At 44.2% G+C, this 72,089-nt stretch overlaps 2 protein-coding genes across 2 annotated transcripts; both read left to right on the top strand.

Moving 5' to 3' along the window:
* The first annotated feature begins 25,274 nt into the window (after positions 1–25,274).
* LOC124555858 (mucin-7-like) lies at positions 25,275–26,987 on the top strand. Its single transcript, XM_047129922.1, has 2 exons — positions 25,275–26,358; positions 26,578–26,987. Exons 1-2 carry the CDS (start codon positions 25,275–25,277, stop codon positions 26,985–26,987), a joined length of 1,494 nt encoding a protein of 497 aa, XP_046985878.1.
* Positions 26,988–30,655: 3,668 nt separating this feature from the next.
* Positions 30,656–68,950, top strand: LOC124555856 (proline-rich protein 36-like). The gene is made up of 4 exons (XM_047129921.1): positions 30,656–30,921; positions 31,205–31,451; positions 55,421–57,982; positions 68,756–68,950. The coding sequence occupies exons 1-4, from the start codon at positions 30,656–30,658 to the stop codon at positions 68,948–68,950; spliced, it is 3,270 nt and encodes a 1,089-aa protein (XP_046985877.1).
* Positions 68,951–72,089: the final 3,139 nt, after the last annotated feature.

Raw genomic sequence — 72,089 nt, 5'->3', positions numbered from 1 at the left:
AGCCAAACACACGGTGTCATCCCATTTGTTAAATTTGGCTATGCACTCATATACCTTCAGCCACTTGTTTAGATCTTGGCCATCATCACCAGAGAACCCGGAGGGATGTCACATGTGGTGACACACAGTTGCTTTCATCGTTATGTCCTCTTCTTCCTCTTCTGTCTCTGATAGATTGCGATCTGTTGAATATGGCTCAAACTCGGGTTTCTCGCCACATAAACGATGGCTCTGTCATGGCCTGATGGGAGTCACTGTGTCATTGATAATGTGCGCTATCACAAGTTCCAGTACCCAGCGTCTCCACCAGAATAATGTCACGTAGAAGAAGTTGTAATTAGGTGAATGGCGAACACTGACTTCTCTTAACAAAGGTTCATTCAGCAATTGCACATACAAATGTGTGGAGTGAACTGCCTCTGGCCAGAACACATACAGTGTATATACAGTTACAGAACATTCCAGTACAATGATTCTTGACAATTGTGGATACTTCTAGAATGTATTTGAACCAAATATAGAAATTAAAATTTTACAGTTTAGGTGAGTTTTTAACTCACGACCCTCCATGCAACAGTCTAGTATCATAACCACTACACTACAGTGACTGTGCTACTCAGGTTTTTCTGTGACAATATATTCATTCATCTGATTTCACACACACAATACAATCATTACATCATTCCCTACATGAATAATAATATCACAGTAAAACGTTCTTTTTCATTGCCACAGCTTGATGTGAGGGTATACTGTTCATGTGGTTTAACAATGTCCATCTGTTTATACTTTGTATGATTGACTGAGAGCATTGTAGAACCCAAGCTTGTACTTACTCTGCATCTTTAATCATTTACACTTAGAATCCTGTGAAATGGGGAACATCATTACAAGTCTCTATGCTTTAAGAGAAAGGACATCTGTTTTTACTTTCATGGTTATTTGTCGAGTGTGATATGATTTTGAAAGTCTAATCACAAACCAGTTTTCAGAGTATCAAATGTTTTACAGAAATGGTGTTTGTAAATCAGGTGATTCCATTTCATCATCATAATGAGGCTCATTTATCAATATCTTAATAAAAGTTTTAATAAATAGAGAGGAGGATTCATTTCAGATGTCTGTGAACTCATGTATAGGAGGAGGATATTGAGGTGGAGCAGGTGGGGCAATTAACAAAGAAGAGTTGTTTAAAAAACATGCTTCCTGATGTAAAAAGTCAAGCATGCAGAAGGGGAGGAGGAAATGGAATGAAACTTTAAGGGTTGAGAGGGCACAGGCTGTTATTTCACTTATTACGATATTAAGTCAAATTTATGAATGACTTGGCAGTATGAGCCCACTTAGAAGTACAATGTTACACCCACTCTGGCCTAGATATGTGCACTGATGTTGTTGAGAAGGGTGTCATAAAGCCATCATATCATATCCTGAGGCAAGCTGGCCCACAATTACTGTAACTGCTCCTTGATATCCTGGGAAGTGGCACTAATGCGGGAATGGATGTTCAAGTTGGTCCCACACATGGTGTATGATGGAGAAATCTGTGGATCTTGTTGACCATCATGAGAGAACCTCAACATCATGTAGACAGTTCTAAAACACATCTGCCATGTGTGGATGAGCACTGACTTGCTGAAAAATGGCACAAATGATACTGTCGCATGAGGTAACGTGAGGATGCAAGATATCTGTGGCATACTGTTGTGCCATCATAATTCCCTCGGTCACTTCCATCTGTGGCCTGAAGTCATAATACATGATGTCTCCACACACCAGGATCCCAGAAGTAACATTTCCGTGCATCTCCAAAAACATCGGTACAATAAGACCTCTCCCCTTGTTCCCATTGTACCCACCAACGGCGATCATCCAGGGTAGTGCACAACCATGATTCAACACTGAACACAATGCAAAGCTGCTCCCAGTAGTCCATACTTACTGGTCAAAGCTTCACTCCAAATGCAGCTCTCAGTATTGTGTTACCACCAGCCTACATATGGGAAAGTAATTTATTTGTTTGGCTGCTGCTAGTATCCAACCAATAGTATGAAATGACACAGAATGTTGCCAGTAGTCCATTACTACTTCTCAGATGGGAAGCACAGTTCTGAAGAGGTTATGATGATGCTGTTGCACAATATAGTGAAGCTTCATTGTCGTAGTGAGAACCATGATGATTAGTATGCTTAACATGATGTTCCCATGCAGTCCAACAAGTGACCATTGTCACATCTGAATGCCCCACAAATATGACAAATCTGGATATTGCACAATTTGAACTGCCAGATAAATGGAGACCCACATTGAGGCCCCTTTCAAACTCTGTTAGGCGCAGAGAACACTGTTTCATACGACTACACAACATCTCCATATTCTTCAGTGATCTCTCAGTATCTGATGTTATTCATACTCCTTATATTCCCTACCAGACATGGTAACAGTGGTAAACATGAACAAGGCTAATTCACTGCAGTGGTCATTGTACCTGTCACAGAGAGTTGCAATTCTAATCAGTTACAGAGCCACCACATGTATGCACCTGTATGAAGTTACACTATCAACCAACCATATATCCTGGGTGCTTAACTTTTTTGTCAGGCAATATATTTTACATCTGATTTAATGCACACAAAACGTTTATTACTTTCACTTACACCGCACACTGTGCAAAAGGTGCAAAGTTATCAGAAGTGGAACACTTCTGTATTAAACATTGTGAAGACTCAAATTCATTAGAAAATTTAACATTAGTGAAAATACATTCTTATTCCTTTGGATAAAATTAGTAAATAATTTGTCACCATACATGATAGCAAGCATAAATCATGGGGCTAGGGGGAAGGAAGGAGAGATTATCAGAACTACACTTGTTTCTTCTTAACCTCAAAAAAATTATTTGCTACATAGCTTTCAGTATCAAAAACTTTCTCACTATTGCATTATAACAGGGGACTGACAAACTCACTGTTAAGCACTGTAAACTCCAAACATGCACACAGTATTATAACAGATTATAAAAACACCTTCATTTACTGTACATTATTTGGAGATGGCACTGTGATATAAAATTTCTATGAACTCAGCCCATGCCCCCCCCCCCCTAATTAATGGTTCTCAAAATATCTTTCCTTAGTTAATTTTGTCATAAATAATGTATATCTTTTTGAAATTGACAGTTCACAGAATCACTACTAAAAATAAGAATAACCTCCATAAAGATATGCAGTAGCTGACTTTGGTTCATAAAATGATTGTTATCCTAGAGCACACATTTTTAATAACTTTTCAGCAGCCATAAAAACTTTAGCTACTGATAATGTTCCCTTTGAGAAGTCTAAAAGATTTTCTTGTCTCCACCTCTTCACACTGCACTGATGAATTTCTTAGTATGAACAATTGATTTACGTATTATTAATAAATATCAAATAACCTGAGCATTAAATAAAAATTGACTCCTAAATGTCTTCAGTGTAGGAATGAAATAAATTTAAGTAAGTGTAGTAAACTATTTTTTTTCTTAATGATGTGTGGCTAGGAATTATCAATTGGACCTTGGTGTATTATACATTTCCATGTTTTTTAAAGAGTGTGTAATTAGCTATTGAAAGTAAACATGCCTTCGCTGTTTTGATTTATTCTGCACTCGTGGGGACCATTTCACTTATGGTCTACATCAGGAACAATAGCATTTTTTAAAACATGTAATATGTTTTTTTGGTTATGTAACATGTTCGACATACTTTAGGAATTCATCACAGTGTAGCTATGGAAAAAAGTATAGCCAATCAAATCGGACCTAAAGCAGATATTCTACATGTCATGGCAATCAATGGAAAGCACAAGTGTTTAAAACAATCTGATTATTATACTTACACAGAGCATTTCTAACTCCAATAATTTAATATGGGTTTTTTATGTGGTCAAGAGATGTAACACTGTAATCACTTTCCCTGAAGAGGTTTTGAGATTCTCAAGAATTTGGTTACTTCTGTCTTCAGACACTCTTGTCAGAGGTCTAGCGTCTGTTAATTAAAATCCATCACTTAATTTGACCCATAATGTTTTACAGATTTTGACAGGAAAATTCTGTGTAAAAGCTGTAGGAAGATTCTATGGTACAGTTATGTCAAACTCTGGTTACTGATGCAGAAGTCTTACTTTGATTCATGGTACTTACACTTGATTTTTGTTTGTTTATGGTAAAGTTTCAAAAAGAATTAACTCAGCCACAAGATCCAATATAGGAATCCTTTCGAGAAAATATGAATGAAAATATGCTTGATAGCCACAGAAGTGACATAAAATCAAAATGTTTCCACCACTCAGGATGCTGACAGTAATTCATTTTTGTAGGATTTCATAATTCATTTTTGTAGGATTTCTCTGTCTTAAAGTTTATGTTGTATTTTTGTTGGTTCAAATTTTACCTCCATGTAATACCTATGGTGTCTATAAATGCTGCTATCTGTGGTTTTGAAGTCAACTATTTGTAATTCTGTGTTCTCCAAGCAGTGAATAATGAATCAAGTTGTTCTGTAATTATGTATAGTGCCTGTATTATCAAACCACATCCCAACAGTTTATAGGCCCAAGTTACATGATTGGCAAAATGACAGTTCTCGAATACATGAAAAATTAACGCTAGAAACATGCCACTACATAGAATGGGTAGTGGCAGACAGAGAAACAAGACATAGTCAATTTTATGTGTCAGTCCCACCAAGCTGAAGGAAGTAAAGAACTGCGCTACATCACATCGGGCATGGCTTAAACTTGAATCAGTCTATGCATCCAAAGGACCTACTTTCATAGAAATACTGCTCAAATGGCTCATTCTTCATGAAATGTAGCCTAGATATTATGTGTGACAACATTTTACTGATTTCTTGGACACTGTTGAAAAGTTAGGAGTGGATGTTAACATAAATGGTGCTTTATTGTTGATAATGCAACTGTATACCTTGTAGACAGCTGACAATTTTAGATGTGCTGTTGAATCCTGTTACAATAGATGTCAGCCCTCTAAAAGTAAAAATCTTTGGAAGTACATGAGGATTCAGAAATGCAGTGAAATGTGACTGCCACAATGTTTGTTAAACTGGATAAAAGTTTTTTGAACAAGCTAAGTAGGTTTAAAGCTTCCATCCAGTCACTTGTTGACAAGTCTGTTATGGCAGTTGAAGGTAGCAAAATAAAAGCTGAAATATTGAATTTCACGTCCAAGAAATTGTTCACACATCAGAATCATTCATGCAAGAGAATGATACAAACATACTGTTGCTTGAGCACAGAACAGACTCCTGTATGGATGACATAGTAATAAGCATTCCTGTCAGAGAGAAACAACTGAAGGAGTTAAAAACAAATATGTTGCCAGAGCCTGATGGAATCCGAATTCAGTTTTATAAAGAGTACTTACAGCATTGGCCCCTTACTTAGCTTACATTTATGACTAATCTCTCCCCCAGTATGCAGTCTCAAGTGACTGGAAAAAAGTGTAGGTTACTTCTGTGTATAACAAGGGCAAAAGAACAGACTCACAGAATTATCCCTAACATCAGTTTGCTGCAGAATCCTTGAACACATCCTCCGTTTGAATATAATAAATCTTGTTGAGACTCAGAAGCTTATGTCCATGTTTTAGAGAGCATCACCTGTGCAAAACTCAGCTTGCCCATTTCTCACATGATGTACTGTGAACTATGTATGAAAGGCACCATGCAAATCCCATAGTTCTAGATTTAAGAAAATGTTTGAGATGGTGCCCCACTGCAGGATATTAGAGAAGCTACGAGCATATGGAATAGGTTCACAGATATGTGAGTGGCTCAAAGACTTCTTAAGAAACTGAACCCAGTTTGTTGTCCTTGATAGCAAATGTTCATCACAGACAAGGGTACCATCAGGAGTGCCCCAAGGACATGTGATAGGACCACTGTTATTCTCTACAAAAATAAATGGTTTGGCAGATTTGCAGACAGAGCAGGCAGCAGTTTGCTGTGGTGTACTGGAAGGTGTCACTGAGTGACCGAAGAGGGTTCCAAGATGCCTTAGGCAAAACTTCTAGTTTGAGTGATGAATGTGGGAAGGAAAGATGCAAGTATGGGGTGCAGGGTCTCGGGGGGGGGGGGGGGGGGGGGGAAGGAGGAAAATCCGCTCTGGGAGGAGGAGGGGAGAGGAAAAGGGGGTCCTGGGGGGGGGGGGGGGGGGGGGGAACAAGGCCAGGTTATAGTTGGAAGGAAGAATAGATGTCACTGCGAAGTTCGTCATCTGGGAGGGGGAGGCGTTGGAAATTGCCCTGATGAAGGAGATGGAGGGTGTGGCAGTGGAGAGAGGGAGGGATACAGCGATAGAGGCGCGGCAATGGGCGGGGGGTGGAGAGGAAGGAGGAAACCAGAGGGTAGGGGGGATCAAGCCTGCGGACAATGTAAAGGATGTGGAGATGTTGGAGGAACAGGAGGAGGTGGGGGAAGGGGATCAGTTCATACAGGAGCCGTGTGGGGGAAGGAAGGCAGATACGGAAGGCAAGGCGGAGCACATGGTGTTCAAGGATTTGGAAGGCCTTGTAAAAACGGGTGGGGGCGGAGATCCAGGCAACGCTGGCGTAACAGATGATAGGACGGATGAGGGATTTGTAGATGTGGAGGATGGTAGAAGGATGCAATCCCCATGTCCAGCCCGACAGGAGTTTCAGAAGGCGGAGGCGGGAATGGGCTTTCTGCTGGACGGTCTGGAGATGAGGGGTCCAGGTAAGGTGTCAGTCGAGGGTGAGGTCAAGGTATTTCAGTGTGGGGGTGAGCTGGATGGGACGACCATAAAGGGTGAGGTGAAAGGAGCGAGTGATGCGGCCTATGATGATTACGTGGGTTTTGGAGGGGTTGAGACGGAGGAACCACTGGTTACACCAAGTGGTGAACTAGTTAAGGTGGGTTTGGAGGGTACATTGGGACCGTTGAAGGGTAGGATAGAGAGCCAGGAAGGCGGTGTCATCAGCATACTGGAGAAGGTGGACTGGTGGGCTTGGGCATATCAGCCGTATACAAGAGATACAGGAGAGGGGAGAGGACAGAACTCTGGGGGACGCCAGCCGTGGGATAAAAGATACGGCAGTTGGTGTTGTGGAGGGTGACATAGGAATGACGGTGCGAGAGGAAGGAAGCGACCAGACGGACAAAATTGATAGGCAGGGCGTAGGTTTGGAGTTTAAAGAGGAGACCGGTATGCCATACACGGTCATAGGCATTTTGGAGGTCAAGGGAAACTAAAATGGCGGAGCGACGGGAGCTGAGCTGGAGGGACAGAAGGTGAATGAGGTTGAGGAGTTGGTCTTTAGCAGAGAAGGAGGGTCGGAAGCCACACTGGGTAAGGGGGAGGAAACTAATTTCTTTTATTGTCATACTAAAATTTGCTTCTTTTGCCATAGCACATTTGAGATAATATTTTGGCGCACGTGCTACTTGTTGTGTAGACTACTACAAAATTCTGAAACAGTGGTTTATTAATTTTAAGTGACGAATGGTGGAAAAGTAAGGTCAATAGCTTACGAGAAAGCACATCCTCTGTAAGGTCTTCAGTAATGTTGATCCAAAATCCACAGTATTTCTCGTTTCATCAGCAATCGATGGCCCTTATAAATAATTACGTACTTCCATCGAAAAGGTCTGTAGTAAGTGGAATAACATGCTAAATCTGAAATTTTGTATTACCATATGAAAAAATAGTCTCCTCTCAGCGTGCTATCTTTTGCAAAAAGATCATTTTGATACCTCAAACAGCTTATGAATTATGAGGAATGTTCTGGATATTTCGTTCTGGCTTTATCACTGGCTTGCGTGATCGCAAATGGGTGTGTTATATCAGATCAATTTTGTCGAGGTTGGTAATGATCAAGACCTCTACCCAAGTCTATAGAAAGATTTAGTATGTTAGTTAAATTTCCGACGCAATAAAATATAATGTAATATGCACCAAAGGCAAAATCATAGAAACCCCTGATTTTCGTTGCAAACTTTTTTCGAAATTTACGCAGTGTATTACGTAAGCGCAAATATCACGATAACTATGACCATTGACGAAATGCTGGACACGGCATAGTGGATCTGACATGTAAAGGTATAAGTAACGCAAAAAGATTTTTTTTTACTGAATAATTTCTATAAAATCGTTTAAGAAAGATTGCATGGCGTGCGCACACCGGCCGACATTTCCTCACTGCACATCGGCCACAGTACTCTTTGCGGGCTGTCCGTGCTGCCATCTCGTTTAGCAGTGGAGAAACACCACCTAAGTGTGACTCGTGTTGGCGGCTATCAACTCAACTCTGTGCACGTACACGTTTGCTACACTATTGAAATTCCACATAACGCATCACATTGAACACACAATACTCAGTGAAACATGAATTTAATTGATTAAACTAAGATATGTATCGTCCATGGGAATAAAAAGCCAAGTGATTTCATTGCAGTAGTTACACGCTCGTTTTGTATCGCTATTTTTGTAGTGTATGAATAGCCGTCTGAAGGGCGTGGGACGGTATGTAAGCACAGCAAATGCTATTTCAGCTTTAATGTAGTATATAGTAAGACTAGTAGAGTGTGGGTTAGCGATTATCACTCATGTAATCAAATGCTCTGTTATCTTGATCGTCAGTATCGTGCATCAATGGGTCGATGTATCCCCAATCTCTTAAATCGAAACACAGACGCTTCGGCCTTACACTGTTTCTTTTAGATAACACTGTATCTGGTTATGAGAGTCAAAAATAGGTTTACGGTTCCCTGGACCCCTCGACGCTTGTGTCAACAATTTCTGATATTATTTTTTAGTATCACCGTTACTAGAAAGTGTCTGGCAGGTATGCGGATGCTACCAGTATATAAAAAAGGGTTATAGCTGCACACCAGCACTGGCGAAATGGAACTGCTGAGTTCCTGCCTGTAAGGTTAGAGAGTTCAGTCTTCAAATTGGGAAAAAGTGGACTCGTTCAGAGCACAGATAAAATTTCGTCCCAACAAACCAGATGATAGAATGCATGAATTAAAATTCTTCCTGGGGTTTAAATTTGTGTTAACGCAACAAGCATAAAAATAACATTTCTACGTATTGTTGAGAATCATAACATAAATAATTACCTCAGAAGTCCAGCATGTTACGGGTTCGTGTTTGGAATATGATTTCTAACCTCTTCGTTACGTTTACAGGTGTCCTAACAACATTTTCAGCAACACGATACAGGGAAAAATCTGTGTCCGTAGTAGCAAAACTGAAGACAAATTACTCTCTTCTTTTAGAGGGCGTAGACTGCCCTCGTTTGATAAAAAGTTTGCATGAATCTTTAGTTAATCCAGTTCACCAATAAATCTTGTTGAAGCCGCAACGCCCCCTCCGCCGTCCATAACGATCTCTTAAGAAACTCCTAATTTTTCCAAATGATTAATTTAGTAAATACAGTTTATTGAACTAAACAAACAACAATAATTAATAATACCCTATAGAAAATAAATTACAGGTGTCATTAAACAGTGTTACATTTCGAAATTGAAATCGTAAAACAGAATTGGTTTTTATGCAGCCAATATGTTAACGTCTACTTTCCGTAATTTTATTTCAGTACTAACTTTCATGATATATTTTTAGTCTGTTTTCCACAAGACACCGTTTTCAATTGTCATTATGCCCGCCGTCTTTGCACTATTGAAGATCGATGACGAATTTACAGGAGTTTTGGTTCTGAATAAATTCACTACCTTCTAGCGTTCGTAACTGAGGTATAAATAAATTTTTAACACTTTCACATTTGGGAACTCTGATTTTTAATACATGTCTTGATATGACCACGAAGCTGGAATTTTTTCTCCACTTTTAACAATTTCCCAGATGAAATACTTAAAATGTACCACTTCATCTTCAAAATTCACTTCAAAGTCCGCAGAACAGTTTTCAAGGAATCTATTTGTTGCTATGGGCACCTACCTTAAATTCGGCAACAGACTTCACTCAGAACTCAGCGAAAAACCCATACAGGAAAGAGCTTTCTTTTAAGCGTTTATACGATGAGGAAATTCTCAGCGTAACTTGACTATTGGTACGTAAATATCAGTCATGATCATCTCTCTTCCACGAACCACAGTTTCCTCCGTGTTACCATCATCGTGTATTTCGGTGTCATTTTTCCACTTTGTGATGTTACGAAGTTTTGTAACGATTTCAGAAATTCCACAGCCATTTGAAGCTCAACTGCTCTATTTTGTAAGACACTGTTAACGCCATTCATCTGGTCTGGTACTGCGTTTCGTAAAGATGTGGTCTCGTGAACTGTTGGAGGCTTGTGATTCCCACCTTCAGCAACGTTCTCCAAAGGCTTCAGAAACTGGGTAGGGTTTTGAGATAGCATATTTGCTGCGTCAGCTCTTAAACACCGTCTAGTCTTATATGGCGTTTTTAAAACAAATGCAGCTCCTTGCCAACAGATGTTCAAGCACAGAATAACTCAAACCTTCGGTTCAAATTGGAGCAGATTATAGTGGGACCACAACCGATTATTTTGATGTATCGGACAAATTTTCGAATTGTAATTTTTGTGTGTAAGGGACACACGCAGCGTACATCGCGTAACAACGACGTAGCTCATACTAACTGTTCAAAGTGAAGATCACCAGTCTCAATGTACATATGGCATGGCGCATGCTCTCAAAGATTCCTTGTGTCTGTTTCACCAGGAGACAGGCAGTTTGCGCCGTAGCAAGTAAGTCTTCATCCGTCAAGGGAGTGTGCTGTTTATCACCCACTGCCTTTTCGTATATAACAGATGCCCCGAATCTGTGCGAGAGTGCGGCAGAACTGAATTGCGTCGCTCTGAACAATTAGTATGAGCTACTTTCTTACGCGGTGTATGTACACAGTACATTAATTATGCATTTCCGACCATCGATCTTCTATCTCAATATAATCCGTTGTGGACACACTCTGACCTGTTTCAATTTGACCAAAAAGGAGTAAGAGATCCTGTATCTATCTCCACCGATTGGATAAATCTGAGAAAAATGGTACATTGCTTGCACCAGCAAGAACAATGAGGCTGCTCCAGTGCATCCTTCTACAGTAAATACTCCAACCTAACTTAGTGTAATATTCATTGTTTTTGTTTCGAACACATGCATATCACACTCCTTTTTCTTACATGAACATTGTTGTCTGATCCAGAATGAAATTTTCACTCTGCAGCGCTGTGTGCGCTAGTACGACAGTTCTAGCTGATTAGAGATGTGTGCCAGACCGAGATTCGAAATCGAGACCCTTCCGTTTTGTGGGTAAGTGCTCTACCACAGAGCTATCAATGCACGACTCACGACCCGTCCTTACAGCTTTACTTCCGCCAGTAACTCGTCTCCTTCATTCCAAATTTCACAGAATCTCTCTTGCGAAACTTCTGGAAGAGAGGATATTCTGTGAACTTTGGAAGGTAGTCTACGAGTTAGTGGCGGAATTAAAGATCTGAAGACGGGTCGTGGGTCATGCTTGGTTAGATCTATCGATAGAGCACTTGCCCACGAATGGCAAAGGTCCCGACGTCGAGTTTCGGTCCATCACACAGTTTTGATTTACCAGAAAGTTTCGTTGTTATTTGATAATCTTACCTAGGCCTAGATTTCTTGTAATGCTGAGGGAAACGTGGTCCACAAATAAAACTGATGTACGTGGTAGATTTCAAATCTTAAAAATGCAGCACTATCCTTCAACAAAAAGACAGAATAATTTTTTTATCAACAAAATCCGTTAAGTGTGGAGGAACAGTCGTTGACATGAATCTTTTAGTCGAAATGCTAAATTATTGCTAGTGAGGCAAAATGTTTGTGCCAGTACATAAAGTTAATAGGGGTACCAGAGTCCTGAGGCCGCTACCTGCTACGTGTAGTGGCTCACAGGCAGGGCAATAGCGATAAACATACTCCTCGCATTACACAATGCCTCTTCAAAATAATCGTCAGTTACTCCAGCCTGCATTTTCACCAGAACTGTCCCCAATAGATTGATTGTAACGCGACGGTATCATTATTTCATTGTGACAAGATGCGGACGCGACAGCTGCGGTTTATTTTTTTATTTATTTATTTATTGTTCCGTGGGACCAAATTAAGGGAAGTCTCCATGGTCATGGAACGAGTCAATACATGAAATTATAACACGATATTAGAAACAGATAAAATGAAATATAAAAAAACAGTCAGGCAACAAGTCTTAAGTTTAAATAAAGAAAATCAACACTGTAACACTGGAATTTGCTTATTTTTTTAGCTCTTCCAGGAGCTCCTCGACAGAATAGAAGGAGTGAGCCATGAGGAAACTCTTCAGTTTAGACTTAAAAGCTTTTGGGCTACTGCTAAGATTTTTGAGTTCTTGTGGTAGCTTATTGAAAATGGATGCAGCAGAATACTGCACTCCTTTCTGCACAAGAGTCAAGGAAGTACATTCCACATGCAGATTGGATTTCTGCCTAGTATTAACTGAGTGAAAGCTGCTAACTCTTGGGAATAGGCTAATATTGCTAACAACAAGCGACATTAAAGAAAATGTATACTGTGAGGGCAATGTCAGAATTTCCAGGCTATTGAATAGGGGTCGACAAGAGGTTCTCTAACTTACACGACATATAGCTCGAACAGCCCGTTTTTGAGCCAAAAATACCCTTTTTGAATCAGAAGAATTACCCCAAAAAATAATACCATACGACATAAGCGTATGAAAATATGCTAAGTAGACTACTTTTCGTGTTGGAGTGTCACTTATTTCAGATACTGTTCTAATGGTAAATAAAGCAGCATTTAGTTTCTGAACAAGATCCTGGACATGGGCTTTCCGCAACAGCTTGCTATCTATCCGAACGCCTAGGAACTTGAACTGTTCCGTCTCGCTTATAATATGCCCATTCTGTCTGATCAAAATATCGGTTCTTGTTGAACTGTGAGTTAGAAACTGTAAAAACTGAGTCTTACTGTGATTTAGCATCAAATTATTTTCCACAAGCCACGAACTTATTTCATGAACTACATTATTTGATACTGTTTCAATATTACACACAAGATCCTTCACTATCAAGCTGGTGTCATCAGCAAACAGAAATATTTTTGAATCACCTGTAATACTAGAAGGCGTATCGTTTATACAAATAAGAAACAGCAGTGGCCCCAGCACCGACTCTTGGGGAACGCCCCACTTAACAGTGCCCCATTGGGACTGAACATCACTACCATTCTCAATATTGCGGAGAATTACCTTCTGCTTTCTGTTCTTAAAGTAAGAGGCGAACCAATTTTAAGGTACTCCCCTTACTCCATAATGGTCCAACTTCTGCAGTAATATTTTGTGGTCAACACAGTCAAAAACCTTCGTTAAATCAATGAAAACACCTAGCGTTCGCAACCTTTTATTTAATCCGTCCAAAACCTCACAGGCTCGAATCCTGCCTCTGGCATGGATGTGTGTGATGTCCTTAGGTTAGTTAGGTTTAAGTAGTTCTGAGTTCTAGGGGACTGATGACCTCAGATGTTAAGTCCCACAGTGCTCAGAGCCATTTGACAAGATGTGGAAGAAGTGTTCACTACAATCTATCGACATGCCACCTTACATCCCAATGGTCGGCTCTGTGTCCATTGTAAAATAACAGCGTTGTTGTTGGATGAGACTATAAAAAATACTGAAAGAAATTTCGAAGACGCCATGTCAATAAATGTGTACTTACCTGCTGTTAAGTAAGTTACAACCATAAAGCGTATATCCATGAAAAATACGAACTCATACCACAAACTATTCTTCCTTTATAGAGAATCGAGTGATCGAAATGCTTTTGGCGTAGATGCTTCCAATCCTTTTCAATGCTCGGATGAGAGATACTAATCTGAAATGTAATTATTATTCAAGAATAATGCAGTGGTCTCGAGAAATTATTTTGTGACATCAGATACCATGAAAGTTACCTATCAGATCGCCCCACGTTGGCGCCGAAAATGTAGTGAACTGTGAATTCTTCTCTCTGCTGTCGGACATGAAATGACGTGTAGATGACTAATGAGATTTGCCTACACCAGGAGCCAACAATTGCATGATATCAATAATGAAATGAAATCAAACACAAATGTTTCGTAGTTAAGGAGTTCATGTATGAATGTAAAAGATTGCTTATATGACCAAAACATGAAAGAAATGTATTTATTTTCGTGAAGTTTACACAAACGAAAATGGCAAATGGCACTGAGCACTATGGGACTTAACATCTGAGGTCATCAGTCACCTAGAACTTAGAACTACTTAAACCTAACTAACCTAAGGACATCACACACATCCATGCCCGAGGCAGGATTCGAACCTGCGACCGTAGCGGTCTCGCGGTTCCACACTGTAGCGCCTAGAGCCGCTCGGTCACAACGGCCGGTCACAATCCAAAACAAAATTGTACATCTCAGGGCCGATTTGACCAGTTATTAAGGACACGACCCAGTTATTAAGGACACGACCCAGTTATTAAGGAGGAGAGGACGAAATCGTCTAACGATTATTCTTTATCGTTCGTAGTGTACTGCTGTCGGCGGCTGGCCTTGCGTAGGTTCGGTGCGTCGCCTCGGGCTGTTTCGGCGCGAATCGGCTGCCCTCATGAGCAATCGCGGCGAGCCCCAGGTACGATCTGCACGTTGTCGGTCGCGTGGCCGAAGCTGTGCTATCACGGTATCGAAAGGCGGATTTTGGACGATGGTGGAGGAGCGCCCATCTCCTCTCGCTTCTGCGGTGTCTCCACGACTCCCCCTTACTCTTCTCCTCCATCTCTCAGCCCAATTCCTTTTCGAAATATTCTTCCTTTCGGCGTTTTCATTGGAGGCCAAAATTTTCAATGCAGGCCAATGACAGATCACAGTTTCATAACCACGTCTCTCCATGTGGGGTGAAAATTTCCGCTCTGGCGTGGGCTGGCGTGCCTCGTGAATCGGCATCTTTCTCACGATTTCACATTCTTATGATATTTTCGGGCATTCAGAGGCTGTTGTGAGAGCAGCTACACAAAACTTCTTTCTAACCACTCTCTCTGCGTGAGGCCTGGACAAACTCATGTTTGGGCTCCGTCTCAAAATCTGCCAGCGTCCGTGATTAACAAGGAATGTCCTTACTCCCGAGAAAAACATCTTAAGAAAACTAACTTCTTTCACACGGCTCCCTGGCCCAAATCCCCGCCCTTTGTGTATGCTCCTGCCTGTGGCCGTAAGGTGCTGGAACTGCCGGCACATTCCTGCTTTCTAAGGCAGGTAAAGTGACTGCCGCCGGGGCAGAACAACTCACATGCTTTCACGCGTACATTCTTGGCGTTCCGTCCTGATGGCTGCAAGTGTCCATCAGTTGTCAGACACAAAGGAAGTAGGTTACAGTACACTTGTTCTCCCACTGCTTGAATGCTGCTCACCGGTGTGGGATCAGTACCAGATAGGGTTGATAGAAGAGAGAGAGAGAGAGAGAGAGAGAGAGAGAGAGAGAGAGAGAGAGAGAGAAGATACAACGGAGAGCAGCGCGATTCGTTACAGGATCATTTAGCAATCGCGAAAGCGTTACGGAGATGATAGATAGACTCCAGTGGAACACTCTGCAGGAGAGACGCTCAGTAGCTCGGTACTCAAGGTACCGTCCGCCACACACCGTCAGGTGGCTTGCGGAGTATAGATGTTGATGTACCGGGTAATCAAAAAGTCAGTATAAATTTGAAAACTGAATAATTCACGGAATAATGTAGATAGAGAGGTACAAATTGACACACATGCTTGGAATGACATGGGGTTTTATTAGAACCAAAAAATACAGATCAAAAAAATACAGATCAAAAAATGTCCGACAGATGGCGCTTCATCTGATCAGAATAGCAATAATTAGCATAACAAAGTCGGATAAAGTAAAGCAAAGATGATGCTCTTTAGCCGGCCGGTGTGGCCTTGCGGTTCTAGGCGCTACAGTCTGGAACCGAGCGACCGCTACGGTCGCAGGTTCGAATCCTGCCTCGGGCATGGATGTGTGTGATGTCGTTAGGTTAGTTAGGTTTAATTAGTTCTAAGTTCTAGGCGACTGATGATCTCAGAAGTTAAGTCGCATAATGCTCAGAGCCATTTGTACCATTTGAAGCCAAACATGTGTGTCCATTTTTACCCCTCTATCTACATTATTCCGTGGTTTATTAAGTTTTCAAATTCATACTGACTTTTTGATCACCCGGTATATGTATGCAGAATAAATACGTATTCAAGACGAGTGTAAAGCAAAAATAAACCGCTCACAATAACACTCATCACATCTCAGATAAGAATACTATACGTGTGCACCACCCTTGGAGATTGGCCTTTCGGAGAGTGACCTCAGGTCAGTTTTGCGGCAGAAGGTACTTCGCACCTGAGGTGAAGAATGGCGCACCCTTCCTTCACCCAACAAACTTCGGGCCATCAATGCGGCTACCGATGCGTGGCGCTCCTCCTTGCGGTTCTTTCGCAAGGACTCTGTTGTCCTCTGCCGGCTGCGCATTGGCCACAGTTGGATGAAAAACAGCTATTTATTGCACCGTGAGGACCCACCTTTATGTCGCTTTGACGGTGGCCCACATCTTGTTGGACTGCCCACTTTCAACTCCGCTCAGGCAGACGTTTGCGCTGCCTGATACGCTTCCTGCACTTTTATCAGATGACGTTGCGGTGGCAGATTTAGTTTTGAGTTTTATTCGTGCAGGGAGGTTTTATGGCTTGATCTAAGTGTTTGTCCTTTTTCTTGTGTTGAGTCTGGCCTTTGGCCTACGATTTTTGACTGGAGTTTTTAGAGCATTTCTTGGTGGCTGGCTTTTCCTTTTTTTTTTTTTTTTTTTTTTTTTTTTTTTTTTTTGTTTCTTTGGTCGGCCAACCACTGTCACACTCGGTGTGATTGTAATTCCTTTTGTCTGGTCTCTGTCTGTCTCTTTCTGGTCCTCTGTCGTCTCTTGTCATCTCCATCGTTTGTTTTTATTCCCTGTGGGTGTTTCAGGTTCATGGAGAAAGGGACCGATCGTCCTAATAGTCTAATCCCTTCAATCCCACAAATCAACCAACCAAAGTGAAGACATGTGAAACAGAAGTGCACTGTACACAGCAATAATGTTTACGAAAGACTTGTTTGTCAGAAATGCCAACATGGAAAATAAACAACACAGAATTAAGGAAAGTGACAAAAGTTGACCTTAAGTGGTATTGTATAAAATCTGTTGTAAAATTGTGTAAAATCTATTGTACAAAATCGATACAGAATGGATGTTATTTCAAACGTCTGGTCACACAAAACAATAAATTTTTCAATGACACACTTTATTGGACTAATAATGATATGCTAGATAGGATGGGACAGGCAACCCCTTCACGTTTTCGTCAACAGTGCACATGGTTTCTTACCTTATATGACGCGCAAAAATAACATTTGTACCTTTCCTTCTTCCACAGAACCCACAATCAGTATTTACTAGGTCAGCTATGCGAGCCACGTTCGTGGCAAATGGTTGAAATGGCTCTGAGCATTGTGGGACTTAACATCTGTGGTCATCAGTCCCCTAGAACTTAGAACTACTTAAACCTAACCAACCTAAGGACATCACACACATCCATGCCCGAGGCAGGATTCGAACCTGCGACCGTAGCGGTCACGTGGTTCCAGACTGAAGCGCCTTTAACCGCACGGCCACACCGGCCGGCTAGCCGCGTTCGTGTACCTAACTTTCTATACCCTTATCGTAAGCAAGCAGGTTTTTTTTTTTATACTAAATTCGATAGTGTCAACTGCACAAGCCGTTCCGACGCCTAGAATGTGAATCTAAAAACAAATCTTTTGTGCACCTTACTTTGTATACTCGCGATATTTCAACCAACCTTTAAATTGTAACATGCAAAGTAACTTTAACATGCTTCAATCAACGTTTCATGCACTACATTGCAATGGTAAAATATCTGCCCTGCCAACTGTAAGGTACCTTTGCTATGCCTCTGTATACTGCAACAGAGGTCTCATCAGATAAAATTTCTACACCACGATGATGACGCGCTACACACGCGAAATTTAACCGACCGGAAGAAGATGCTGTGATATGCAAGTGATTAGCTTATCAGAGCATTCACACAAGGCTGGCTCCGGTAGTGCCCCTACAACAACCGATTTCTCATACACAAACAACAGTTGACCGGCGTTGCCTGGTGAAACGTTGTTGTGATGCCTCGTGTAAGGAGGAGAAATGCGTACCATCACGTTTCCGACTTTGATGAAGGTGGGATTGTAGCATATCGCGATTGCGGTTTATCGTATCGAAACATTGCTGCTCGCGTTGGTCGAGATCCAATGACTGTTAGCAGAATATGGAATCGGTGGGTTCAGGAGGGTAATACGGAACGCCGTGATGGATCCCAACGGCCTGCAGCATGGTCTATCAGTTTGGAGACCATGGCTGCAGCTACCCTTGACGCTGCATCATAGACAGGAGCCAAGGTGATGGTCTACTCAACGACGAACCTGGGGGCACGAATGGCAAAACGTCATTTTTTCAGATGAATCCAGGTTCTGTTTACAGCATCATGGCCGCATCCGGGTTTGGCGACATCGCGGTGAACGCACATTGGAAGCGTGTATTCGTCATCTCCATACTGGCGTATCACCCGGCGTGATGGTAATGGGGTGCCATTAGTTACACGTCTCGGTCACCTCTGTTCGCATTGACGGCACTTTGAACGGTGGACGTTACATTTCAGATGTGTTACGACCCGTGGCTCTACCGTTCATTCGATGCCTGCGAAACCATACATTTCAGCAGGATAATGCACGACCGCATGTTGCAGGTCCTGTATGGGCATTTCTGGATACAGAAAATGTTCGACTGCTGCCCTGGCCAGCACATTCTCAAGATCTCTCGGCAATGGAAAACGTCTGGTCGTCACAATACGCCAGTCACTACTCTTGATGAACTGTGGTATCGTGTTGAAGCTGCATGGGCAGCTGTAGTTGTACACGCCATCCAAGCTCTGTTTGACTGAATGCCCAGGCGTATCAAGTCCGTAATTATGGCCAGAGGTGGTTGTTCTGGGTACTGATTTCTCATGATCTATGCACCCAAGTTGCGTGAAAATGTAATCACATGTCAGTTCTAGTATTATATATTTGCCCAATGAATACCCGTTTATCATCTGCATTTCTTCTTGGTGTAGCAATTTTAATGGCCAGTAGTGTACAATAGAACATGGATCCATCAAACTGCAATACAATTAAATATATAGAACAAACAAAGAAAAACTGAAAGACATGGAGACGGCAATGTACATGTGAGCTACGTGACACTCCCGTGCTACTGGAAGTATCATGCTGTCGAATGCGGGCGGGTCCTCTCCGTTATGTGCTGCGCGTCGCGATGGCGCTCGGAACCAAGGCACACACACATGCTACCGTCATATCGTCTCTCCACATTCAAACCAAGTGTCCCACGCTTCAGGTGCACATAAAATGACTGTCTATGGCAAGGACAATAAGTACTAATTACTACAACAGAAAATCTATTCACAAGATACAGCGTGCTGTTAAAAGACATCTACAATTTTCTATACCACTACTGCCGTACAGTACTCTATTGAGTCATATATGCTCTCAGGCTGCACGCTGAAAATCTCAACCTAGAGCACGCGATCATAAATTGGATAGGCATTGGCTGCTACTAACGATGATCCCTCGGACAGGTGGAAGAGCTTTTCTATTCTTTTCTTTTCGGCATCCAACGGCCTATGCATTCTTACGAGGACTCGGTTCCCGATCTCTTAAGTCTTCGTCCCTTATCCCTGATCCCCTTAGATTCTTTTCGTCGCCTTCTCCATCATGAACTCTCTACTCGATTCACTCGTTGCTGGTGTGACTCTGGCTCTCCTCCCGTCGGCTGTTTGGCAGTCTTGTCAACCACAGACGTACTCGGTTTCTGGAGCTTCAGGTCTATTAATCTGTATCCTGTACTGCAATGCACGGCTTTGTTGAAGTACCTCTCTATCTCCGCTAGGTGTTGTGCCCAGGCATTGTGTGTATCAGGAACGAATGTTCTAAAGAACACTCCCAGCTGGCGGATGTATCGTTCTGCAGAGTTGGATTGAGGGTTTCTGATTGAGTAGAATGTCACCTTGATCTCTTCCTTTTCTAATCCTGCCTTCCATCTCGGAGATGTGAAAGTAGCAGCATGGTCTGAGAAGACTTTCTTGGGCCTCCCACATGTGCGCACATAATCTCCTGTCAAAATTTTTACACAACTTTTCGTTGTGGTGCGGTTTGTGGCGTAAACCTTAAACGTGCTTAATAAATGCGTCCACAACAACGAAAATAAACTGCCATCCGGACTGTCCCTTCGACAGAGGGCCGTAATGATCAACGCACTCCACGTCACTCGGTGCTTCTACATCTACATTTATACTTCGCAAGCCACCCAACGGTGCCAACGTGCCACTGTCATTACCTCCCTTTTCTGTTCCAGTCGCGTATGGTTCGCGGGAAGAACGACTGCCGGAAAGCCTCCGTTTGCGCTCGAATATCTCTAATTTTACATTCGTGATCTCCTCGGGAGGTACAAGTAGGGGGAAGCAATTTATTCGATATCTCATCCAGAAACGCACCCTCTCGAAACCTGGACAGCAAGCTACACCGCGATGCAGAGCGCCTCTCTTGCAGAGTTTGCCACTTGAGTTTGCTGAACATCACGCTAACCAAATAGCCATGTGACGAAACGCGCCGCTCTTCTTTGGATCTTCTCTATCTCCTCCGACAACTCGATCTCGTATGGATCCCACACTGATGAGCAATACTCAAGTATAGGTCGAACGAGTGTATTGTAAGCCACCTCCTTTGTTGATGGACTACATTTTCTAAGGACTCTCCCAACGAATCTCAGCCTGGCACCCGCCTTACCAACAATTAATTTTATATGAGCATTCCACTTCAAATCGTTCCGCACGCATACTCCCAGATATTTTATAGAAGTAACTGCTACCAGTGTCTGTTCCGCCATCATATGATCATACAGTAAAGGATCCTTCTTTCTATGTATTCGCAATACATTACATTTGTCTATGTTAAGGGACAGTTGCCACTCCCTGCACCAAGTGCCTATCCGCTGCAGATCTTTCTGCATTTCGGTGCAATTTTCTAATGCTGCTCACTCTCCGTGTGTCCAACTAAACAACGTGGAGTGATTCTCGACACAGTTCAGTTCATAGAATCAAAATCACACCCGAACCGCCTTCTTAATCGAAGCGCAGCGCCAGGCGCCTACGAGAATACGTGCCGGTGGAAACACAGCAGACAAAATTCGAAGGGTGGATATTGTCAAGCTATCAAAGAGTTCATGCTTCTCACACGTCCACTTGGTAACAAGGAAGGACGGTTCTTATAGACTTTGCGGTGACTATTTTTCGCTAACACATTCACGATACTCGATCGGTACCTAGCTCTTTGGCCGGCACAACCAACTTTTAGCGTCTTAGATTGCCAAAAGGCGTATTTAACAGATTCCAACGGCAAGTGAAAATGTGCCAAAAAATGGCTTCAAATGGCTTTGAGAACTATGGGACTTAACATCTGAGGTCATCAGTCCCCTAGACTTAGAACTACTTAAACCTAACTAACCTAAGGACATCCCCCACATCCATGCCCGAGGCAGTATTCGAACCTGCGACCGTAGCAGCAGCGCGATTACGGACTGAAGCGCCTAGAACCGCACGGCCACTCCGGCCAGCCCAAAAATGTGCCCAGAACTGCCATAACAACAACGTTCCGATTATATGAATTTCTCTGGATGCCGTACAGTTTCAAAGGCGCTGCCTAAACTTCGCTGCATTTTATAGACAAGATACTACCACAATTCCCTTTCTGCTTTTCGTATCTCGACGACGTCTCTGTCTTCTCGTTACGCCCCTAAAACATGACATACATCGTAACCGTATTTTCGACGCACTAGGAAAGCACCGTTTTGTGATAACGACAAATGTCATCTGACAGAAAGAGGTTATGTTTCTTGCTTACTTCGTCAAACAGGCCGGACTTTGCCCGATAGTCGAAAGGACTGAACTATTACGCTCACTCCTGCGTCGAAGCAGCTATGAGCAACCGGGAAGATTCGTTGGAGCTATTAAGTTATACAGAAGGCATTTACCCCAAACTGCAGCGATAAAAGTTCCGCTTACGGACGCACTACTGAGGAAAAGTCAAACACGACAAGAACGCTCTTACATGGACGAAAGAGATGCAAAGAGCATCGGCAATATCAAACGGTGTCTGCAACAAGCCGTCATCTTCGATCAATCTATCGAGGACTCCCCTTTAGCTACCACAGCTGATACCAGTGAAACTCTTGTGGGTGATCCTGAAACAATTGGTAAACGGACAACAGCAATATTTACGATTTTTTCCGCAAAAACTTACTCTTGCACAATGCAAACGGTTTGCATTTATGCGGGAGTCTTTGGTCATTTACAAGGCCGTGGGGCACTTCAAAGCGGAGATGGAGGACAGGCTGTTTACAATTTATACCGACTACCGCCCACTCGTGGATGCCACAAGAAATCCGATTAATGATTGCCCTCCTAGACCCTATCGCCACCTCGATTATCTCAGCCAATTTTCCATCGACGTTCAGCACATGAACGGTGCTAAAAACTTACAACGAACCACCGCAGTGCGAAGTCGCAAGTCCAATCTTTAGTAAGGCCCATATGAAAGTGTTGTGTTAACAATTGTGACAGGAAAAATAGTAGCTACTAATATCTCACTCTGTGCGTCAGGAGGGCGACAAAAGATGAGAATCCGGGAGATGCTGAGATACATCTTCTATGGGATATATGTATTATACTCTACAAAATGGGTGCGAGTCGTCATACAAGAAATGTTCGAAACAAATCATGAACATTGAATGAAAAATGTCGGGCCACAGTGATCACAAAGGTTCGCACCATCAAGATCGAAGGCGAACTCCTTGGGAGTTACGTACTATGCAGGACTTTCAACTAGGTATCCACTCTTAAAGAAAGCATGGGATGGGATGGGATGAGATTGTTTCTCATCTAAAACTTTTCAGGCCGATTCCCCCGTGTCCTGTTGAAACCTCCCCTTAGAAAAACTTTGAATTACTATGCTGGTAAACCCCTTACGTTATTTGATTTTCAAACAGCTGAGCAAAACTGAACGTACTCAGACATTTCTCTCTTTACTTATTCTGATCATCACTAAACTGACAATATTTTTAGCGCAACGAAACCTGACTTGCAAAAATCCCTGCAAAAGATTGGCCCTGACTAACAATAACCTATACCTTACATGAATGACTTACCTCACAAAAATCTTCGTTACTCAAACTACTGCAATACAGCATGCGCCAATACTGCCAGCTGAATAAAAGATTCTAACTACTGAAGGCACTAACTACTGATAGGCATAGTTAGCAAATGAATGATTTTGATAGAGAATTAACAATGTATTTACCGTAATAGTGTTCAAAAGTAATATATATATATATATAAATATATATATATATATATATATATATATATATATATATATATATATATGCTGCTCACTCTCCGTGTGACCAACTAAACAACGTGGAGTGATTCTCGACACAGTTCAGTTCATAGAATCAAAATCACACCCGAACCGCCTTCTTAATCGAAGCGCAGCGCCAGGCGCCTACGAGAATACGTGCCGGTGGAAACACAAAATATATATATATATCAGTTCATGACATCCAGTCTTACAAAGTTACCCTCTCTGATGGAGACACGTCCAGATAATCCGCTCTCAATACTCTGCCATCTCTCTCCCCACATCCACCACCGCTGGCGGCTCACCTCCAACTGCGTAACGTTACGCGCTGTTAACAGCCAACTGCCCAACACTACAATAGCGACTATTTCAAGAATGCAAACCAGCCACAGATTGCACACAGCACAGTCAGTGATTTTCATACAGAGCGCTACATGACGTTACCAACATAAAAACCTAAACAGCCTACTTACATAGCTCCCGTGCTCCTCACAAAAAAAAATATTAAAAATTGTTTTGGGCAGTGGCCAATACAGAGTTGAAAAAATTTTTTATAATTACAACAACAGAGATATCCAATGCACACACTTATTGATGCAATGTTGGTCAAAAGCAAAAATTGTTCTCATAGAGACAGTCTTTCTCGGCCTTTTGGCTAAGATCAAAGTGTAGTCGCGCTTATTTTCCTGTTTCAGGTCCCCGACCTGAACAGTGGAGCTGGTGGTGACGCTGCCGGCGGAGGTCTTCCGCTGCCGGATCTGCTTTGTCACCAAGGCTGCAGGAAGGCCAACTTTTGGCGAGTACAAGGACCACTCGGCCCTTCTCCGCCACTACAGGAGGCTGCACGGCCCGGAAACGGTCCCCATTTTCGAATGTCAATTTTGCGGCCGACGCGACCCGCGGCTGAAGACGCTGCGTCTGCACCAGCGGCTCTGCAATGCAGAATCCGCAACCCCCGGCGCTACCAGTCAGGGGAGAGTGAGTATGGGACACGATGCCGTGTCTGGCTCTCTGGGGCACCCAGAGAGGTCGGCCGGCGGGAGGTCACAGGCGAGGGCCCCCTTCGTCCTTAATTAGTGCTGGGCGAAAGCCACATGCGAAAGCGGCCCGGGAAGCTAGTACCACAGGCCGCCTAGCCTTAGATAATAGAGTGGGGCTATGCCCACAGCCCAGTCCGGTCCCCGAAGCTAGTAGGACAGACCGGCTGGACTTAGGTTTAACTTACGCGGCGGTCCTGACCCGCAGCAGCGTGGTGGGCTCACAGGCTGCCTTGCCCTCGCCTTGTGTGAGTGTGCAGACGTCTGCGACATCCAGGACGGCAGTGGTTGCTGCCCCCGCGTCGTGCGAGCCGTTGTGTGCGCACGCCGCGGTAATCTGCCATCCCCCTGTCGATACGCTCTGCGACGTCAACCGTGTCGCCACGAGTGCCGAGCGCAAGTTCGGGAGGTGAAGGCAGCACGCTGCCGACGCCTGCCGCCGAACGCGTCGCTCCGGCCAGAGGCGCAGTGTCCGGCAAAGGACGCGGCTCGCCGCTGCTCGCGCCGGCCACCGCGTCCAGTGGCGTACGCTGGCCACGTCGTGCGGCTGCCGTAGGCGCCTCCCGCCCGCCATCTGTCGGGAGCGTGGGTACCGGCGTGGGACTGCCGCCCGCATTCGGTACGCCGCCAACAGGTAGCTCTGCGATGCCGACGGACAGTGGCAGACAGGCTGTCTCGCTCGCCGCGACCGGTGGTGTTGTCACTCACGGCGCAGCCGCGCCGCTTGTTGACGCACCAAAGGCCGCGCGCTCGGCGGATGCACCGGACGGTGTGGTGCTTGTGCGGTCGCAGACGTACACGCGTCGCGGCTCCTCTGCCCTGCCGGCGAATGCGTCGAGTGGCGCCATTCACTCCGTCTCCGCTCTGGCAGGGAGTGTTATTAATAAAAAAGTTTCTCTTACAGACAATGAGTGGCACGTAGTCACCCCACGGAGGGACAGACGCCGTGCTGCAGGACGCAGACCACCGCCTCTGGACCGACGGCGCATTATACCGCCCAGTCCGCGTAGCAGCGGTCCGGCGCGAGTCGACGCGCCTGAGCGACCGGCGCGAGCTACACCTCGTGTTTCTCGCGCCGGCGGCAAGGCGCGGGCGACCGCTGGGCCATCTGTTGGCGGCGCGGCGAACACCAGCCGCGGTGCGCCCGACCCGAGCGCCAGGCCGGCGCAAGCTACACCGGCCCCCGCTGCTACCGCTGCGCCACCTGTCAACGGCGCGGCGACTGAAAGCAGCACTGCGCGACCCACGCCAGATGGCAGCACGGCACCACCACCGACGCAGACGACGGAGCGGCGCGACGTGAACGGAGGGACTGCAGCTGCATCTCCGAGACCTGGCAGCAAGAAGAGGAGATGCAGACACCGTAACAACCGTCCCAGTCCCAACCTTCCGCCGCAAAACTCCTGTCCTCCACCGAACTCGACCAACCCTCCTGTACCCTCCGTACAGGGCGCAACCGAGGCAGCTCCGCCCTCCCCTCCCCCAGCCGACGCTCGGCTAACGGAGTGGCAGCGGCGCTGGCTGGCGGCCCTGGAGAGCGTCCACGACCAGCCGTGGGACGCATTCGTCTCGGTCGTCGAGGACTTCATCTCCGAGATCGCCGAGACGAAGCCACAACGCCAGGCAGCCGGAGATCGACAGGATGGGCCACCAGCAGCAGCGCACCGCGGCCAGGGCCGCGCCGACGCTGCTGCCAATCCCCCTCCCCCTGCCCCTACACGCGGCCGCGGTGGGCAGCGCGGTGGACGTGGCGCACGGCGCGCGGCGGCCGCCGAGCGTCGGTACGACGCGAATGCAGCGTCTGAGATTCAGAAGCTGTACCGCGCGGACCGGCGCAAGGCGATGCAACGCGTCCTTGGCGAGACGTCGCCGTACTGCCAAATCGATGGCAACGTGCTCACGGAGCACTTTAAGGAAGTATATTCTAAACCCGACTTTTCTGTTTCAGATGCACCAGCTGCTGTCCCGGACTTTGCCGCCACCACGCTCCCTGATGTCAGCGAGGAGGTCCTGTCGCTGATCACCGCCGCGGAGGTGCAACAGCGGCTCCAGAAGGCGAGCAATACTGCTCCTGGGGCAGACGGAGTCACCTACTCGGACTTGCGACGTGAGGATCCTGGCTGCCATGTGCTAGCTAAGATCTTCTCGCGCTGCTGGAATGAGCGGAAGACTCCGGTGCAGTGGAAAGTATCCACTACCGTCCTCATCCACAAGAAAGGGGACGTCTCGGACGTGACGAACTGGCGGCCTTTAGCATTGAGCTCCACCATCTCTAAGCTCTTTGCTGCAATCGTTGCGGACCGCACAACCCTCTGGGCAGAGCGTTTCAACCTGCTCTCCCCAGAACAGAACTTTTGAAGGCTGCTATGAGCACAACTTCATTGTGCAGACGGCAATTGATGATGCAAGGCGCAGGGGAGGCCAAGCATGCTTTGCTTGGCTTGATCTGGCGAACGCTTTCGGCTCGGTGCCTCACGCTCACCTCCTTGGAGTACTGAGCGGGATGGGACTACCAGAGCAATTGCATCAGCTAATTGCCGATATGTACAATGGTTGCTCCACCCGCGTCCGTACATCTGACGGACTAAAGGAGGAGATTGAGATCCAGGCGGGGGTCAAGCAGGGCTGTCCACTGTCGCCCATCGTCTTTCACCTCGCGCTCGAGCCGGTACTTCGCGCCGCAACCTCGCTCAGAAATGAGTGTGGTATTCCGCTTAGCGGCGTCAGTGTGAGCGCACTGGCGTATGCGGACGATATCGTGCTTCTGGCGCGGGATTCAGAGGCGATGCAGACGCTCCTCAATGTTGTGGGTGAGGCGGCGACGTTGGCCGGGCTTACCTTCAAGCCGTCGAAGTGTGCCACGCTTCACATCCGCCGTCGGCAGACACTAGGCTCGGTATTCGCCCTGGAAGGGGGAGAACCAGCCGTGCTCTGTGCGGGTGACGCCTACCTCCATCTTGGCGTTCCCACCGGGTACAAAGTCTCGCAGACGCCAACGGATGCGATGGCGGCAGTTCGACGTGACTTGCAGCACCTGGACGCTTCCCTGCTGGCTCCCTGGCAGAAGATTGACGCTGTGCGTGTCTTCCTCCCCCCTAGGCTTGACTTTGCACTCGACAAGGCAGTGAAAGCGGCTGTCAAATCATGGCTCTTCCTTCCACAGCGTGCGTCCACTGAACAGCTGTACCTCGCGCTGGGAGAGGGAGGATGCGGCCTGACGCCGCTCGCGGACGCTGCGGACATCTCGACGATCGTCCACGGCTTCCGCATGCTGCACTGCGACGACGCCACCGCCCGCGACATCGCCTGGGCCACTCTATCTACGGCCGCGCGCCGCCGACTGGGGAGGGAGCCGAGTCGACCCGACTTGGCCACCTACCTTAGCGGCAGCACTGAGGGTGACCTCGCACGTGACGGAGGCGACATCCAGTCACTGTGGACACGCGTCAGGAACGCCACAAGGCGCCTAGCGCCGCGTGGCGTCACCTGGCGCTGGAGTGAACTGCTCTCTGAGTGCAGGTGGAGGTCAACGGCCGACCCGCCATCGCTGACGACGCGGAACACGGCGGCATCGGAGGGGTGACGCAGCCGGCCACGGAGGGGGCGGCGCCTGGGACTACACGACACCTCGAAGATGGCGGCGATGGACCGCAGCACGATGATGACAGCGTGGGACGCACCGCCAACACTGGCGTCGAGCATGTCCGGGTGGGAGAGGGCGCCAAACGTCTCCTCTCGCGGACGCTCCGCGAGTGTCTGAGGCAGCGCCTGCGCAACATCCTACTCAGGAAACCGGACCAGGGGAAGGTGTTCGAGTGCACCAGGGAGTCCACAGCGTCCAACCACTTCATTGCGGGAGGCAAATACACGCGCTTCGCAGACTGGCGCTTCATACATCGCACCAGGCTCGGAGTCGTGCCTCTCAACGGCTGCCGCCGTTTTGATGGGCGGGCAAACAACAACAAAGCCTGCCGACGCTGTGGCCACAACAACGAGACGCTCCCACACGTGATCAACGCGTGTATGGTGCACTCAGCAGCCCTGCAGTATCGCCACAACGCGGTCCTCAACCGCCTCGCGACAGCAGTCGCTGGGTGGCCAAGGAGAGGAAACACTGCTGTTCCTGACGTCAGGATCAACCAAGCCGTCATAGGGGACAGCAGTGGGCTGCGTCCGGACCTCGTAATAACTGACGAGGCCGCGAAGACTGTGACCATCGTCGATGTGACGATCCCCTTCGAGAATAGGCGGATTGCGCTCGACAACGCTCGGCAACTGAAGAAGATAAAGTACGCCGACGTTGCGCGCGGATTAGCCGCTCGCGGCTATTCCGTCACTGTCGACGCCCTGGTTGTCGGCAGTCTGGGGGCGTGGGACCGCCAGAACGAGCTTCGGCACCTAGGCATCGCTAGCCGCTACTGCCAACTGATGCGGCGGCTGATGGTGTCTGACACCATCAAGTGGTCCCGCGACATTTACGTGGAACACATTACTGCCTACCGCCAGTATGTGTCCCCCTAGACTGTGGCATGCTCTGACGTCAGGCTGCGAGACCCTCGAGACTGCAGTCGTCGGAGAACTTCGAGGTCGGTGCCTTCGTGACGCCGGTGTCGAGATTCTCCTCCACGACGCGGGACCTGCGGCGCTACACCATCTTCGCGCTGCACCGCAGCAGTGCCGAGTCAGTAGCGGTGCGTGCGGTGCTGCCTGGTGGCCCTCCCTCCGTGGTGTCCGCCGAATATGGCCCCCACCCCGGTTGGCGCGGTGCTAGGCGGCGCCAAACGTGTGCCTACTGCCCGGCAGTTTCCAGCCAGCGTGGGAAGCAACGCCCTCCTGCCACGACACCCCAGTGACGTCTGCCGCAAGGCGGACAGAGGGGAGAAGTCCGGCTGAGTGTGACCCGCCTGCGTGCGTGGCGCACCAGCCGCTGGCAGCCGTGCATGTGCAGTGTGCTGTCAGGGCATGGAGAAGAATGGAAAAATAAAATAGCCCCTAAATTAGGTCCAACCTACCCTGGTCTGACATAAGTAAGGCCGCGCCTATCGCTGGAATACTCTTAAGGATGACATACTTAAGTACCCGCGCCTAAAGCGGTCTCTCAATGTTTAAGTAGTGGGCTTAACCCACGAACTAGAATAGTAATACAATACTTAAGTACGGTTAGAACCGTTTGTCTAAATTTTATCTAAACTTACTAAATCTGTAAAACTCGCATTGTATAGAGTCATGAATATTCTTTTCCTAAATTTATACTTCGTGAAAATGTAACTAAGAATTATCTCGATAAATAAAAATCTGTTCTTATCAGCTTAATGCTGGCAAGGTTGGATAAAAAACACACTGATATGCGATGTATTTTCTTTAGTCACTGGTCTTCCAGCACCCAAATATGACGAAGCTGCAGCAGCAGGCTCCGGAACGTGGCCGGCCTTGCTGTGAGGGTAGCAACTGCCGGTGTTACTACCGGACCTGCCCTGCATTGAAGTCTTCCTCCCTCTTTATCTCCCGATTATGACTGAGGGTTGCGAGATGCTCAGGCCCCATCTGGCCCTTCCTCGATCGAGGTTCAGCGATCTGCAGGGAGGCAGATGCAGACCGGTCTCCTGTGTGTCCAGCCTTTGCTGTCGACACCGGCGGCAGAGTTGGTAGCGACGTATGAGCCTTCCACTCTGCTCGTCTTCCTTTTTTTCCCCCGGCCAGCTACGTCTGGGTCTCCACTGGGGCTAAACACAAGATTATGACTCTCTCCATCTTGGCCAGAACCCAAGATCTTATATTTCCGAGATAATTCTTAGTTACGTCGGCCCGAAGTGCGATGCTCCGGTGTCCGGCAGCCGCCGTAGAGCTACACCTTCGCGGCTATTTTCTCCTTACCGACTGTGAACCTCTCCTACGTTCCTTCCCAAGTATTACCTCAATGACTAAAAAATCTGTTCTTATAAACTTAATATGGGCTAAAATGGACCGATTTCTGCACCGAGAAGCGGTCGCGTTTATTTTTTTGTTTCAGGTCCGCGACCTGAACGATGGAGCTGGTGGTGACCCTGCCGACGGAGGTCTTCCGCTGCCGGATCTGCTTCGTCACCAAGGCTGCCGGCAGGCCAACCTTTGGCGAGTATAAGGACCACTCGGCCCTTCTCCTCCAATACAGAAGGCTGCACGACCCGGAAAAGACTCCCGTTTTCGAGTGCGAGTTTTGCGGCCGACGCGACCCGCGGCTGAAGATGAAAGCGGCCATCAGCGGATCTGCAATGCAGCATCCGCTACCCCTGGCGATGCCGGTCGGGGGAGAGTGAGTATGGGACACGATGCTGTGTCCGGTACTCTGGGGCCCCCAGAGAGGTCGGCCGGCGGGAGGTCACAGGCGAGGGCCCCCGAAGCTAGGAGGACAGGCCCTTCGTCCTTAGTGCTGGGCGAAAGCCCCAGGCGACAGCGGCCCGGGATGTTAGTACCACAGGCCGCCTAGCCTTAGATAATAGAGAGGGGCTGTGGCCACAGACCAGTCCAGTCCCCGAAGCTAGTAGGACAGACCAGCTGGACTTGGGATTAACCTACGCGGCGGTCTTGACCCGCAGCAGCGTGGTGGGCTCACAGGCTGCCTTGCCCTCGCCTTGTGTGAGTGTGCAGACGTCTGCGACATCCAGGACGGCAGTGGTTGCTGCCCCCGCGTCGTGCGAGCCGTTGTGTGCGCACGCCGCGGTAGTCTGCCATCCCCCTGTCGATACGCTCTGCGACGTCAGCCGCGTCGCCACGAGTGCCGAGCGCAGTTCGGGAGATGAAGGCAGCACGCTGCCGACGCCTGCCACCGAACGCGTCGCTCCGGTCAGAGGTGCAGAGTCTGGTAAAAGCCGCGGCTCGCCGTTGCTTGCGCCGGCCTCTGTACCCAGTGGCGTGCGCTGGCCACGTCGTTCGGCTGCTGCAGGCTAGAGAGCCTGTATAGGGAGAGAGTGGCCATAGGTGAAGTTGCCCGTGATTGGTTGATTAGCTTTGGTGCCATTTTCTGCCAAACGTCTCTCGCGCTTCCTATGTTAGCTTTTGAGTTGAATTGAAGTTCAGAGGACTTTTGGAAACGATTAAAAGGTATTTGAATTATTGAGAGACTTGTTATGCGTTGCGCATGCACGTTCGATTTAGTTTATCGTTTTAGAACGTAATTAGCGTCTGCGATCTCAAGTACGAGTTGAAATAATGAAGCTATTTGTGATGAAGTCGGTAGGCCTACATGTTTGAAGTAAACACGTTAGTAATTGTGCAGTATTGTTTTTGACATCTGTAATTCATTCTGCAGACGTTCGTAAACGATGCCAGGAAGGAATGAGTAACTCTTGTAATAAAGTCCAAGTACAACTTTATTAATGGTATATATTAACCAAAATATTCAGTTACGCCTATAAAAAGTTTGGTTCTTCACTTTGGCCAGAAAACTCTGATTTTAAGGTATCAGTTTTTTAAAATATTTTCAGTCACGCAAAACAGGTAGGCCTATTACAATTTACTGCGTTTTTAAGCTGTTATTTCTTTAACAGTTCGTGCATACTGGTAGCATCATAAGCTTTTCTGAACCCAATATCTGACAGTCCTTGCTGGAAACGGAAAGGTCCTGTAATAATTGTGCCATGCTCACTCGACTTTATAGCGTGAAACTTTATTTCGTCCAGAATCAGAACACTAGGCATTATTTTGGTTTTCTTGTGAAACTCCAAATGGTTTCCAATGTTTCGTTATTGCATAAAGCATGCTATTTTCTCTGATGGATCATAATAGTGTCACTATAGACACTACCACCCAGGAATATATGTCTACAGCATAACTAAAGTGATGTGAGTGTAGGTCCATCAGCCGGAGGGAGTATGTAAGGGGCAGCTCCAGCATGTAGACACACACTACGAATACTGAAATGGTCACAACAGCAGCATGCAAGCATGCCAGATCGGATGGCCTCTGCCCTTCCCTCCCCATGGCACCTCATTTGACTACAGTCTACTCACTTTGACCAATCATACATGGGCAAGCCATGAATGTTCGTGCTGGGCTCGAGCAAGTATGTGTGAGTGAAATGCCCTATTTGCAGACCTCTAGTGGGAGGGACAAGGAATGTCCTTGCCCTGAAGTCCTGTGACACATCACGGCTTCCACTTCAGCACTCTTAAAGACAGTCCATTATGTGCTCAGGTGCAGGCTGCTGACTGTGCTCCAGGATGTCAACTGTCAGAAGATTAGGCCCTGGTCATCCATCACGGATCAACCAAGGCTGCAGCAGATGCTGAATAGCTGGCTAGTATACTGTGGAAATGTAAAACACCTGATAAGTATGGGGATGACAGTTTTTAGATCATCTTTGATTACCTGCAGTATAAGAGGGCTGGCCGCCCACCAGTGCTCTTACCCACAAAGATCCAGTAGACAGAAGTGGCAGATCACAGCTGTGGCATGCATCAGGTTGGCTGCACCTCAGTGCTAAAGTCAGCAAGCAGGTTATAGGCTGGCCATCATCAATCAGCTTGTCATAGTTTCATTGAAACCCAATAGACTCTCATTCCCTTTGGTTCTAGTGACACAGGCAGAATGTCAGCATGAGTGATGTGTCTTTGAGCTCCAAAAGCAGTGTTATTAAAAGGGCCAAGCCTTTCTGCCTCTATCTGAGATTGTGTGGCAATGCTCACCTTTCACCCTATTACATTGGCAATTTGCTTTGTTAACATTCCAATTGGCACACTGGTGTACAGCTAACCTTCTCTGTTCTGAGATTACCTGGTAAAACTTCTAAAACCTTTAAACAGATGCAATAAAATTATTCTGCAGTGCAACATTATGCAATTGCTTAGAACAGAGCAGGTGGATGAGCTCTTGGAATGTGAGGATAACCAATGAATTGGCTAGCCTGCCCATTCCCCATTAAATCCCATCAAGCACATCAGAGATGCATGAGGGAGGTGTATTGCAGCACATACACATGTGCTAGTGGCCATCCACTTACTGTCAACTGCACAGGATGGACAATGGAATGATCTACCACAAGAACGCCATTCACGGTAATCATATACCCCATTAAGAACTGTGTCCTACCTTTTGTAATTTAGGGGACAATATAACCTCATATCAAAAGGATAGGCTAATAGGAATATTTGGGCAAGATTTGGTATAAACGGCAGCGTGAGTTAGACAAAATTTTTCTAAATGGGCAAAATGATATTTTGTGCCACTGATCTTACCCCTACTCTGCCCCTGCCCTACATTCTTGCACTAGTGTCAGATTTCACTACAAATTTTATATGCTCTATACCACTGTATAGGCCTTTGTGGCCAGTGTCAGTTAATGCAAGTATAATCTGGGTAAGGTACCACATCATATTCTACAGTAACTATCACTTGATAAAACTGACAGTTTGATATAGTTCCCATGCTCTTCTTCTGGGACTATTAGTGTATTTTGCTGTCAAGAATCCATTATATTTTGTTGTCAAGAGTCCATTACATTTTGTCATGACTCCTCTACAGAACATGACATTGTTACAACTTTAACATAATTGATATTATTGCTCTCATGTGATGGAATGAGTGGGAAACTTATTGTAATTGGTTTCCTGTTGTGGAGGGAGTGGGGATCTGCTGCTTATAATGTGCCATGAGTGGTAGGGATGTGCACTGTAGTTTTCTTCTTGTGGGTACACGGGTCATATAGTGGCTGTAGTTCATTGGAATTCTCACATCTCAAGTTGTTTGTGCAGCCTTTTGAACTCTGATGGCTGCCAGCCAGGATGCTGCAAGCCTACCATCATCCTCTATGTTCATATTGTTAGGATATTTTAATACTTCAGTGAACACTCTGATTCTGTGTTTCACCAACCCTGACTGTCAAGAACACAGTTTTTGTTGAATTTTATTTTCTTGCTGCAATCTTTCTGGTGTTCAGCCACTGCAGATTTGTTGTGCTGCCCAAGCTGAGTGTAACACTTGTGCTCCTGAATGTATAGAGCTACTGGTCTGCTGATGTAGACTTCTCTACATTCTTGGTCCACATTGATCCCTGATGGATCCTAACACAGCCTGTCTTCTACAGCACTCACATGGTCCAGGATGTGTTAGGCTTTAAAATTGTGTCATAATAATTTCATTCCATCATAATGATATGTAATGAACCCTGAACAACATAATGCACCATTAGATTGATTAGAATGTAACTGTAACTTTGATCAAGTAGTCATTATTTTACAACATGACCTAGCACCATACCCAGAAAAGCTGTATAATAAACGATACATTCTGTACACAAATACTGCACTTGGACACAACAGGTGTTCCTCTCAGTGGCCATGATAGTGGATTGACATAAACTTGTGACTCAATCTTTCTATCAATACCAGACTCATCCCCAAATGTAACCAGAAACTTTAGAGAAGACCTCATTCCCCTAGTATGACTATTCCCAATCAGTGTCATCACTGGAGGAGCTTTTAATCATCCAACTATCAGTTGGAAAAAATATCATTTTGTAAGAGGTGGACATGAAAAGACATTCTGCAAAACATTACTAAATCCCTACTCTGAAAACTGCCTAAGACAGATAGTTGGGGAGCCAACCGATGATGTAAAAATACGAGTTCTGATAGCAACAGATAGACCAGACCTCTTTGAGGATGTCCATACTGAAACCAGTAATAGTGACCAAAAGATGTTGTAGCGACATTGATTATTAAAGTATGAAGGGTAGCTGATACAAGTAGGAAGATTTCCATCCTAAGGAAGTTAAAGAGTCAGCTGTGTCACATCACAGGAGAAGTGAAATCATTTCCCTCTGGGGAGCATGTAGGAGAACTGAGGCTCAAGTTTAAAAGAATTCTCATGTATGTAGAACAACAGTTTGTGGTGGAAGTGTCCTCCAGCATATAAAGTCATTGGTAATGAATTACCAGCATCTTCATAATAAGTATGGAGACACAGCTTAGCATCAGTTGTGGACTAGGACTTGATGTGGGACATCTGTGGCTACAAGTGCACTGGCCAGGCATAGCTTTGCAATTCAGGGCAGGGTACTCTTGTGGATGCAGAAGCCCTCCTTGATTCTTGCTGTTGAAGACAACCCTCCAGTAGTGGTGATGGCCTCTGTGAGTGGTGGCATACAGCAGCAGTTTGCCTGCATAAGTGCAGGAAGTAGGGTGGCAGCACCACACTAGACATGAGTAGCTGCCCTCCAAGACAGAAGTCCAGCTGTGGCTGAAGTGAACCTGAGTGGTCCACCAGATGGAAATCTCCAAGTCCACAGGTATGGAAAAATAGTACTGGAACATGGCTCCACGATGATGGAGCCCAAGTGTCATGGTGGCAGCTTGCAATACCATGTCACCCCATTGCTTGACATGGACCTCCTATCACGTAGGTGATACCAGACTGTGGGTACCTCTATTGAAAATCTTGGGTATTTATACAGCTTCAATGCACACATGTTGTGCTGAGGCACTGCTTACAAGTATGTATATCAAAATATGGTGATTGCCAGTAGGTGCATCAATGTGCTAGCTGCTGCTGCAAGCACTGGTCCTTGGGCTGAAATGTAGAAACCAAATGGTGGTATTTACTGTGTCTGATGTGATGGTGTTTCGTGTTGCATCCTGCCTACTTGTCGAAGATGAGGTGCCTAGGAAACTTGCTTTCTCGGATCGCTAGACAATTCAAGCAAATCAAATTAGAGTTTTATTACAAAATATAAATGACAATACTTAACTATGAGAAGTACATGATATGTCACAAGCAAAGGGCAACAGACAAAATAGGAAATCTCTTGAGGATAGGCTATGCTACATAGAAGTAGTGAAATGACTAGTCTTGATACTATTCTTGGACTTGCTGCTGTAGAACTGGCAGAACTGGTAGCCTTCAACTGGCTGTGGTAAGTCAGGTGCAGCGCTTATGTTCTCTTCATAGAGTTCACAGCCATCTCTTTGTCATTCTAGAGAGGGGTTGGTCTGCGTGCAATTGGCTGATACCTTCTTTACAGCCTTCTCTGCTCCAATGCTCCCGACAAGTGTGCCAGTGCTTGACTTTACACAGGAACATTCCTCCCCCACAAAGTGACAGACTGTTGTCATATAAGGAGCTTGACAATGAGAGGAGAGGCGGGATCATGGATGCTGTGCTGGACTGGAAGCCGTAGCTGCAGGGGATGTCAGGCTTCTGGTCGTACCCTGCCATCCGGCCTTTGCTCTGGCAGAAATGTCCCCTGGAAAGTGACCAGAAGGGTACGTGTCCACCTCCTGAGGCCCATAACCTGATGTAGAAGGTGTCGGCTGGTTCAGTGTGGGTGTGTCCAGCTCCATCGGTAGGACCGAGAGTAGGCAAAGGAGGTGAAGGCTCCATCTCTGTGGGGTCATCCCACAGTGTTGTGATGTCACCCTCAGGTGGCTGATGTGGCTGCACTGTCCTCAATACCAATGAATCTCGGGGAAGAGAGACAGAAGGATCACCCTGCACATGACAGTAGAGAATTTGATTGTGATGTTACTGCTGCAATCCATCTGCGCCTGAAATGAGATACATGCATGTGCCAAGTCAACGAAGGACCTTGCCTTAATCTCACCATCTGCTGCCACTAAAAACCCTGTAAAACACAATATCATGTGGTGCAAAGTGATACTTGTGGCCTTCCTTTGGTGATGGATGCTGAGAAGAGTGCAGCAGTGTCTGATGGCAGTGGCTGTGAATCAATTCCACCAGCAATGGTCCATCTTGTGGATGCAAATAATAGGAGGCAAGAAACAGTTGCAATGCTTGATTCCTGGTGTGTGTTGTGCAAAGTTTGGCCATCTGCTGCTTGAATGTTCTGACGAACAGTTCCACCTCACCGTTTCACTGTGGATGGAACAGTGCACTAGTTAGCCATTGTGTTCAAAGAATGTTTCAAATTCATTTGATGTTAACTAAGGTCTGTTGTCTGACACTATGACTTCAGGCAAACTGTTGAGACAAAAAATAGAGGACAACACCTAAATTGTGCTATGTGATGTTGTTGAATTCATTGGTAGAGCAAAAGGAAATTTGCTATAAGAGTCTACCACAGTCAACCAACGAGTATTCTAAAAAGGCCCTGCAAAGTCTACGTGTGCATGTTGCTGTAGTGATTGCCATTTAGGCCAAGCAGAGAATTTTTTTGGTGGATCAGACTGATTTGCCACACATGGATGACACTGTCACATCATCTAGTGTTCATACCCTGACATTTGACAATGGGAATTAGTGAAGTTTGGTGGCAGGAGGAATAAGACTTTTGGTCAGGTGAATACAGGGTTATAAATACAAAATCAAATAGGGCTAATGCAAGAGTAGGTTTGATAATGAATAAAAAATAGGAGTGTGGGTAAGCTACTACAAACAGCATAGTGAACGCATTATTGTGGCCAAGATATACATGAAGCCCATGCCTACTACAGTAGTACAAGTTTATATGCCAACTAGCTCTGCAGATGATGAAGAAATTGATGAAATGTATGATGAGATAAAAGAAATTATTCAGGTAGTGAAGGGAGACGAAAATTTAATAGTCATGGGTGACTGGAATTCAAGAGTAGGAAAAGGAAGAGAAGGAAACATAGTAGGTGAATATGGATTGGGGGTAACAAATAGAGGAACCCATCTGGTAGAATTTTGCACAGAACATAACTTAATCATAGCTAACACTTGGTTCAAGAATCATAAAAGAAGGTTGTATGCATGGAAGAATCCTGGAGATCCTAGAAGGTATCAGATAGATTATACACTACTGGCCATTAAAATTGCTACACCACGGAGATGACGTGCTACAGAAGCGAAATTTAACTGACAGGAAGAAGATGCTATGATATGTAAATGATTAGCTTTTCAGTGTGTTCACACAAGGTTGGCGCCGCTAGCAACACCTACAAAGTGCTGACATGAGGAAAGTTTCCAACCAATTTCTCATATACGAACAGCAGCTGACTGGTGTTGCCTGGTGAAATGTTGTTGTGATACCTCGTGTAAGGAGGAGAAATGTGTACCATCACATTTCCGACTTTGATAAAGGTCGGATTGTAGCCCATTGCTATTGCAGTTTATCGTATCACGACATTGCTGCTCGTGTTGGTTGAGATCCAACAACTGTTAGCCGTTAGCAGAATATGGAATCAGTGGGTTCGGGAGGATAATATGGAATGCCGTGCTGGATCCCAATGGCCTCGTTTCACTAACAGTCGAGACGACAGGCGTGTTATCTGCATGGCTGTAACGGATCGTGCAGCCACGTCTCGATCCCTGAGTCAACAGATGAGGACGTTTGCAAGACAACAACCATCTGCACGAACAGTTCAACGACATTTGCAGCAGCATGGACTATCAGCTCGGAGACCATGGCTGCAGTTACCCTTGGCGCTGCATCACAGACAGGAGCGCCTGCGATGGTGTACTGAACGACAAACCTGGGTGCACGAATGGCAAAATGTCAATTTTTCGGATGAATCCAGGTTCTGTTTACAGCATCATGATGATCACATCCATGTTTGGCGACATCATGGTGAATGCACATTGGAAGCGTGTATTCGTCATTGTCATACTGCCATATCACACAGCGTGATGGTATGGGGTGCCATTGGTTACACGACTCGGGCACCTCTTGTTCGCATCGATGGCACTTTGAACAGTGGACATTAAATTTCAGATGTGTTATGACCCGTGGCTCTACCCTTCATTCGATCCCTGCAAAACCCTACATTTCTGCAGGATAATGCACGACCGCACATTTCAGGTCCTGTACAGGCCTTTCTGGATACAGAAAATGTCCGACTGCTGCCCTGGCCAGCACGTTCTCCAGATATCTCACCAATAGAAAACATCTGGTCATTGGTGGCCGAGCAGCTGGCTCGTCACAATATGCCAGTCACTACACTTGATGAACTCTGGTATCGTGTTGAAGCTGTATGGGGAGCTGTACCTGTACACGCCATCCAAGCTCTGTTTGACTCTATGCCCAGGCATATCAAGGCCGTTATTACGGCCAGAGGTGGTTGTTCTGGGTACTGATTTCTTAGGATCTATACACCCAAATTGCGTGAAAATGTAATCACATGTCAGTTCTAGTATAATATATTTGTCCAATGAATATCCGTTTATCATCTGCATTTCTTCTTGGTGCAGCAATTTTAATGGCCAGTAGTGTATAATGGTAAGACAGAGATTTAGGAACCAGGTTTTAAATTGTAAGGCATTTCCAGGGGCAGATGTGGACTCTGACCACAATCTATTGGTTATGAACTGTAGATTAAAACTAAAGAAACTGCAAAAAGGTGGGAATTGAAGGAGATGGGACCTGGATAAACTGAAAGAACCAGAGCTTGTAGAGAGCTTCAGGGAGAGCATAAGGGAACAATTGACAGGAATGGGGGAAAGAAATATAGTAGAAGAAGAATCGGTAGCTCTGAGGGATGAAGTAGTGACGGCATCAGATGATCAAGTAGGTAAAAAGATGAGGGCTGGTAGAAATCCTTGAGTAACAGAAGAAATATTGAATTTAATTGATGAAAGGAGAAAATATAAAAATGCAGTAAATGAAGCAGGCAAAAAGGAATATGAACATCTCAAAAATGAGATCGATAGGAAGTGCAAAATGTCTAAGGAGGGATGGCTAGAGGATAAATATAAGGATATAGAGGCTTATCTCACTAGGGGTAAGATAGATACTGCTTACAGGAAAATTAAAGAGACCTTTGGAGAAAAGTGAACCACTTGTATGAATATCAAGAGCTCAGATGGAAACCCATTTCTAAGCAAAGAAGTGAAGGCAGAAAGGTGGAAGGAGTATATAGAGGGTCTATACAAGGGCAATGTACTTGAGGACAATAATATGGAAATGGATGAGGATGTAGATGAAGATGAAATGGGAGATACGATACTGCATGAAGAGTTTGACAGAGCACTGAAAGACCTGAGTCGAAACAAGGCCCCGGGCGTAGACAACATTGCATTAGAATACTGACGGCCTTGGGAGGGCCAGTCCTGACAAAACTCTACCATCTGGTGAGCAAGATGTATGAGACAGGCGAAATTCCCTCAGACTTCAAGAAGAATATTGTAAATCTGTCAGAGATGCAAAGGACTTGGAAGAGGAGTTGAACGGAATCGATAGTGTCTTGAAAGGAGGATATAAGATGAACATCAAGAAAAGCAAAATGAGGATAATGGAATGTAGTCAAATTAAGTGGGGTGATCTGAGGGAATTAGATAAGGAAATGAGACACTTAAAGTAGTAAAGGAGTTTCGCTATTTGGGGAGCAAAATAACTGATGATGGTCGAAGTAGAAAAGATATAAAATGTAGACTGGCAATGGCATGGAAAACATTTCTGAAGAAGAGAAATTTGTTAACATCAAGTATAGATTTAAGTGTCAGGAAGTCGTTTCTGAAAGTATTTGTGTGAAGTGTAGCCATGTATGGAAGTGAAACATGGACAATAAATAATTGGGACAAGAAGAGAATAGAAGCTTTCTAAATGTGGTGCTACAGAAGAATGCTGAAGATTAGATGGGTAGATCACATAACTAATGAGGATGTATTGAATAGAATTGAGGAGAAGAGGAGTTTGTGGCACAACTTGACAAGAAGAAGGGACCAGTTGGTAGGACATGTTCTGAGGTATCAAGGGATCGCAAATTTAGCATTGGAGGGCAGCGTGGAGGGTAAAAATCATAGAGGGAGATCAAGAGATGAATACGCTAAGCAGATTCCGAAGGATGTAGGATGCAGTAAGTACTAGGAGATGAAGAAGCTTGCACAGGATAGGATAGCATGGAGAGCTGCATCAAACTAGTCTCAGGACTGAAGACCACAACAACAACAACAACAACAACAACACAACCCTGACAAGTACTGTGCTGACGCGCTAACCGTTTTTTACGAACAATCCCCCAGTGTTCCTGGTGAAGTAACTATAACACATCTTTTTGCAAAGCTTTGAGGATCAACTCATGTGACTGTCCACCTTTCTGTTTAGTTAGGCTATTCTGATATGCAAAGTATCAGCACACTACAGAATTCTTTATGCTATGCAAAGATTGAGACCAAGATGTGCAAATGTAGTTTAGCAAAATTTTCCAATCGGTTTCCGTGGTCTGTGCACCATTGTTCAGAGGAAAGTACTGAAACAATTGACAATCCTGAGCATTGATGTGACACCAAGACGCAGAAGTAGTGTCAGTCTGTATCAGGACCAATTGGAAGATGTGAAAGTGTGTCCGCATTACCATGTTGAGTTGTCAGACGATACAACATCTCATACTGATACTAAGACAACAACAAAGCCCATATTTGCAATTTTTGGGCAGTTCGAGAGAGCTAGCTTCATCGGATGAAACAAGCATTGCAATGGCTTGTGATCCATTACTAAGTAGAATTTTTTCCATACAAATAGTGGTGGAATTTGGTAACACTATACACCATATACAATACCCAATGCTTTTTTCTCTATTTGTGAATAATTACACAGAGCTTTGCACAACACTTTAGCGTGAAAGCAATAGGCCTGTCTTCATCATCAAATCTGTGTGAAAGCGCTGCACTGGTTCCATAGGAAGAAACATCAGCTTGCAAAACAACTGGCTTATCAGGATCAAAGTGAACCAAGCATTGTTAACTTAGCAATGCAGCTTTAAGTCATTGAAAAGTTTCTTGGCACTCATCTGTCCAAACAAAGGGGACATTCTCTCAACACAAGCAATGCAATGGAGCTGCAATGTGTGCAGCATATGGTATGAACTGAATATAATAGTTAATTTTCCCTAAGACTGACTACAATTCTGTAATATTGTGAGGACTGGAATATCACGGCTGGCTAACAAATGTGGCTTAAGGGGATATACACCTTGACTGTTTGACATGACCAAGATACTGCAACTTTTGTTTAAAAAAATTACAATTGTTCCGTGTACACTTTAGTCCTGCATCAGATACGACATGAAACAAAGCACACCGTTTTGCAGTGTGTTCTTCAGGTGTACAACCCGCTATGACAATATCGTCCAAATTGTTTGTACAGTTCGGTACTTGAGCAGTCAGCTGTTCTAAATGCTGTTGGAAAATGTTAGGTGCAGAAGTACTGCCAAAAGACAGACACAAATATTTAAAGAACCCCAAATGAGTGAGTACAACACAAACTTTTTGAGATTCTCCATCTAGTGGGAATTGGAGATATGTGTTGCACAAATCAGTTTTAGAAAAGTAGCAGGCAGTGCCTAATCTGGCAATGAGATCCTCTGGGCATGGCAATGGATAAGTATCTGTCACAGGTTGTGGGTTGACTGTAGACTTAGTCAATACAACCTGAAGGTTTGGGGAGCAAAGCCAGTGGACTTGCCCACTGACTAGTTTGTATGGGTGCAATAGCTCTGCTAACTTGCATTTCTTTAAGTTCAGTAGTGACTTTGTCCTGTAATGCAATGGGAAGAGCTCTGGCCTGACAAAATTTTGGCTGAGCATTGTCTTTCACAGTAATATGTGCAACAAAATTGTTAGCCTGCCCTAACTCTTAAGAAAAAAGTTCAGGGCATTCTTTCCGAAATCTAGCTACACTGCCTTTTGTATTGAATGCAGACACTGACAACACATGGTCCTGAATGTGGAAACCAAACAAGTCAAATGAATCAAGGCCAAATATGTTCTTACAATCACATGATTAGAGCACAATGAAAGTTACAGTTTGCGTATGCAAGTGATACATGGCAGCCAAAGTACATTTTCCCAATACGGGAATGGCTTGTCCATTATAAGCTGTTTGGTGTGTGCTAGATTTAGACAGATGTGGGGAGCCTAACAGTTCATATGTGTATGAATCCTCAATGTAACAGAGGCATCCATATCCAACTGAAATTTCACACATTTTCCACTAATATACAAATGAACCAAAAGTTTGTTCGATTGACGTAGCACTGAAGAAACTGTTCACTTGCTAGTTTTGTTAATGCCTGAGGCAGGCTTTGAATACACTGCATTAATTACATTGGCCTTGTGACTAGATTTTTGTGAGTGGACAGAATTCATATGTATGTTTGTTCTGATGCAAACATATGGATTGTACATGTCGTTCCTTGTCACAAGCTTAACACTGTGGTTGTCTGGATGGGCAGTCTTAGCATTTGTACCATGAATAGTACCAAGGGCATGACTTAATTCTGTTCACCTGTGAAGCTGCCTGTATAGAGAACTGTTTGTGGCATGCATGTGCCCAATGGGTTGGTCATGAGCCAGGGGAAACTTGACCTGACAAATTGTTGGCTGCTCAAACTTATTGACTGACATAGCACCTGAATTGTACTGATGTTGCACTATCGACTCTTATGATGGATCAGATTGTTTCTAAATCTGTTCTCTAAGTCTGACGTCAGTTACATTGTACACAATTACATCACACAACATTACATCTGAATATAAAGGACCACAAGCACATTTGAATTTGCATTTCCTCATCATACCCTGAAAATCTGTTACCCACTTGCTATAAGTTTGTTCTGACCACTTCTTGAAATTAAAGAATTGGTGCCTAGCTGCTACCACATTGACTTGTTGGTCACAATAGTTAGTTAGTGAATCTACAATCTGTTCATATGAAAGTTCACTCACAGTCGCATTACGGAGTAGTTTATAGATGAGGTGGAACACTGCACTTACTACTGTGAGCAAAAAATAAAGAACTTTCACAGTACCTGTTATGTTGTGAGCAATTACATGGGTTTCAAACTGCTGCAACCACTTGAGCCATCCCATGTCTTGTTCTTGAAACTGGAAGAAAGGTAGTATGGCACTCAAAGCCACTGTAGGTGTAGTTCGTTCTGTTGGGCATGCAGCACCAGCCAGTATCTGCTGCACTGCATTGAGCAGGATTGATATTTGTTGGCTCTGAAACTGAAGCATCTGCATTAGCTGTGTTGCATCGAACACTTGCAGCTGAGGCACCCTTTAGCAAGGGGTGTGGTAGGCCGGTTGTTCATTGTTAGAGAAACAAATGCAATTAACGGACAAGCCAAGCAAGAAAAATAAGTACAAAAGCAAAGAAAATTTACGCAATGCCCACATGAAAACACTGATTAGCAAAAAATAAAAGGTACTGTTAAAGTAAGTAAACACACCCCTGCAAAGAAAAGCCAATTAAGGTGCCAGCAAAACAGAAAATTCCACAAAAAGAAAACATAGAATCTGTGGTGGCTGTCAGCTCTGGGTTCATTGGAAGACTCATCGCCAATGTTGTATCCTGCCTACTTGTCAAAGATTGGGTGCCTAGGAAACCTGTTTTCTCAGATTGCTAGACAACAATTCAAGCAAATTGTATTAAAGAGTTTCATTACAGAAAATAACTGGATGTGGCTAGTTGCATGCAGCGCTTACATTCTCCTTGCATAGAGTGCGCTGCCTTCGCATTGTAGTCCTAGAGAGGGGTCAGTCCATGTGCAATTGGCTGTCATCGTCTTCACAGTGTTCTCTGCTCTAATGTTCCTGACCAGTGTGCCGGCGCTTGGCTTTATGCTGGAAAATTTTGGTCCTCTCTGTGCATAGTATTTGCAACTGCTGTGGCAGTGCTATTATTACTTAGTAGCACCAAAAAATAGTGATGGCATTACAATATCTCCCTCCTCTGGTAAATTCAGGGACTGGATATTAGCTCCAGGTAGCTATTGGAAACTTAGAATATATGCCAATACTGACAGTGGTATGGGATACATTTTTTTCAATTTTTTCAGTCTCTACCACAGGTATTGTCAACCCTGTATTAGCCTGCTGGCTTCCATTTGTACCTGGTCTGAAATCTCTTTAAGAGGCTTCTTATCTACTACCATACTAATGTTACCAAACTCTTCTATTTCATTGGGTATCCCTTGTCATTCATTCAACAGTAAATTGGCTTAATATGTTCCTAACATCACAAAAAAATGAATACAAGTGTTCTACTAATCCACATAATCACTGGCTACTCCTTAAAATGTCATACGTGCACACATCTTTCATCGTTACTACACAAAAAATCATTTAAATCATAGTGTCACTAATCTAATAGGTGTTCATTAGTAAAAGAAAAGATTTAGCAACATTATTTATTAATTATCTTTAATCATAGATACACACATTCCTACCATTAATCACAATGAATTTTGTTCGAATTAATGCAGCACTGGATAGATCTTTCAGTATTAGAAATTCTCACTTGATCATATCCTGTGCTTGGCAAGTAACTCAGTCTGCTGATAGCTTTGCCCCTCTTAACAAATTATCCGTAACAAATCATTCTTAACAGTATATGGTCTGATTCCATTAATCTCTTATGTACAACATTTCTGTTGGTTTGGCCGATGGTTTCTTTACTCACTTTGGCACATGATTTGCAACTACATCTCTGTGCCAAAGTCTCCTTTATGTTTTCCTAAGAAACAGTCCCCTACAATCATGCTCATACATAAAACATGTGTTACTATCACACACAATACGCTGATAGGTAGTTCTATTTATTTCCCTCACTGTAGTGCTAATCATGAACTGAATTCTTCTCACAGCACTAGACTCCCTTGTACCCCCACTCACTGGTGCAACTTCCTGGTGCCTTGTGGCACTACATTCTGTGTATGGAGCCTTAGTGAGCCTGCCCATTATTTACATGACTTGTCCCTTAAGGTAGAAGAACTGGAGGCAGCGTCCCATGACTGGAAAAATGTTCCCTCAGGTTCCATCATGTGTCACAGGTGGTCAGTTTGGTGTGATGCTTGTGCTGTATCTTTCACATAGATCACATTCATTTTGCACAATGAACTTACGGCTAACTAGTAAACAGCTCACCATCTGTGTGAGCAGGCTGCACTGTCTGCAACCATGCATGACTGTGACCTGGTGCTTGCACTGTGGTAACATTCTGATCCTCAGGCACACCTTTCTCAAAGTATTATACCACGTCAACCTGAACATTTCTCTTAAAACCCCATTTCCTCCTCCATCTCCTATCTCCTTCCTGCTTCTGAGGAGATAACACAAGTCCAGATGGTAACAAATCTGCATCCTTTGGACATAATGTGTGTGTATACTATTTCATTAGTTACAATTCAGTTAACCTCAACAATAACCTCCTGTGCATCCTCCACAATATCTACAACAAAATTACTGTATATGGTTCTATGCTGCACAACACAAAAATTATCATCATATAAATTTGCCAGTAGGTCTTGCCCAGGCTCTATGGCTTCTAAGCAACACCCATTATCACCCAGTGGGATAGATACTACTGCGATTAAAATCACCCATGTTGCTACCCATGCATTTACTTACTTTAGTTGAGCCACACTTACTCTGTGTGGTACTCCTTGTTGCTTCAGATTCCACATTTCCACAATACCTCATATCTGATGATTCATTATTGCTTTCCTTAATTTCTACACAATTACAGCTCAGTGCCTCAGCTAAACTTATGCTACCAACTTCTTTCTCCTTACTTTCTACTTTCATCTTTATTCTTAATTCCCCCAAAATCCTCACATTTGTTACTTTGAGGCCTATATTTAGTCATCCATCCATAACCCCATTTCTTTTTCTTCTCTGCATACTCTTTGAGTTACTCTTCAGTGAGAAGCTCTCTTCCACTTTCCTTAAACATACACACACTGTCTGCCTGCAATTGAGCTGCTTCAGCTGTCAAAATCCATGACATTTCACACAAGATAGTCCCCTGTAGCATTGTAAATTACATATATAACTCTTTACCTGTTACATGAATAACAAAACAAGACAAACAGAGCAACAAGAAAGACACTTAACCCTTGAGCAGGCACGCCAATTTTCATAACACAAGCAGGCACGCAGCACACATTATACACATGTAGTCAAAAGCTATCAGTATGCTACCAAGGGAAACATGTATGAGCTAAATCACAGTTTCATTTTAGTTTATTTAAACAACAATACAAGAAATGTGTATGACATTGCTCATTTACTATTTGATTAAATGAATAAGAAATATTCATATCATTCTATTGCCACAGCTGACATATCAATCTATTCAAACACTTTTTTAAGCACATACTGAATGCAAACACTCTTTCATTGCAATATAAAACGACAAAGGTTTTATGTATTGAAGAAGTATCAGTTGTCACACAGATCCTTCCATCCAAACCATTAATTGTCTTACGCATTTTCAGGAAATTCCTTACACTTCTCACATGTACTCACTGTTTTTACATTTTTTACAAACAAAGCTATGGCATGAGCTACCTTCTACTGTAGTAGATGTGTTTCTTTCTCATCCACATGTCAGACACTGACTTCTTTTTCTTGGTGGTAGGCTTATCAGTTCTTTCAAGATGTTGATCTTTGTATTCCACGATGAAAGTTGCAATGTCAGCAGGAAGTGAAGGAATATTAGCTCTTTCCACTAGTTGAATCTTCATTAGAGACAGTGCTAAATCTTTCAAGAAAATTCTTTTCTTCATTTTTGGATTTGCCTCATTTGCATGAAAAAATATTTGAGCATTGATTCCTGATATATCCATTACAGCCCTCGCATTTGATCAACTGTGTCGATTTCTCCATTTGTTAAATTGTAATCCAAAACTCTGGTTTACCTGTAACTTCAGCAATGGTTTCCAAATCATGCATAGTTGAAAGTAATATAACTGCCTTCATATTATTCTAAAAACCAAATAAAGGGGAGTGGATAGCCCTACATTTCCCAGGTAAAAATTCTTGTGGGATATCATGTTTGAGAAAAAACAATGTGCTGGTGCATGCTAGTTGCTTTTTCAACAAGAAGTTGGCTAAGGAATAGCTAGTGTACCAATTATCCATTGTAATGTTTCTTCCTGAGCCTTCAGTGTGAGTAACTAGCCTTCCTTCACAGGGAGAATTAGGAACATTGTATAATCCTTTACATTGTTCTTCACAATATACTTCAATATTACTACTGAAGAATGTTTTAGCATGTGCTAGAAGGAAAAAAAACTTTATCCCATACTTTGCTGGATTGTTTGGGATGTACTGAACAAAAGAACAGCAACCCTGGAAAGCTTGCAACTTTTCATCTACTGTCACAAATTTTCCTACACTATAAGCATTCTTGCAGTTACCACAAAGGCATCCAATATTTGCGTTACTGGAGCAAATTTATCAGTTATTCTTCTTTCTTGTCTTGTACTCTTGTTGTCAAAATGGATACATCATAAAAGGAACAGAAATCTTCTGTAGCTCATCACAGCTCTCGTAATCTCCATACGAGTACCATCTGCTGTCCACAGTTCATAGACATTTGTGTTATTGTCTTTCTTAGTCCAGATGAGAGACAGCAATCCCAACAATGCCATTATTTCACACCTTGTAGTTTCCTTAGTGTCCCTTTATCTGGAATATTGTACACATTCTTTCTTAGATTGAATGTATATGTTCATGTATTTTACAATTGCATCAATCATTTCCAGGCTAAGTATTGTTCATAAAGCCTCTGCTTGACTTGTGAACCTACTGGCAACACGTGTAGGCACAGGGAATATTTTCACAATATTCTTTCTTTTTATTTTCGAGGTCACATTGGAACATATTTTATTCCATTTACACATTTTGTCCCTCCCAATAAAAAGGTCGTCAGTGGAGAGTGACTCTTCACAGTCATCATCTGAATCATGGACTTGATCAGAATCTGAATCGTGGTCACTTCATGTGATAAATAGTTTTTGTTGTCTGGTACAGAGTGGAACTCCGGATCCTTGTTGAGTAACCAGTCAAGCTTGTTGTTGGTCAGCTTTGATCTCACCCTGCACAGTGATACACCCGCTTGTTGTGTGTTATCTTTTGATTTGATTAAAAAGGAACAAAATAAAAGTAAGGGAAAAATTATGTACAAGGCCAGGTGCATGGATACTTTGAACACTAAGATGACACACTCGCAGTTTATTTTAAATTACTGTAGCTCATGTGAACCTATAACAACACAACTTTTCATTGTCCTAGCTGAAACAATAATGCAGGAATAGGTAGAGGCTTGCTATTGTAAAACAACACTGGAACAGTGCACAACAATGTTTTTTGCAGTCAGTGCACTTCATACACAAGGTTAAACATACCACTACCCTAGAACCACTTTAAATGCTTACAGAATATTCCTTGCATAATGAGAAATACATCACCCTTTCCAAATGGTACAGACTAATATACATTTCTTTCAATTCTCAGACCCTGGTGTCATAGAAACTCTATTCAATAAGTACAACAATAGAGCAAACAAAACCTAGCTACAAAAAGGACACTGAATTAAAACATTATCATAATACATTTTGACAAAAATTGGCTTCACTTCCTAAATTGCTACTCGTGGCTAACACCTTACATGCCTCTACACAATAAGTGACATATCCATCCCCATAATAAAGCATATTACCATATTGAAATAAGCGACATACCCATCCCTGTGATAAAGCATATTACCACATTAACTGGAAAAAACTAACAGTTATATTTATACATCCACATAGCACAGTCTGCTTTTACCTGACCTACTGAACCTACAAAGACAATTTAACCTCTGGCAAAGGACCCATTGACTTGCCATATCCCTTTCAATTGAGGAAAATGAACCCCACACACAAAAAGGCATTGCACTCACCTCACTACATACTGGCACTGTGAGCTTTAACTGGAGACACTGTTTCTAGTCTAGCTGCAAACATTGATCCTGTGGCTGATCAAACTCTAGAGATGTAGGAAACTGCTTCCTCCTTGTAGCTGACAATTGTCACCAGTTCTGATCCAGTACCTGTCACCAAAATGCAGATGCTAGTGATGGTTCACCTCTACAGGAACAGGGTAAGATGAGGTGTTGGTACAACATCAGGATGTTGAACAGGGTTGGCTCATGAAAATAGCATTAACAATAATACATTTTATTAGCAAACAAGTCACAGTCCTTATAATGCCATTCTGTACTACGCTGATGACAGTGAGGCCAGCTGTCACTGAGGTAGCAAGTGACCAATGGTAGACCTACCATCAGTGGTGGACAAGGATTGCTGATGCAAAACGCCTGTGGCAGCACATGCACTGATCTGGCACTACTCTGCAATTCACTGCAGGCTGCATCTGGAGATGTGGTAGGCTGTCATGGTTCTTGTAGTGGAAGACAGACCCCCAACAGTGGTGGTGCCAGCCTCTGTTGAGTGGTGATGTACAGTGCCAGTCTGCCTGCAGAAGCACAGGCAGTACGGTGGTCGCACCACCCCAGACATGAACTGCTGCACTCAGAGGTAGAAGTCCCGGTGACTCAACAGGTAGGAGGCATAGAATCTACAGATGTGGAATCATTACCAGAAGATGGCTCGTCAGTGATGGAGCCCAAGTCTCACAGTGGCAGCTTACTGTTGGCAGAAACTAAATCTCATATCTGTGCTGTGCCTGCTGATGCAATTGGGAGGTGGGGTTACACTAGTCAAAAAAATGGTTCAAATGGCTCTGAGCACTATGAGACTCAACTTCTGAGGTCATTAGTCCCTAGAACTTAGAACTACTTAAACCTAACAAACCTAAGGACATCACACACATCCATGCCCGAGGCGGGATTCGAACCTGCGACCGTAATGGTCTCGCGGTTCCAGACTGCAGCGCCTAGACCTGCATGGCCACTTCGGCCGGCTACACTAGTCATTACCTGCACCTGAATGGGAGGAAGGAGGATATATTAGTTGATCTTGCAGAAAATGTAAGGGGGGCCACATGCACACAAGGCAAAATACCTGTGATTACTGGAGTCAGAAGGACACATTTTTTTAGGTTAGGTTAGGTTAGGTTAGTGTGATTACTATACTTGTATCATCAACAAAGAGAACTAACTTTGCCTCTTCATGAATATAGAATGGCAAGTCATTAATATATATTAAGAACAACAAAGGACCCAAGACTGACCCATGAGGAACCCCATTCTTGATAGTTCCCCAGTTTGAGGAATGTGCTGAACTTTGCATATTATGAGAATTGCTTATTTCAACTTTCTGCACTCGTCCAGTTAGGTACGAATTGAACCATTTGTGCACTGTCCCATTTATGCCACAATATTTGAGCTTGTCTAGCAGAATTTCATGATTTACACAATCAAAAGCCTTTGAGAGATCACAAAAAATCCCAATGGGTGGTGTTTGGTTATTCAGATCATTCAAAATTTGATTGGTGAAAGCATATATGGCATTTTCTGTTGAAAAACCTTTCTGGAAACCAAACTGACATTTTGTTAGTACTTCATTTGTACAGATATGTGAAGCTACTCTTGAATACATTACTTTCTCAAAAATTCTGGATAAAGCTGTTATAAGGGAGATTGGACGGTAATTGTTGATGTCAGATCTAGCCCCCATTTTATGCAAAGGTATAACAATATCATATTTCAGTCTATCAGGGAAAATGCCCTGTTCCAGAGAGCTATTACACAGGTGGCTGAGAATCTTACTTATCTGTTGAGAACAAGCTTTTAGTATTTTGCTGGAAATGCCAGCAATTCCATGTGAGTTTTTGCTTTTAAGCAAGTTTATTATTTTCCTAATTTCAGAAGGAGAAGTGGGTGAGATTTCAATTGTATCAAATTGCAAATTCCATTAACAGCCTAGCATCTTCTAATGAACACATTTAGAAAATGATTATTAAAAATATTTTCAACTTCTGACTTTTTGTTCGTAAAGTTTTCATTCAATTTGATGGTAATACTGTCTTCCTGTGCTCTTGGTTGACCTGTTTCTCTTTTAACAATATTCCAAATTGTTTTAATTTTATTATCAGAGTTGCTGATTTCAGTCATGATATACATACTTCTGAATGTTTTAACAACTTTTCTTAATATAACACAGTAGTTTTTATAATGTTTGATAGTTTCTGGGTCACTACTCTGCCTTGCTGTCAGATACATTTCCCTTTTCCGGTTGCAAGATATTTTTATACCCTTAGTAAGCCATGGTTTGTTACAAGGTTTCTTACGAGTATATTTAACTATTTTCTTGGGGAAGCAGTTTTCAAATGCATTTACAAAAATGTCATGAAATAAATTATATTTTAAATTGGCATCAGGTTCACGGTACACCTCATCCCAGTCTAACTGCTGTAGGCTTTCCCTGAAATTTGCAATTGTTAAAGCGTTGACTGAACGTACTACTTTGGAGGACTGTTTAGTATTGCTGAATGGAGCTATGTCATATATTGTAACTAGCTGTGCACCATGATCAGAAAGACCATTCTCAACAGGCTGAGCATTTTTCTGGTTAAACTTATCTTGGTCTATAAAGAAGTTATCTATCAGTGAGCTGCTATCCTTTACCACCCGAGTAGGAAAATCAATAACAGGTGTCAAATTGAAAGAACCGAGTTATACTTCAAGGTCATTTTTCCTATTACCCTCTATCAGAGAATCTACATTGAAGTCCCCACAAATAATAATTTGCTTTTCCCTGTCTGACAGATAGCACAACAAGGAGTCCAAATTTTTCAGAAATTTTTCAACATACATTATGCATAAGGATGACAAATATAAGATAGTAAAAGTTAGGGCTCATACGGAGGCAATAGACAGTTGTTTTTCCCTCATTCTGTTTGTGAGTGGAACAGGGAAGGAAATGACTAGTAGTGGTACAGGGCACCCTCTGCCATGCTTTGAGTGACATTGACAAATCAAAACAAAAACAAAACCAGGAAAAATCAGCATTATTTGTCTTGAGACACTATAGTAAGAAGTCTACAGTGAATAAATCAAAATCCATCATTTAATTTGAGCCATAGTAGTTTTACTCTCATGGCCAGCAAGATCCACAGATCTATCCATAATAGAACATGTGGGACCAGAGCAGGCATCAGTTCCCATCCTAATGCCACTATCCAGTATGTCCAGAACCAGTTAGAACAATTCCAACAAGAAGGGAAACAAACAAAATGAGCACTTTTCCAAGAAGAAACTAAGTAAGCAAGTTGTGAGAAATGTCAACAAAACTCATTGCTATTTTGCTGTAAACGAACATGCTCCAAAGTGTTGAGACTCCACTGTGCATACACAGTGGTCACACATCACACACATGCAACAGTCCAAAAGTGTGCACAAATGTGACAGAAATGCAAGAGAATTTAATGCTTGCAGAAACAATGCTGTACAATTAACAGCTACAGGTGGTGTACACATTACAACCACAGCAAGTGGTGTCAACTCTGGACAGTGCAAAACACTTTATATGTGCCAAAACTTGTTACCAGTCTCATTTCAGTAGCAGAAGCTGTGGACAACCACCAGAAAGTGTCATTGGAGAAAACTCATGCAGTTATATGAGATGATAATAGCAAAGTCAAAGTTACTGCAAACAGAGTTGGTAACTTTTTTTTATTTACTAGGAAGATCATTACTGAGCCTAAAGTTATGAAAAATGATACACAAATCTGACATGCTCAGTTAGGCCTCTTGAACTCATGAGATATGATTTTAAAAATAGCTCAAAACTTGTATGTGGTAGGTTTGTAATTCAGTGATGTCAATCTCACTAGAAGCACTGTGTGTCATAAAGGAAAAATCATGTCTACTCCCTTCATTAAATGAGAAAGGAACACAAATGAACTTCAGGAGTTAATAAGACTGGCCATAAAATTAAATCCTTTCAGTCAGAAAACGGTAAGGAGTACTACAGTGAGAGAATAGACTCAATTCTCAGAATAGCAGGAATACAGCAGCACTAACAGTTCCACACACATCACAACAGAAGGGTTTCACCAAAAGAAAAAAACTGTTAGTTGGTTGAAGTGGTTCAATGCATACTGCATGAGTCAGGACTACTACAATTACCTTGTGCCAAAGCCATCAACACAGCAAACTACATCCAGAATTGTTCCTTAGGTGAAGGACTGCATGATGGAACCCCTCATGAAAAGTGGCTGAAGAGAAAACCTGACCTATCTCATACTTGTTCTTATGGTCAAAAGGTTGTCATCCTGGATAAATCTCAAAACAAAGGAAAGTTTGATCCTAAAGATAAAAAAGGGATTTTTGTAGGCTATTATGACTGCTTGAAAGTCTGTTTTGTGTGGATACTGAGTGATCACAGGATTCACATGTCAAGAGACATGAAGTTCCATTATCATGACATTTTTAACCCAAAAGAACTTATGTGGGCATGAATTTCATTGGAGGAGATTTCAATGGTTATACAAACAATGAATCAGAGCCATCATCAGATCATGAATCATTCTATGACTTAGAAGAAGATGGGCTTCAGTCACTACAGACCATGAGTTCAGTTCCAATCATGACTTATCATGTAATGAGGACAATAGCTCTCCAAGTGTCGCATCTGCTGAACTGTTTGCACCAGGTGCATATAAATCAGATCTTTCAATTCATGGTAATAACTTCAGTGCAAAGGTAACATCGGTAAGTGTCAATGATGCATTAAGGGATGCAGCTCATCAAGAGTGGTTTGAGGCTATATGCGAGGAAATCTGATCACTGGTGAAAAATTATATCTGTGACATTGTAGACAGGCCAACAAATGAAAGGGTAATTGACTGTGGGGCTGTTTTGAAGAAGAAATACAAAAATTATGGGACCTTGTTAAGAAGATAGGCAAGAAGTGTTGCACAGGGATTCAACCGATGGTCTGAAGTTGAGTAGAAAATTCTCTCCAATTGCAAGACTACTCATGGCTTTATCAGTTAAATTGGACTTGCATGTCACACAACTGGATATTATGACTGTGTTTCTCTACAGTAAAACTGACACAGATATATTCATGGAACAACCAGACTCACTGCTTAAATTCTTACAGAAGATGAAAGATATGGAGAAAGATAATCTGATAATCAAGAAGGCAAGTGACATGCTCCAAACACTGAAATCAAGTGATAAAGTGTGTAAACTCCTCCTCCAGCCCCCTCCTCTCTGTGTCAACCTCCTCCTCCAGCCCCCTCCTCTCTGTGTCAACCTCCTCCTCCAGCTCCCTCCTCCATGTGTCAACCTCCTCCTCCACCACCCTCCTCCCTCTGTCAACCTCCTCCTCCAGCACCCTCCTCCCTCTGTCAACCTCCTCCTCCAGCACCCTCCTCCCTCTGTCAACCTCCTCCTCCAGCACCCTCCTCCCTCTGTCAACCTCCTCCTCCAGCACCCTCCTCCCTCTGTCCGTCTCGTCGTCCTCCTACTGCCCCCTCTTCCCTCTGTCCGTCTCGTCGTCCTCCTACTGCCCCCTCCTCCCTCTGTCCGTCTGGTCGTCCTCCTACTGCCCCCTCCTCCCTCTGTCCGTCTGGTCGTCCTCCTACTGCCCCCTCCTCCCTCTGTCCGTCTGGTCGTCCTCCTACTGCCCCCTCCTCCCTCTGTCCGTCTGGTCGTCCTCCTACTGCCCCCTCCTCCCTCTGTCCATCTGGTCCTCCTCCTACTGCCCCCTCCTACCTCTGTCCGTCTACTCGTCCTCCTACTGCCCCCTCCTCCCTCTGTCCGTCTACTCGTCCTCCTACTGCCCCCTCCTCCCTCTGTCCGTCTACTCGTCCTCCTACTGCCCCCTCCTCCCTCTGTCCGTCTACTCGTCCTCCTACTGCCCCCTTCTCCCTCTGTCCGTCTACTCGTCCTCCTACTGCCCCCTCCTCCCTCTGTCCGTCTACTCGTCCTCCTACTGCCCCCTTCTCCCTCTGTCCGTCTACTCGTCGTCCTACTGAGCCCTCCTCACTCTGTCCGTCTACTCGTCGTCCTACTGAGCCCTCCTCACTCTGTCCGTCTACTCGTCGTCCTACTGAGCCCTCCTCCCTCTGTCCGTCTACTCGTCATCCTACTGAGCCCTCCTCCCTCTGTCCGCCTATACTCGTCCTCCTACTGCCCCCTCCTCCCTCTGTCCGTCTACTCGTCCTCCTACTGCCTCCTCCTCCCTCTGTCCGCCTATACTCGTCCTCCTACTGCCCCCTCCTCCCTCTGTCCGCCTATACTCGTCCTCCTACTGCCCCCTCCTCCCTCTGTCCGCCTATACTCGTCCTCCTACTGCCCCCTCCTCCCTCTGTCCGTCTACTCGTCCTCCTACTGCCCCCTCCTCCCTCTGTCCGTCTACTCGTCCTCCTACTGCCCCCTCCTCCCTCTGTCCGTCTACTCGTCCTACTACTGCCCCCTCCTCCCTCTGTCCGTCTACTCGTCCTCCTACTGCCCCCTCCTCCCTCTGCCCGTCTACACGTCCTCCTACTGCCCCCTCCTCCCTCAGTCCGTCTGCTCGTCGTCCTACTGCCCCCTCCTCCCTCTGTCCGTCTGCTCGTCGTCCTACTGCCCCCTCTTCCCTCTGTCCGTCTGCTCGTCGTCCTACTGTCCCCTCCTCCCTCTGTCCGTCTGCTCGTCGTCCTACTGCCCCCTCCTCCGTCTGTCCGTCTGCTCGTCGTCCTACTGCCCCCTCCTCCCTCTGTCCGTCTGCTCGTCGTCCTACTGCCCCCTCCTCCCTCTGTCCGTCTGCTCGTCGTCCTACTGCCCCCTCCTCCCTCTGTCCGTCTGCTCGTCGTCCTACTGCCCCCTCCTCCCTCTGTCCGTCTGCTCGTCGTCCTACTGCCCCCTCCTCCCTCTGTCCGTCTGCTCGTCGTTCTACTGCCCCCTCCTCCCTCTGTCCGTCTGCTCGTCCTCCTACTGCCCCCTCCTCCCTCTGTCCGTCTGCTCGTCCTCCTACTGCCCCCTCCTCCCTCTGTCCGTCTGCTCGTCCTCCTACTGCCCCCTCCTCCCTCTGTCCGTCTGCTGGTCCTCCTACTGCCCCCTCCTCCCTCTGTCCGTCTGCTCGTCCTCCTCCTGCCCCCTCCTCCCTCTGTCCGTCTCCTCGTCCTCCTACTGCCCCCTCCTCCCTCTGTCCGTCTCCTCGTCCTCCTACTGCCCCCTCCTCCCGCTGCCCGTCTCCTCGTCCTCCTACTGCCCCCTCCTCCCGCTGCCCGTCTCCTCGTCCTCCTACTGCCCCCTCCTCCCTCTGTCCGTCTCCTCGTCCTCCTACTGCCCCCTCCTCCCGCTGCCCGTCTCCTCGTCCTCCTACTGCCCCCTCCTCCCGCTGCCCGTCTCCTCGTCCTCCTACTGCCCCCTCCTCCCGCTGCCCGTCTCCTCGTCCTCCTACTGCCCCCTCCTCCCGCTGCCCGTCTCCTCGTCCTCCTACTGCCCCCTCCTCCCGCTGCCCGTCTCCTCGTCCTCCTACTGCCACCTACTCCCGCTGTCCGTCGCCTCGTCCACCTACTGCTCCTTCCTCCCTCTGTCCGTCTCCTCGTCCACCTACTGCCCCCTCCTCCCTCTGTCCGTCTCGTCGTCCTCCTACTGCACCCTCCTCCTCACTCTGTCCACCTCCTCCTCCTCCTCCTCACTCTGTCCACCTCCTCCTCCTCCTCCTCACTCTGTCCACCTCCTCCTCCTCCTCCTCACTCTGTCCTCCTCCTCCTCCTCCTCCTCACTCTGTCCACCTCCTCCTCCTCCTCCTCACTCTGTCCTCCTCCTCCTCACTCTGTCCTCCTCCTCCTCACTCTGTCCTCCTCCTCCTCCTCCTCACTCTGTCCTCCTCCTCCTCCTCCTCACTCTGTCCTCCTCCTCCTCCTCCTCCTCACTCTGTCCTCCTCCTCCTCCTCCTCCTCACTCTGTCCTCCTCCTCCTCCTCCTCCTCCTCCTCCTCCTCACTCTGTCCTCCTCCTCCTCCTCCTCCTCCTCCTCCTCCTCCTCCTCCTCCTCCTCCTCCTCCTCACTCTGTCCTCCTCCTCCTCCTCCTCCTCCTCCTCCTCCTCCTCACTCTGTCCTCCTCCTCCTCCTCCTCCTCACTCTGTCCTCCTCCTCCTCCTCCTCCTCCTCCTCCTCCTCCTCCTCCTCCTCCTCCTCCTCCTCCTCCTCCTCCTCCTCCTCACTCTGTCCTCCTCCTCCTCCTCCTCCTCCTCCTCACTCTGTCCTCCTCCTCCTCCTCCTCCTCCTCCTCCTCCTCACTCTGTCCTCCTCCTCCTCCTCCTCCTTACTCTGTCCTCCTCATCCTCCCCCCCTTCTCACTCTGTCCTCCTCATCCTCCCCCCCCTTCTCACTCTGTCCTCCTCATCCTCCCCCCCCCTTCTCACTCTGTCCTCCTCATCCTCCCCCCCCTTCTCACTCTGTCCTCCTCATCCTCCCCCCCCTTCTCACTCTGTCCTCCTCATCCTCCCCCCCCTTCTCACTCTGTCCTCCTCATCCTCCCCCCCCTTCTCACTCTGTCCTCCTCATCCTCCCCCCCCTTCTCACTCTGTCCTCCTCATCCTCCCCCCCCTTCTCACTCTGTCCTCCTCATCCTCCCCCCCTTCTCACTCTGTCCTCCTCATCCTCCCCCCCCTTCTCACTCTGTCCTCCTCATCCTCCCCCCCCCTTCTCACTCTGTCCTCCTCATCCTCCCCCCCCTTCTCACTCTGTCCTCCTCTCCCTCCCCCCCCCTTCTCACTCTGTCCTCCTCTCCCTCCCCCCCCCTTCTCACTCTGTCCTCCTCTCCCTCCCCCCCTTCTCACTCTGTCCTCCTCTCCCTCCCCCTCCTCTGCTCCCCCCTCCTCTCTCCCTCCTCTGCTCCCCCCTCCTCCCCTCCCTCCTCTGCTCCCCCCTCCTCCCCTCCCTCCTCTGCTCCCCCCTCCTCCCCTCCCTCCTCTGCTCCCCCTCCTCTCCCTCCTCTGCTTTCCCACCTTCTCCTCTGCCCCCTCTCCCACCTTCTCCTCTGCCCCCTCTCCCTCCTGCCTCCATTTCCCCTCTGCCCTCCCTCCTGCCTCGCTCCTCCCTCTTCCCTGTGCCCTCCCTCCTGCCTCGCTCCTCCCTCTTCCCTGTGCCCTCCCTCCTGCCTCGCTCCTCCCTGTGCCCTCCCTCCTGCCTCGCTCCTCCCTGTGCCCTCCCTCCTGCCTCGCTCCTCCCTGTGCCCTCCCTCCTGCCTCGCTCCTCCCTGTGCCCTCCCTCCTGCCTCGCTCCTCCCTGTGCCCTCCCTCCTGCCTCCCTCCTCCCTGTGCCCTCCCTCCTGCCTCCCTCCTCCCTCTTCCCTCTTCCCTCTGCCCTCCTCCCTCCCTCCGCCATCCTGCCTCCCCCCTTCTCCCGCTGGCCACTTTTGAACATTTGTTACCTCTTCTCATCCACACACCCACCCCTCGTGGTAGTAGAAGATCTTACTCAAACAGTATTTTTGAGTAAACAAGAATTCATATACCCAACAAATTTGGTTGAAATTTCATTTGTATCCCTATGAAATGTGGCTACCTCTTAACCCAACAGTGCTTCTTTACAGATAGGAAGTAACCAGTTAACTCCCAGATCTGTAAGCAATTGAGCTACCCTGCATAAAGCAGCTTTCAACTTCTGATTACACATATCATAATGTGTTAAATATTTGTAATTGGATATGTACACAAGATATAGTTTAGAAATGGTTTGAAATTATGTTGAAAGGTTGCAGGAAGTCACTATGTGCTTTTATTATCAAATACTGGATAACTACAGTCTGAGTAATTTGGACTCCATTTTAAGAAGAGTTAGTTTTTCATGTAACTCAGTGTTTATGTTATCATATTTTCTAAATGATGAAGCATACGGTGGTATATGTTTGAAGATCCTTTCAGTGGTATATGTAGATACTGCCTGTGAAATATTTCGTGAATAGTTAATTAGTAAGGAAGTAATATTTTCCATTCTATTTTGGGTAGGTAGAAAACAGTTTATGATTGATAACTCAAATTGGTGGTAACACAGAGATTGGTGGAAGAAATAAATGGTTCCTGAAGTCAAAAATGGTGTAGTTCATGAAGTGAACAGCTAACAGAAAACAAATCCAGAGCATAGCAAAGTTATCTTAACTGTATATGTGTAGTCCAGGAAACAGTCCAAACCAAAAATGTAATTTGAGGCAAGGTCAAAGCTCTGCTGATCAATGGCATGTATATAATGCTTCAGTTAAGTACCAAGACTGAATGGCAAGTTTTGGGAAATGGTATTTACAGGCAGTCTTGCATCAGTGGATGGCTCCACATGGCATGCTTGTTGTTGTGGCGCCTCACGTGGGAGAGATATGCCACTGGAGTATGCAGCCTAAGCATCTCCAACTTATTCTCCATATACTAACCCCCCTATAATCATCACATTGGGCTGGAAATGGCCTGACGTGTGCTAACTTTGTAGAGGAAGGTGAGAGCTCTGATAAAGGTTCCCATCAAAGGCCATCAACAAGACTGGCCAGGTCCAATGCCTGTGCAGGCAGTGATACCACCAACCAGTCTGGGCACAGATTGGTCCTGTCTGCAGGGGAGTGGGTGCCAGCCATGTAGAAGATGGGAACAATAATTTGGCCTCCATTGACACCTGAGTCTGAAGACTTTCCACCTCTGTTGATTATGTGGTGAGGGGGTCACTGGTGTTTGTGGCAGCAGAAAGTGGCCTAGGTGGTGGAAGTGGTTCCATCTCAGTTGGCTATTATTACTGATCCTTCTTGACATCCTATCAACGCCAAACATGAGGTCATAGGTTTTAGCAGAAGCAGGCAGGCTGTTGGACAGGTATGTCCCATGTCCATTTACATAGATGTCACCCATTTGCCAGCTGAGGGGAAAGTGGGTGACTCAATATGATGAGAGTTGGTTTTGATGCCTGACTGGATGCTTCTAGCTCATTGCAACCCCAAACATTTGCCACCCCTTTTCACCAGTGACAGTGCCTTGAGATAACCCAGGTTCTGTCTGAAAGTACGGCCCAGACTTGGGAGCTTGTGCAGTAAGGTGGCTGAGTGCACTGCTGGAGAGCCAACTGAGCCAGGTGCAGCAGGTCAAAGAGGGTGCACCAATTCAAAATTTTGGTCAGGATACATCCATTAACAGCAGTGGACCAGTAGCTGATGAGGAAGCTGGTGCATGTGCCCCCAGAGTTGCACATAGGTATTTTGAAGGTCCTGACCATTTGCTCAGCTTCCAAATTGGAAGTGGGGTGGAAAGGAATGTTTATCAGACGCTCAATGCCATTGCTTTGATAAAAATCTTAAAATGCAAATGCAGTACACTGAGGTCCATTGTGAGAAACCAGAGTGGAAGGTGCACCATCTACTGCAAATATGATGAATAGGGCACAGGTGGTAACTGCTGTGGTGGTGGTGGTGGTGGTGGTGGTGGTGGTGGTGGTGGTAAACATTCATGCCACATTGGTAGAGTCAGAGAGGACAACGACAAGTCCCAACCATATTCTCCTCATAAACATAAAGCAAAATCAATATGCATTCTTTGTTGGGGCAGTCAGGATGCAGCCGAGGGTGGAGCTGATTGAGTGTGGCTGCAGCTCAATTAGTTCCAGATGGTGTGTTTTATGATGGTGTGAATACTAGGCCAGGACACATTACACTATACTACTGCCTTCATTATACACATTCATCAATGTAGAGATTGGAGGAGCAGAGCATGAGAGGAACTGCCATCTGACATTCAGAAGCATCCATAGCCAACAAAGTGACACTGTCAGTGACATTAAGACCGTGTTGTAATAAAAAAATAAGTGCAACATGCCAGGTTGGTGGCCTTAGATAGGTGGTCTAACCAACCTCATGATACACAGTATCCTGTGCAGTAGTTGATAACAGGTTGTTCACATGCTGTAATTAATTGAGAATTGATGAGAATGTGTCACTGGTTGGCACCCAAGACAAAACAAAGCACTTCATGCTTTTTAAACTCTGTCTCTGAGTCACGCAGCAATTGAGAAAGTGCTTCAGCATTGTGCTGCATGGTGGAGTGACAATGAATGCATAGGTATAATTGCTCAGGAACAATGCATGCCATTGTAAACACTGTAATTAAGGAAGGCAAGAGTGGCCAAACTGTAAAATATGGGGCTTGTGAACGATGATGAGGTGAAACTTGGTACTGTGAAGATATATTTGAAACTTTCTGATGCTGTATATGATAACCAACACTTCTTTTACAGTTTGCAACTAATTCATCTGTGCTGCATTTAGAATTTTAAATGTAAACACAATGCCCTGTTCCATGCCATCAGCATATTTATGTGACAGCACTCCTACAGTAACACAATCTAACATATTAGTGGAAAGTGTTAAACATTTGGCAGGATAGAACATTGTTAAACAAGGGGCTGGGCCAAGGTACTTTTCATGTTACATGAAAGTTTTCTGGCATGCCTCTGACCACATGATCTTTTGACAAATGATGAAGCAGGTGGCAAATCTGGGCTATATTGGAAGTAAACTTTGCATAATAATTTACTTTGTCAAAGAACAATTGTAGTTCTTGTGAGGTCCTTTGGAACTGGTAAGATAGTGATGTATCCACATGATCCTGTGTGGACATGAGTCCTCTTTTACTTAATGTAAGCCCTAGGTCCATGAAATCCAGCTCAGACCATGGTCTTGGAGTCATTCAAACTACTCCTGTAGGCTGTGCAGGTGCTGCTCCCATGTGTCTCCATTAATTAGCAAGTAACCTAAAGTGTTAACTCAGTTGGGGATACCATGCATGAATCACTCAAGATATCTCTGAAACATCACAGGAGTGGTTACAACTCCAACTGGCAACCTTTTATAACAATATGTACCATAAGCTGTATTAATCACTAAACACTCTTTCTTCTAATCATCTACAGATATCATGAAGTAGACATTAGCAAGGTCTGTCTTTGAAAAATAATGGCCCCCAGCAAATTTTTCTAACAATTTCTCAGGCCTAGATTTGGATACAGATTGAAATTTCCTTGAACATAAACAGTAGGCTTACAATGGTCACAAATTTGAAGTGGTCTATTTAGTTTCTAAACTAAGACCATGGGCATTTCCCACTGGCTGAACAATACTGGAGATATCACTCTCATACTCTACAACCTAGCTAATTCAGATTTAACTTGCTTGTTCATGGCGAAAGTAATAGAAAGAATTCTACAAACTTAGGCACTGTCAATTGCTTTATGCCTACATGGGCATGTTATCCTGTTGCACAAAATAATGTAGTTCAAACAGTTATTTGTATTCCACATATAATGTATCAAGTTCTGTGAATGGTACTGCAGTTGAAACTAGATTTACCTGGTCCTGAATTTGAAAACCAAAGGGCATGAATATGTGCAGGCCAGTTATTTTAGTTGTTGTCCAAGAGTTGACTACTAGCTTGGTTAGTTTCCAAGCTACATTTTAATACTTAGCTTCAGCTATGATCTGGCCCCAAAGTTGGAGTGACGGCCATTACACATCACCACTCTGCACTGAGGTGAATCAGATGTGGGAAGTCAATGAACTGGAATGTGTCCTCATTAATTAGAGACACAACTACACCTGTGTCCAACTGGAGATCCACTATCTCTCCATTAATGTCCAGTTGCAACAAGCACCTCAGCATCCTGTCTGCAACAATTGACATAATGGAAATGGCAGTGATGCCATTGATGCCATGAGCCACAGTTTCAACAAGATTTGATGGCATGAACTTCTCTGTGGCCCTTTGTAAAAATGGAGGTGAGAAACTGTTGTGTGAACCACCACTTGCTTTCGGATACACCAACAGGGAACAAGGAACTTCTGTTTCAGCATTTATGATGAGGGCACTAACTACTGACTCCCATGGGCCAGATGAAAATGTGCTCAGTAAATTGTATAATGACATTGACTAAAATTCATCAGTTGGTCATAGAGCACTACAATGCCTAATATTACCAACGACATTGACACTAGCAGAATTGTGAAACATAGCTTGCCCTGACACATTTACTTCATGATCTTTGGTATGTTTAAACTCATTGTTCAGTTTTGGATCAATAGGCTTTAAGGCCTTTGCACTAACTTATCTATCAGGAGAAAGATGTATAACATCATCACAGAGAGCCACACTGTTTACAAGAAACATCCCACTTGTGTGCTAAGTCTTGCAAGTCAGCAGCCTATACCATGTATGTTTACTTACACAGCTTAACATACTGTTCAAATATTTGAGTCTAGTTGCAACTATGATGGTTTCATGACCATTGTAGTCAGTCAGCAAACCACAAACATCAGAAAAGCTCAAACTACTGGGCTCCAAGAGTGGGCATAGTTTTTGAACCACTTTGTGCGGTTTATTATTAGAAGACAGTAAAACTGCATTCTGATGGTCTGGGTCAGTTACTGGAATTGTCTTGCTGCTGGAGTTTCCACTATTTTCCATGCTGTTGCTGCAGTTGTTTCCACTATTTTCCATGCTGTTGCTGCAGTTGTTTCCACTATTTTCCATGCTGTTGCTGCAGTTGTTACTGCTGCAGCTGAAACAGCTTCTGCAACAATTTTATAAACTCAGGATCCACACTGCACTGAAATAGTTGCACCGCGAGAAAGTTCTCATACCCACTTTCCTACCCTACTATGTAAAGGTAGAACACAATTTATGATCACTTGCACTGGCAGTAATACAGAGACCTGTGGAGCAAACAAGGGATTCCTGAGGCCAATGATGGTGGCATTCACAAAGTGAACAGGAAACCAAAACAAGTTCAGAGTGTAGAAAAGTCATCTTAAATACATACCAACAGTGAAGGGAGCAACCCAAATCAAAAATGCACTACAGGTAAGGTCAAAGCTCCACTGATGAATGGCGTGTGCCTAATACTTGTCTGCTAGTGACACTGACTGACAAGCATTGGGCCACTGTATTTACAGGAAGTGACATGTCAGTGGACAGTTCCATGTGACAAGATTGCTGTGATGGCACCTCATGTGGGATCAAGCTGCAGCTGGATTATGTAGCCTGAATAACCCTAACCTCTTCCCCATATTGATTCTTGGGCTTAGCAGTGAATCAAAATCACTGTCAAACACTAAATAGTAAATTAAAATATTGTGTCTGATGCAGCAGTTTTCACTAATCTCAGTGTTTGACAACATGTATCCTGACCCATGTGTCATGCAATGATAAAATTTTGTAAATACATTCAGCAGTATGTGAGGATACTATCTGAAAAATGAGTTGTGAATACAGTCAGCAGTAAAGAGAAATAAGTTAAAATGTCATGCCTGGTGCTGCAGTTTTACTTGCCTGAACACGAAAAATGTAACAACTGATAAAATTTTTTCCTTTCATCATTTTGTGGCATGTCAGTGAGAAAAAGTTTCATAGAGGTTGAAAATTATGTTTAAAGTTTGTTGCAAGCTACCAGCTTCTCTTATTCTGAAATGCTGGATGAATGCAGTCTTGGGTATATCCACACATTGCATTATGCTTCTTTTTCAGCCCCACCATCACCCCAGTGAGAGGTAGGTGCTTATTATTCCCACTGTGCTTCTTTCCAAATAGCAAGTGATACGTATACCACATGTGGTTCAATTTGATTTAGTATTTTAGGAGACATGATGAACATTCATATGCACATACATACATTTTTATAAGGTACAGAGATGTACAAGATTTATGGTTTGATTTTTAAAAATTGTCATCAGTGTGTTACTAATACATCCAGAAACTATTACTGAACTACCATTATTTTTTGCTAACACTTCAGATACTCAGTGCTAAACAAAATTTAACTAAAAGTAAATAATAAGAAAGCAAAATTTAAATGTGTGTTTTTCTAACACATTTTTCTATCTTTAGCAAATGGGAGAGAATTCATATATTTAATTTATTAAAATGGTGATATCATTCATAAAATGGAGTACCTTGTAGTGACTTGCAGAATAGTTATAGATAGATAGATGTATGTATTGTTTGTATGTATTGTTTGTATGTTTGTTTGTTTGTTTGTTTGTTTGTATACTTGTTTGTTTGTTTGTTTGTATACTTGTTTGTTTGTTTGTTTGTATACTTGTTTGTTTGTTTGTTTGTTTGTATACTTGTTTGTTCGTTTGTATACTTGTTTGTTTGTTTGTATACTTGTTTGTTTGTTTGTATACTTGTTTGTTTGTTTGTATACTTGTTTGTTTGTTTGTTTGTTTGTTTGTTTGTTTGTTTGTTTGTTTGTTTGTATACTTGTTTGTTTGTTTGTTTGTTTGTACACTTGTTTGTTTGTTTGTTTGTTTGTATACTTGTTTGTTTGTTTGTTTGTTTGTATACTTGTTTGTTTGTTTGTTTGTTTGTATACTTGTTTGTTTGTTTGTTTGTTTGTATACTTGTTTGTTTGTTTGTTTGTTTGTATACTTGTTTGTTTGTTTGTTTGTTTGTTTGTATACTTGTTTGTTTGTTTGTTTGTTTGTATACTTGTTCGATAGATCTGTACATGTGAGCAAGTCACTCAGATGTGGAACGTGTCAATGTACATAATAAAATACATAGAATAAAGACATTGTTATAGTATTAATAACAGTGCACAAAAGTCATACTTATTAGCTTAAAAACTAGTCAACATAAATGTGAAGATAGCAGTTTCATATTTAGGGCATTATTGCATCTATTTTAACCTTGAATAGTAATCAAAACTTCCCACTTTGGGTTTAAAAGTGATCCAAAAATGGAAATGATAAAAACAGGAATTTTTACATTAGGGCAATATTACATTAGTTTAACAGTAAACATTGTCAAAAAATTTAAAACATCTTTCCAATCTGGGTTTTACTTATTTCTCTGAAAGAATTCCTCTAGTGAATAAAGTGAGGTCTCAATAAATAATTTTTCAAGCTACGTTTAAATCCTGATGTACTACTCCTTATACTTTTGATGCTGTTGGGTAGGGAATTGAGAATTTTCGTTCCAGCATACTTTACCCCTTTCTGAATAAGTGTAAAGTTCTTTAACTCACAGTGGAAATCCTCTTTTCTTCTGGTGTTATGTTCATGATGTAGGCAATTCGTTTCATACAGAGTGGGGTTATTTATTATGAAGCACATCAGTGAATATATGTACCGAGATGTTGCTGTCAGTATTTCAAGTCGTTTAAAACGATTTCAACATGAGGTTCGTGGGGGTACACCACAAATGATTCTTATTGCTCTTTTTTGTGCTGTGAGGATTTTCTTTGCGGCAGGTGTATTGCCCCAGAAGATGATGCCATAACACATGACTGAATGAAAATAGCCAAAGTAAGCTGACTTTGAGATGGTAATGTCATTGAAGCGTGACAAAATTCGTAAAGCAAATGTTGCCGACATCAGCCGTTTTAGTGTTCGTAGAACGTGACGTTCCCAGTTCAGTTTACTGTCCACGTATACGCCTAGGAATTTTGATAAGTACACTTGCTTTATCATCTGATCATTCTGTGTGATAAGTATTTCTTTTGGGTTTTTGTGGGTTGTCTGGAACTGGATAAAATTTGTTTTTTTCAGGTTTATTGAAAGGGAGTTAATACTAAACCAACCCAGAACTTCTTCAAGGATATCATTGACCTCGGATTCTAAGTCAGTAGTTGACACATTATCCACCACAATGCTCGTATAATCAGCGAACATTGTAAATTTACACTGCTTATTGATGGATAAAGGCAGGTCATTAACATATATGAGGAACAGCAAGGGCCCAAGCACTGATCCCTGTGGCACTCCATGATGCACAATTAGATGTGAACTAATATTTTCTTAACTACAAGCGTCTCATGTCCAATAATGTCAACAATATTAGGAATAGGATAGATTGCCATCCATCATAAAGATGACCCATTGAGTCAAAGACAGGCAAAATGAAAGGACTGTTACTAATCTAGTTATTGGCCAAAGCCCCCTGTGTATGTAGTCTTTTAGTTGTGCCTGTCTACAACTTAAAAGGTTATCTTTAAGGTGAGACATAATCTATCCTGTTCCTAATATAGTTGTTATTCCTACCTGAAGTTTCCATTGTTTGAGTATCTCATGTCCCTACATTGTACTTTCGTAACATACATTCTGGTTACAACTGAAAGTGTATTCGGTAATTTTTGACTCAAAGAAATAAAAATAACTGCATAACTTTTGTTGTGCATTGCACAGCACCAGCCACAAATAAATTTAACTAAATCATTTCCACTCAGCCTCATCTGAGAGAACCAAGTTTTTAAATGTTGATGGAGGAACTAAAGCTTCAGTTGTGATTCATTTGGATCCATGACCAAGTAACAACTTGTAAAAATATTTGTGTGTGTGTGTGTGTGTGTGTGTGTGTTGTAGCAGCATTTTGTGTTACATGTGGTCAGTGTGTAGATTAAAATACTACAAAATATTTCTTTAATTACCTTACAACTGAAAAAAGTGTGATAACTGTGCTATGATGTATGATTTCAGGAATCAATAACAGACCTGGAGAACCATATTACTTCAATGCAAAATGAGGTTAAAAGTGCTGAACAAATTGAATTCCCAAAAAGAGCAGAAGTACAGGAACTTGAGGCTTCTGTTGATGCTAAGGAGAGAACAATTAAGGCATACAAAGCAAAGAATCCCAGTATAATTAAAAAAGTAGGCACTTTTCTTAAGTAAATACTACTTGTAATTTTGCAGTCAACATGTAGTGCATAGTGGGGTGATCACTCAGTTGTAGAAATAATTCAAAAGCCAAGATTGTTTAAATAACGGTACATGAGGCAGACCAGCCGATATAAAATCATCATCGCAAAAAAATAAAAAAAATCACCTGCTCTAGTGGTCATTCTTTTCCATCAGATACGTAAAACCGAAGTCACAAGATAAAACTATTTGGTACATGACTGCTGCTCGACTAACAACGGTTGGCATCACACTGCTTATCTGATGGAAAAGAATGACCATGAGAGCAGTTGTTTTTTTTTTTTTTTTTTGTGTATATCCAAATGGTTTATAAATGTTAAGCTACATTCAGATCCGATGATGGCAGCTTTAGTGTGTTGAAACCGATTATCCAGTGAACAGTATTCAAGTGATCTGGGCTTTTGAACTATTTGTACTACTTGTAATTGTCATAAATATTTAATTATATGTGCATTTTCAACTTCTTGCAGCGTAATGAAATAGCCCATTAAATTTCAGGACTGGAGACATGCAAATAAAATTTCCTACACTGATATTTCAGCTGTGTATCATCCAGCCATCCTCAGAGTGAGTCACAAGGCTGATGACAAGACGCTAAGTGCAGCCTTATTTGCTCCACCATGGCAGCACTGCGCATGCAGGTCACAGAATTTGCAGGGTTTATTCACTTTGTTAAGAACGCCACAGTAAACAGAATTTTACATAGGGCTGGTTCTGCTATTGTCAGAGGGAGAATTTGTTTTACTCATCAGAAGTTGGAGAATGTTTATGAACAGCTATATCATCTGCATTTGAAGGTAGCAGCTGTTTTATCTCCTGACTCATGGCACTGAATAGAGGGCATGACATGTGCTAAGTCTCACTTGGTTCACGAAGTGGCTACAAAAAGACATATTGCCAAGTACAGCTGATTGGACCAGCCTTCTCAGGTGGACTCTGTTATTTGGCATCCTGTCATAAATTTGACGGGTAAGAATCTGGACAAAGCTAAGTTACCTGTCTTAAGTAAAGGGCTAAATTTTGCCCCTACTCTAAAGACTTTGCCAATATTGTCTTTCATCAGTGCCGTTGCAAAAGCTGTCAGACCACTATCAGAGGATTCTGCTGAAGAAATCAGATGAGAAACCTGTTGAGTAATTATGAAACATCATCCACAAAGAAGCAATGTTTCCAAGGAAGAAAGATGTGTGTTATGAAAGCTGCATGAGGATGCTGACACAGTCATCCTGCGTGCTGATAAAGGTAATGCTACCAGCCTTTTGCCTCAGGAAGGAAAAGATATGTGGTCTACTTAGTTCAGGTGCATACTGGAAGATTAACAAAGATCCTACTAACAAGGTGACAATAAGGACTGCTGCCTTGCTGAATGCTTCATCACTACCAAAGGAAGCCATAAGAAGTTTAAAAGTGCAAGGTGCAGTACCACCAAGATTTTATGGTCTTTCTAAAGTTCACATGATGGATAAGGATGAGTGTCTAGAGGACTTCTCTATGAGACCTATAACGAGCACTGTTGGTTCACCAACGTATTTTTCTGCCAAATATTTAGTTTCCTTATTGAAACCATCAGTAGAAAATGTAGTCACCACATTTGTACATTTTGATAAGAGCATTTTGGCCTTATTTGAACATGTGCTTTTATCATCTTATTTTCAGTTTAATGGTGAGTTTTATGAGCAGATTGATGGTGATGCTTTGGGAAATCCCCTCTCCCTCCCGGTAGTTAATTTATTCATGGAAGACTTTGAGGACAAGACACTGGACTCAGCAAGTTTTACATCAATGGTCTTCTGGAGGTACGTGGGCGACACATTTGTGGTATGGCCACATGGGGTGGATGAATTACAATGATTTCTTGTGCATTTGAATTCTATCCATGTTAGTATCAAATTTACTATGGAAATAGGAAAAGACGGCTGCCTCCCCTTTTTGGATGTTGTTATTTGCTGTAAAGTTGATGGCACATTAGAACATGCCAAATATTGGAAACCAACACACACAAATCTATACCTACATGCCAGTAGCTGCCATCACCCTTCACAGATCACAGGTGTCCTTAAGACCTAAATGCATAGGGTGCACTGCATATCCGTCAAAGATAATTTGCAAGAAAGCTCACCTACCTCAAGAGCATTTTTAAATCGAATGGATTTTCCCCACAACAAATTCATAGAGCATTCAATACAAAACCTAGAATGCAGGTATGTAATGGGGATAAATATAGTAATTCCTTCAGATCTAGTGCATATTTGCCCATGTGAGGATAGGCCGTATTCTTGAGAAACACTGTGTTAGAATGATCTTCCGGCATCTCACAAAGATCGCAGCTTTTCTTGGCTCTGTGAAGGATGATTTACAGCCTTGTAAAGTGGGTGTGTATCAGATTTCTTGCAGAAATTGTGAGAAGTCATACATAGGTCAAACAACACGCACTGTTCATGGGAGATGTGTAGAGCATCAAAGATACACACGCCTATTACATCCAGACAAGTCAGCTGTGGCCAAACATTTTATTGATACAGGGCATTCCATGAATTACAGTGATGCGAAGATTTTAACATTCACCTCCTCCTTTTGGGAATCTGTCTTCAAGGAAACTATGAACATTAGATTAGCTAATAATGTAATAAATAGAGATAATGTAATCCGGCTCTTGGGGTAATTAAACTGCAGAGAAATCTTCATGGAGTCACCACTGCCGATCATACATCGATCAGCAAATCAGATGTCTGTACGTCTTCACCACAGGCGGCGCATGTGTAAGCATATTTCTTTGCCAACAACCAGCGTCTGTGAGCCGCATGTGCAGTACCACCACGGTGGAGCATAAAAGGATGTGCTTGGCATCTTGTCATCAGTCTGTGCCTAACTCTGAGGATGGCTGGACAATATGCGGCCAAAATATCAGTGGACAAAATTTTATTTGCACAGCTGCATGCCCGAAATTTAATGGACTATTTAATTATATATCTGTGAAAGCATACACACTTTTTGTTCATTACAGAATTTTCACAAATTTCTAGCAAAGATTTAAAGTTTTTCTGTGACTTATTAGGCTGTAGAGTTAATATTGTCGAACATGGCAGGAAATACTTTGATTTCAGCAATCACT

This window comes from Schistocerca americana, chromosome X (assembly GCF_021461395.2).
Source record: "Schistocerca americana isolate TAMUIC-IGC-003095 chromosome X, iqSchAmer2.1, whole genome shotgun sequence".
Lineage (NCBI taxonomy): Eukaryota > Metazoa > Arthropoda > Insecta > Orthoptera > Acrididae > Schistocerca > Schistocerca americana.
This window is presented reverse-complemented; position numbering and strand designations above follow the sequence as displayed.

What these genes read in the sequence shown, in the direction of transcription:
- LOC124555856 (XM_047129921.1), top strand. Translation starts at nt 30,656, where the DNA reads ATGGAGCTGGTGGTGACCCTGCCGACGGAGGTCTTCCGCTGCCGGATC. An exon ending in GCGATGCCGGTCGGGGGAGA is followed by an intron (nt 30,922 to 31,204) that starts GTGAGTATGGGA and finishes CTTGACCCGCAG; the next exon opens with CAGCGTGGTGGGCTCACAGG. An exon ending in CTCCTCCTCCTCCTCACTCT is followed by an intron (nt 57,983 to 68,755) that starts GTCCACCTCCTC and finishes GTATGATTTCAG; the next exon opens with GAATCAATAACAGACCTGGA.
- LOC124555858 (XM_047129922.1), top strand. Translation starts at nt 25,275, where the DNA reads ATGCCGACGGACAGTGGCAGACAGGCTGTCTCGCTCGCCGCGACCGGT. An exon ending in TGCCCCTACACGCGGCCGCG is followed by an intron (nt 26,359 to 26,577) that starts GTGGGCAGCGCG and finishes TTTCTGTTTCAG; the next exon opens with ATGCACCAGCTGCTGTCCCG.